The sequence below is a fragment of the Pempheris klunzingeri genome, chromosome 1, assembly GCF_042242105.1.
Source record: "Pempheris klunzingeri isolate RE-2024b chromosome 1, fPemKlu1.hap1, whole genome shotgun sequence".
NCBI classification, from domain to species: Eukaryota; Metazoa; Chordata; class Actinopteri; order Acropomatiformes; family Pempheridae; genus Pempheris; species Pempheris klunzingeri.
In genome coordinates, this window is record NC_092012.1 from 6516283 (window position 1) to 6573129 (window position 56847).

Consider the following 56847-nt stretch of genomic DNA (forward strand, 5'->3'; position numbering starts at 1 on the left):
GTGATTTATTTTTGTGTGTTAGGACAGACTGAACTCATCCTGCAGCTTCTTGATCTCCAGTAAAAGAGAGTTTGTTTGTTTTTTAGGTGCAGGCTCATTTCAGTGCCATCGCTCCCAGTCCTTGTCCAGCATTGTCTGGACTCTGTGCTGAAGGGGAGGACTGTTTGGTCTACCCCACCTTGTTACCTTTCAACGGCACCAAACCCAAACCTGGCTGGTGTGTTCGTCAGTGGCAGAAAACTGTCCCCTATAATTACAACGCCACCATAAATTTAGGGTATGAGACCTTTGACCTCAGACATATGAAATTCTTTGAGATGCGTATATTTTTCTAATAGTATCCTACAGTATATATCTGAATAAAAAGTGCTGCTCTGTTTTTCATTTTCTGTGATGCTTTTGAGTCAAACATGCACGTAAAGTCAGTTATATTTGATGGATCATTTGATGTGATGATTTGCACCAGGCCTTCTCAAGTAAGATCAGTAAAATGAGTTTCAATCACTCTAACATGCCTTTTTTTCTTACATTTTTAGGCCAAACACAGAATTTTATGTATCAATGCAAACAGGACCAAAGGTTCGGGCAAACAGCGGGAGACTCAACCGACCTGCATATGTTGCTCTCCCTCCTCCACTAAGGTGATTGTCCATCAATTGGAAGCTCGCTGGCTTGATCCCCGGGTCCTACGAGTCAGCGTGTCGAAGTGTCTTTGGGCAAGACACTGAACCCCAACTTGCTCAGCATAGCTTCAGTGTGTGAATGTGTGTGAAAGAACAGTCTCCTCCAACTTAGATTCCACCTGTATGAATGATATGTGAATGGGTGAATGAGGATGTGATGTAAAAGCGCTTTGAGTAGTCGAAATGATTAGAAAGGTGATATACAGACTATTTACCATGTGTTGTGAGTGTGATTTACAAAATTATGGAAAAATGTATCAAGCAGTCAGAGCATACACACTAATATAAAAGTTAATGAAAATAGGGGCTTTAAACAAAGTCATATCTTATATAATTGATGTTAGTACAAAGCTTGAACTTTAATTAAATGGAACAGGAGAATGTTAACTTTGACCAACACTTATACTGTATAAGTGAATACTGTACTGTACGGTTTAGCAAATGTGTTGGACTATTTCTTGGCCAGGACCAGTTGCCAGGCAAAGACTGGAGACTCCAGGAAGTAACCTGTCCCAACCAAAAAATAGCCACCAGCACTTCACTGACTACTACAATATGATGCACCTTGTTTCTCAGTTGTACAGATACGACCATATCCACTTTCTCTTTTCTCCTTTGCTGTGACTGTATGTGTGGTTGGGACTGATCGTCTCCTTGTTTCTGTCCCTTGTTGTGTTATGGGATCAGGGCCCGTGTGAACTGCCCCCACCACTTCCATTTGTCGGTGAAAGACCTGGACGGTGACAGGGTGAGATGTCGCTTTGCTCGCCCCGACCAGAGTGAGTGTCTCAGCTGCACTCAACACTCCTTTATCGAGCTGGATGAGGTGAGTCTAATGTCAGTATATCCTTATATGTATAGATATATAATATCTAAATTAACGGAATTTCATTATTGTGGGCAGTTTAACTAAACTTTCTTTTTAATTGAAAAATACTTGAATTTTTTAATAGATGAATCCCAAGCTAGAGATAGTATTCAAGGAAACAAATGTCTGTATTTACAGAATATGACCATGTTTTTAGGTATATGGTGCTAATTATCTATGATAGCTAAAATCCTTTACTTAAATAGAAGTATCAATACTGCAGTAAATCTGCAGTAAAAGTTATGCATTCACATTTTTACTTAAGTAGAAGTACAGTTACCTAATTTGACCAAATTCAGAGTGTTATACTATATCGATTATTATTATGCGATTATTTATTATGCGGTTGAGTCAATTTGAACCACTTTTACATCCTGTTGGGCCCTTAAGTCTCAAACAACTCATCATATTTTAGATACTGGTCCATATAATCAGTATGTGATGTTTTATAAGTAAAATCCTTATGTGCAAAGTTACTAATAGTTGTCAGATAAATGTAGCGGAATAAAAAGTACATTATTTCCCTCTGACATATAATGAAGTAGAAGTATAAAGTAATAGTAAAAATACAGATACCTCTAAATTGTATTAATTACAGAGGTTAGGTAAATGTAATTACTTTCTAGTAATGTAGTTACTTTCTGCCACTGAATAAAAATCTGTATTTTGTTACTGGGGAGGGCACATCTAACTATTATGATGTATCAGAGCTGAACAGGATGTTTGACCTTACCTTTATGAACTATCTCAGTAATGAGGAAGTTTGCTTTGGAAAGCATGGGTAGGGCCCATACGCATTCTGCCAGTAAATTACACCAGGTTTTGATTAATTTAACTGGACATTAGATCAGGTTGAACCAGCTGCAGTATCAGTAAATAAATCTTCATTATATTTTTCAGTCCAACATCAACAAAGAAGAAGTTAAGTTACACAGAACCACAATGACGGCTCAGTTATTCTGAATAACCAACCGACCCCGCTGTGTACGTTGTTCACTTCATCTCTGCTCAGTGAAAACTTCACTGAGTTTCATTCTGTTTGGTTTCCAGAAGAAATGCATGTTGACATTCACTGGGAAAGCATCAGCAGGACAGTATTTCATCTACCTGATGGCGGAGGACCTGATTCCTGTGCCCAAAACGAGCCGCATCCCAGACAACAAACCCCTCAGCTCTGTCCCTGTGCATCTCTCCCTAACTGGTCAGTCTGTCAATCATGTCAGCAAACATTTAGAAGTACAGAAAATCAGTGTTCAAACATAAAGTTGTGTGCCATTCTAGTCCTTTCTTTTTATAGTTTGTCTCCCATCCTATGATTTGAAATGTTACAAATGTCTCTTATCCTCCCTCCTTCCAGTGGAGGAGTCGACTTCCAGCTGCAGTGATGAACCTGTGGCAACGGACGAGACCCCCAAACACTCCTCCACGTTGTTTGTCCTGCCGTACCAGGAGGTGAAATTCAGCATCAACTTTCTGTCGCAGATGGAGAGGTGCGTCCCTTCATTTGAGTGTGCGAAATGTCGGCGTGAAATGCAATGACTCACATTTTATAGATGTTACAAATCTGACGAAAATGCCGATGATTCATCGGTGACAGAAAGCTGAAATTACAGCTCACTACATAGAAAACTGTTGAGTGTGTGTTGTATATGGAATAGAGACTGGGGCTGATAATTGTAATCATCTGCATGGAATTATGAGGGGTGTATAAGGCATTTAAGCCACCTGTTACAATTACAGTACAATTAAAGCTTTCTCTTTGTATTTCTAGTGTTTTAGAAGTAGCAGTGGTTGGTCCCCCTGAACTCTACAGGGTTGGGTTCAAATCAGTCGGCCCCCTGGCTACAATGACCATTGCGTGGGTCCGCTCCGAGAACAAACTAGCCCGCCTTTTACCCATCTGCTTTGCTGTGAATACCAAGAGGTAGGTTTTTCTGTGAACTGAATGGCACTAATGCTGCCAGGTATAGTGGTCCCATCAAACCTGTAATCAGTGGTGCACTAAACTGAACTGAGTAACCTTTTTCTGATTATGTACTACTATGTTCCATTATAGTGATGTTTTAAAGAGAGGGAAAACATGAAAAAGATGTGGATGTTTGTATGAAAAGGCACTTTTTAAAGGGAACAGAAAGCGTATGATATTTTCCTTTGTTTATAATACAATGTATACTATAATGCAGTTATTAGTAAGTAGTACAATTATAGTGTACTAGAATGTCCTACACAGGTAGATGTATTCTTATTTAACTTTAAAAGAAAACATAGTTAATTACAAATGTGTGCTACTTAAACTAGCAAATTATCACAAGACTCTAAATGGTCAATAGTACTAAGCTATAACAAGCTCCTTGTATTTGGAAGGGTTTCCAAATTCAGATTCACCAGAATAGTTTCATATTTCCACAAACAAAAACTATTTGTTGTTATTATCACATCCAACATCTACACACAGTGATTTGAATTTATGATGAACTAACTGACTTCACTAACACTCATAAATAAATATGCATGTATATACAAAAATCTTACATTCAGTTAGACTATAACTAGTCACCTTCTTGTGCACATAAACACAAATATACAGACACATAAAAAGTGTGCATTATGCAATATACTTGTGAAAACATATAACTTATAACATACCATACAATTGCAACATCCTCAGCTTGTTTTGTGCTGCTGTGACTGAAACTACAATATAGTTGCGCACCTGCACCTATTTGAAACGCATGACAACATTGGTTTGCTCTCCTTGTCTTTCCAGTTTGCAGTCAGAGCCCAGATGTGTGTGGCTGTACCAAAGTAAGACTTTCAACTTCCTAGAAACATCATAGGAATGCCACAACTCCAAACCTCACAGCAGGGTTTGGTGATAATATTGGGTATTAAAATATCCCTTTTTTAACCTTTTCAGGGGAGATCAGGGCGCTACCCGCTGGAACAGGTGGAGACACCATCAGACTTTGTCATATTCATGTGTTGTGTGTGTGATAATTATGCGTGCTAAATATTAGTGTGCGTTTCTACTGCTGTCTGCCTGTAGAGCTGAAGTGTGAGAAGACAGAGATGACTCTGTTGCTCCCTGTGGCCTCTCTGAGTAACATCGACCTGACCGAACTGCAGCTCAACAGCCCCACCTGTCCGGTCAGCTACAACAACACACACCTGACTGCACACATCTCCTTAGATGGCTGCGGCACCAAGACTGTGGTAACGTGCCCCACCTTTCTGTCTTCATTCACTTCTTTTTCTTTCTATCTGTCTGACAGTCTGTTTCATTTTCTTTCTTTCTTGCTGCTGATTGATTTGCAGTCCTTTTAATGAGGGAGATCATCTTTAATTACTAGATGATGCATCAGATGTTACACTGAAACTACCAGTCAGATGGGGATTTAAACACAATGACATTAAAAATAATTAAAAATAAATAAATACAGAGACCAGGATACAAATTTGTTGCTTTCAAATGGTTATATACTACAGTATATGAAAATAAAAAAGACGAAAACAAATTGCTCTCAAATACTGGCTATTTGTGTCCCAAAATGTAAATTATTGAATAAAGGAGGAACACAGCAGTACTTTAAGGGTAACTTGAACATCCCCGGAAAATCTTGTGTTTGCTGACCTCAAGTGGTTTGACTTCTACTTGCACAGGTGTGGTTCAGGTGCACAACACAGCAAACCACTGCTTTTCAGACCGGTGTGAAGTCAATTGTTCAATAAAAAAATATCTCATTGTCATTGTCAAATGTCATTATTCATCTCAAAATGAATTAGGACCGGACTCTTTCTCGCCCTCTGCTTTTTTTCAGCACTCTGGTTCAGAGCTGGTATACACCAACACCTTGCGAAGTGTGCGTCCCTACACTATGGTCAGCCGCCAGCCCTCACTCATCCTCCCTCTGGCCTGTCGTATCCCAGGAGTCCAGGCCAAGGGACCGCATTTCAAGATCAGCATACCCACAGAGACGGAGACCTTCGGTTATGTTCGGTATTGGATAGAACTGCACTTCCCAGGAGAGGGACCCATGTCAGAATTCACACGCACCCCCAGGTTCCGCCTCCTCCACACAGCAGCAGAACGAGTGCGTCGAAATGCTGAATCCCCATTAGGGAGCAACAGCTACTCCACCAACTCCACCAACTCCACTAATGAAAGTAATTCTACCAGCGGGGCCATCGGGTCCAAGATCAAGCAGCTGGACCTCCATGTGATGTCCAACACCAGCATTGATCGAGCCGAGATGTTAGTGAGCAATTGCATTGAGTCTGAGACGGAGGACTTCACAGAATCCCACTCTTTTCTGAAGCAAGGGTCAGTGAACATTGAATTGTTCCCTGTAATAGTTACCATCTTGAAGTGGAGAGATACTGTATGAAATATTGACTGTGTTTTGGCTGCAGAATTCACCTCTGAATTTGAAGCATATCACATAAATTCCTCTAGTTCTCTCACTCTTTTTCTTTCAGGTGCACAACTTCCAACACTACGTTAGAGATTGTTACAACAAACATCAATTCCAAGGTTTATCGCCTTGATATGACCAGCATGCAAACCAAAGGATCAACGGTCTGTACTCTCATGCAACACATGCATACAATACATTTTTGTATTCTCCGCTTCTGGGCATTGTTTTGAATCTTCCAAGACAAGTAAAAGGAGACAATTGATTTTACATACTGTACTTACATACAGACTTTATGGTGAATAGTTCTATTTGAATTTTTGAGTAAGGTACTCATGTAGGTCACGGTAGTGCTGAGGAACCTTTGACAGGATGTTGTGGAGATTTTACCCTGATCGAGTCATCTGAAGCAGACGGTACAAAAATCTATAATTTCACTTTTCATCATAGATTTTTAACCACACCAGCAATGTGGCTCTTTGGATGGCATGTCCATCAGTTGGTCCACTTCTTTGGGCTAGACTGAAATATCTTAACAACCCTGAAAGGATGGTCTTTTCTCAGAGTTTGGGGGTCTTTAGACACACTGTGGGACACATATTTATGTTGAAAAGATATTAAAAAGTGCGTTTTGCACAATATTAAGGCACTTCTGCATTGGCTTCACTTTTCAGACCCAGAAACTATGTCAACTTTGTTCACACAGTCTGTGATGCTCATGCTAGCATTTAGCACAAAGCATCACTCTGCCTAAATATAACCCAATAGACCCACACAGAGCTTTGTCGAGGTTTGAACATTGGTTTGATTTCCACCTTTTCAATTTCCGTTGTTCTTAAACAGTGCCTAAATGCATCGTTACACTATTCTGTCAACCAATGATTCATGTCTTATAAAAGGTTGAAGTTACATTGCAAAGTTATGAAATGTTTTTGAGCTGATTCTCCACACCACTAACTTGAATCTATTTATTTTGTGCTTTGTAGATGTACATCAGGTGCACAGTCAATCTGTGCATCGCTACAATGCCCTCTGACAAGTGCCCAGATCTGTGTGCAAGCACCAGAGGTCAAAGGTCTCTGGTTGGAAGTGTGTTTTCCCGAACATACACCATCACCTCAGGACCCATTAGTCTTGTGGTCACCGCTCCTACACCCGCCACACCAATCGTCACTACTACAGCTCCAACAACTAAAACCACCATTAAAAGTACGACCCAGAGCAACGCCAACTCACATGGTAAGATGTTCTCTTCTACACAAGCTTTCTTCTGTTTGTATTTTTATTTGTGATAATTCACGTCTGTAAAGTATATCAGCGAGCAAAACCGTTTTCTGTATCTTTTAAGTTTTCTGTGACGGTTTTTTATTATGGAGGAAACTGCTGAGCACTGGCTCATATCAAGCTGTTGATATTAGTCACTTACTGCTTAGATGACTAAAAACACAAATTAAACACCTGCTTCAGGCCCCTAAGCCACTAATAGGGCTCCAAATACACAAATTAGGATCCACTTTTATTTTTTCTGTATTTCAATGCAAGAATTTGGAGTATCTATTTGATGGCCACTATTCAGCTGTTTATACCTGGTCGAGTCATATAGTATAAAAATATGCAGAACTTTCACAGTAATAATCTTCTACTTTCAGTAGTAATCTAGTTAGGTTTAGGTACCAAAACCACTTAGGTTAGGTTCAGGAAAAGATGGTTTGGATTAGAATATCAAGTCAAACACAAACATAAAAGGTAAGGTACATTAAACACAAAATATATCAACATACACCTGGGTGTAAATAGCCACACTGGATATGCAACCTCCGGGTAAAAATAGCATCTGCCCTCAGTGTTGATTCAAGTTACAGTATCTTATTTTTAATGTCTTGACAAAATGTGTCACTTGTTGAAATTTAAAATGCATACACATACACACACACACACACACACTGTGAGTTAAATGTACTGTGAATGCAACTCTGTAACCTCTCCTCTATTCTCTTGCAGTTCAAACCTCAGCAATGGCAGCAGGAGTGATTTTGATAACTATCTGCACATTTCTTCAAAATACCCTCTTTTACTAAAGATGCTGCTGAATGAGGATCTGTGAGAATGTGAAGGGCTGCATTTGCCAGTTTGGACATTTGTTATCATTATTGTTTTTAGCAAATAAATGCAAAATTTTCATAAAAGATTAGATTTTAATATTATATATTTATTATATTTTTTTATTTTATATAATTATAAACTTTAGTTAATATAATACAATACAATATACAGTAAGAATGGGGGTGGACAGTAATGCTGGATTTATTGGAGAAAACTGTTGGGCACATGCCAGCAACGTTTTGTCTGCCTACAACATCAGAGGAAAATTAAAAAGTGTAAATAATGAAATCTAGTCAAAACAGCTAACTAGGGGTGCTCTATTATGCTTTTATGTTGTTTTATCTGCTGTTAAGTCTGGGTCTTTAAATTCTGTTGCTTTTTAACTGTCTTACATTGTTACGTTTTAACTGTAGCACTTTGAGATCTGTACCGTCAAATGTAAAGTGCATTATAAATAAAATGTATTGTTATTATTATTCTCTATTAGCTCACCTCAAATCATGCGTACCGCACGTGTCAGTTGTTACTGCAGCAGGCCGAGTTCGAGCCCAGCATAGGCGATTTTATTGCGTGTCACACTACACTTTTCTGTGTCCTCTAATTGCCTGTCTGCTCTTCACTGTTCTGTCTAATACAGGTGAAATGCTAAAGAAAATAATCTGTCAAAATAGCTACCAAGACGATATATTGTTGGATGTTTAAAACTACTGAGAAGGGGATGACAAATATTCTTGTACACCATTGTCTTCTCCTGAGCACTTACATTGCAGATAAAATGAAGGCATACATGAAAATATACAAACATTTAAGATAACTCAAATGTTTAATCTGACACTTTGACCATGTAATTAAATAAAATGTTAATAAATTCTTAGTATTGCATGAATATTTGTATATTATTAAACATTCATGCTAACTGAGTTGTGTTTGTTGTGTATGTTTTATCGACCTGTTTTGTTTCAAAGCTGTACAGGTCGATGGTCAGCCAGCTCGGCTATTTCAGGGTGCTGTGGCACATGTGAAGAAGGAACTAGTTTGGAGAACAAATCCAAAATTTGTATCTTTTTTATAGAACATTCGAATTATTTTTACATTTACAAACATCATCAACATTTTGCTCATAATAGATAGAATAATAATAGTCATTATAGAGCACATTTCAAAAACTAAGTTACAAAGTGCTTCACATGAGGTAAACTAAAACCAACATTAAAAAGCATACTGAATATGAAATAATCAGTCACAATACCCTAAATTGTCAATGTATCCTGGGAAATACAAACTGTACAATGCAAAATACACACATATATATATAGAACACCAAATAGTATTACATGAGCATGATGTATTTGTTCATAATTTGTTCACACGTTGTGATTAATGTAATGTGCAAATTTTCATTAATTCATGTGCATTGTTTAATTAATTTGTGCATATTTCAACTAAATCATATGCAGGAATTAATCAAAGTGTGCAAGAATTTATCAAAGCGCTCAAATGAATTATATCTTGTGCTCATGCAATATTATTTTTTTTGCAGTAAAACATGGCCACAATATATATATATTTTTTCCCCCTTATATGGCCTCTCCAGGACTCTGAATATTTAAGCTCCAATGAGTTGCACATGCAAGAGCAATGACCCCTCCTGGATTCTATACCTCAGTCTTTTTTGTCACCATAATTCTGCTGTGACTATGTAAAAGAACAGTTCTGTGGATCAGTGTTGGTGTAAAAACTCAAATGTCAAAGGCTTGGACACCTGGCATGTCTTTTTAAAGTTATCTTACTGAAGTTGCATGGAAAAATGGAGCATTCATCTCTGCATGGAAATGTGTGTAGAGATCCACCTGTGATGTGCCAGACGAGCAACATGGAGGCTGTGATGCAGACACAGATAAACCTGCACTTGGCATGACCATAAACTACCAGGACGCTTTACACTGAACAGCCTGGCTCTCTGCCCCGACTGTATTTGTTTTCATTCTGCAGATGCTGACCAATCCCAGTTTAGACTGGGAGGAGACTAGTCCGCCTTCATGTTAGACACGCCTCTATGTTCAAGGAACACCGCTTCATACATACACTGTTGTTAGCGACGTAGCCACAACGGCCAATTTCATTTTTGACATTTCCATTTGCGACCACTTCTCAGAACTTCACTTTTTTGTCCCGGCCTGGTGAATGCACGAGTAGCGGTTTGCTGGTCGGGCCCCGTTTCACCGGAGTGTCAGATTGTTGCTAGTGGCAGTCCTGCGAGGTAAGTTAAAGTAGTGTTAGCTGGCTAGCCGGATACCCTGTACTGATGGGGGGTTGGTTGTTGTGCTAACGTAGCATCAAGCTAGCTGCTATATAACCTTGCCGAACAGACTAGATAGCGATCTAACACTGGTTGGTTTTCGGTTCTGACTTTGACATTTTAGTATAAGGGCGTCTTCCAACAAAATAACATGTTGGCTTTTAGTAGCGGCTACATTCACTTGCAGCGCCGACAAGTTAGTCAAGCTAGTCTAAGTGAGGCTAGCAAGCTAAGAGCGGCGACCATGAATTAGCCTGGTATGCTAACGTTGACCTGACAACATGCATTTTTCTTGTTACTTTGTTCTTGCTATTTTCACATTTTACTCCCTGCGTTGGGTTTCTTATTAGACAAAAGTTTTCGCCAGAGATGCAGTTTGTGTGACAGCCAAGTCTATCGAACTTCTAGCACAACTTATCGTTAATGCGACGTTAACGCTATGTGGAAGCTAGGTTAGCTTGTTAGCTAGCTAACGTTCTTCCTGACCTAACCAACTAACCTAGCACGGCGAGAACTATTTACTGGTCGTGTAACTTTATTTAACTACCCTGGTGTCGCTGCAGACCATATGTTACAAACTAAGCAACCAAATGTTTTGTCGCGCTGTCAGCTGCGATGAAGCATGGCAGTTTTTCTCTTCGACAGCAAAGGGTAACGTCAGTTAGCTAACACATTCAGCTCATCTGGGCTTTTTTTTTTTTTTTTTTTTTTTTTTTTTTTCAATAAGCGTCCCGTTTATACTGATGACAAACCCGACACTCGCTGGCTCTTTCTGCCAAACTAGCCCCTTCGTTTGCAGATAATAAAAGGTTAGCTTGCTTGCCACATAACTTCGAGCCAGGACGAAAGCCAACGTCAGCCATCAGACAAGCGAAAGCGGTCAGCTCACCGAAAACGGATGGCGTTAAGCTCGGTGTTTGGCAGAGAGGGGGAGGGGATGAGGCAGGGCAACCAGAGAGAGAGAGAGGGAGAGAGAGAGAGAGACAGCGCCTACGTGCCTGTGAAGTGCTAGCTGCTAATGCTAGCTCTTTTTTTTTTTTTTTTTGGTTTTTGTAGCGCCAGTCAGCTATTTTCGCCTTCTTTCGCTGTCTGCCGTATTTGCTTCGCGCTTCGGCTAGGAATATTTGAAGCTGAATATGCGACAGACGCGATCTCGGCGGACGCTCAGCCACCGTGTTTTCCGATATTGTTGGTGCACGGCAGTGAGGCACAATGTCTGCCCTCCGCTGACCGACTGCAATGACGCTGGCTTAGGGAGCATCAACAAATTATTTTTCTCTACATACGTGTATGAAGCGGGCTGAGAGCGGCTAAACTCTGAGTCTTGTTATATTTTTACTGACAGTCTTTATGTTGTATTGTCTATAGCCCATGAACACTAGCTACTTATTTACATCAGTGTTTTATGATAGTTCAACAATTTGTGTATATTAAGAAAGAGTAGGAATGTTAAAAAAAAAGAATTGTGTCATGCAGAGGCAAGGTTTAATAAAAGTGTCACTGAAATAGAGCAGCCGTGATTAATTGATTGACTATTAAATTAATCACCCGCTATTTTTATCATTGCTTAATTGGTTTGAGGGATTTTTTTCAAGCCAAAAATCTCTGTTTCCAGCTTCTTAAATATTATAATATAATTATAATATTTCTGGTTTCATTACTCCTCTATAACAATAACCGGAATATCTTTGGGTTGTGGACAAAATGAGACGTTTGAGGAAACCTTTTATAGACAAATCACTTGATTGACTGTTAGAGAAAATAATTAGTTAGTTTTTATGTTCGCAATATATGTAACATGGTCTCAGATTTGATCTCTCCAGTGAGTGTTGTGAGTTTCTTGTCTTAATTTATGAACTGAAAAGTTGAAGGGAGCTCCAATGTCTAGGAACGTGTGAGGCCAAATTATAAAATAAAACACATTTAGTAGAATTTATGGTAGATATGTATATGTCTGATAAACAGCACAGAATTAATGAATTAACAGAATTGAACGTGATTATTTTTTTTAGCTACTTCATTAAGAGCAGGACCAAGAAGCCCTAAGCACTTGTGCGTATTACTTGAAAGACGGTCCCTAACTGGTTGCCACAGCCATTCTGCTGAACAGTGACAGCATATCTATTTGGGGACAGTCATGAACAAGCATTTTGTGTAATACTTTCTTTATGGCTTTCAGTGTTTCCCTTTTTTTGTGTGTTTGTGAGTGCATTTTGTGAGTTTATTTTTAAACTTATACATTAAAAATAACTGAATGGATTCAAAATAATAAAAAGTGACTGGTGGATGGTTCATCAGGTAGTCTGAGACTGTTCAGTTTAATTATGTACACAGGCTAGAACTGGTGGGAAATTTTTCACACTAGTGTCAGTTCTCTCAGAAGACCAGTATTTCAGGCTTTAAGTAATTTCTCTTGGGCTGCACTAGGGGCACATTATGAGACAGGAAAGTCAGAGTTCAGTCACGCAAAAATCCTATTTTTTCAAAAGTGAACATTTTTCTATAGTTGTGCTGTTGGGGTGTTGCTTTGAGCATCTGGTTAAACCCCATTCTTTGGTCCAACAATTGTCCTTCTCACTTCTGCAATCAAGTACTTTTGTGACACCTGTGGCAAAGTTTTATGGGATTCATTATACTGAAGCAGCTTTCACTGCTTCCATTATGACTGAGTCAAATCAGTATCTCTCTCACATAAAAACATAATGTGATACCCTTCATGAATTTAGGATTTATTGCAGGGTTGCAAGCCCCCTAAAAAAACAACCTCCTTGCAATAATGTTGATTAGTAAAAGTATTACTGCTGCTCTTTGTAAATATTTACAGACTGATGAATACCCAACATGATGTTTGCTGTCCATCTGTCTTTGTCCGCTTTAGCCCCTTTGAGTATGCGTATACAATGAAGAGGCGAGTGGAGGACCAGGAACCAATATTTGCCCCCCAGCAACAGCAATCACGTCGCCCCCCTGTTCAAGGTATTGCAGACAGCTTCCAGCCCCGGGCCCTCGCCCCGGCCCCTACTGTGATAGAGACAGCTGCCGACAACATGCAGCCGTCCACCGGCATCCAGTATTCTCTCCCACAAGGCTACCAGGTATGATATGGTGTCAATTTATTCTCAGTGGACAACAGCCTCTAGAGCAGAAGTTATTTATATCTTCAGTTGGGTCTTATCTTTTACCAAGCATCAAATAGGTGGCTCTTCTCAGAGGAACAGCATGTTAACTCAATGTTAATAAAAAAAAAAAAGTAAGTGAATCTTATATTCTGAGGCTTTGTTTCAGAGTGCAAGATTCAGTTTTAAAAAGAGTCGTTTTGTTCAGTGTAATTGTAATAACATGTACAAGACTTTTTTCCTAACCCCACTGAATACATGGCTATCTTTAATGTTTGTGGGTCCTAAAATTCCAGTTATCTCTTCCTAAAAAGGTGCCTACAATGCCTCAGAGCACAAGTGGACATGGACATGGACATGGACATAACAGTACTGGACCTAATGTGGGTCCACATGCACACAGCCTAGCAGTTCAGTCCCAGGGCCCTGCAGTGGTCCAAGGCCATGTTCATCCACCCGCACCCATGACTTCAGCTCAAGGACAGCAGCAGTTTCAGCGACTGAAGGTACCCTACATGGACAAAATACAAACTTAAAATATATCCACCAAAGTAAAGAATTTACAGCCACCTGGGCCACCTGAGGTGACATATGATAGTAAAATCCCCAATGAAACAAACAAACAGAACTTGTCTATTTCACATATGAACACCTTGTTTACCTTTTGTAGGTTGAAGATGCCTTGTCTTATCTGGATCAAGTGAAGCTGCAGTTTGGGAATCAGCCGCAAGTTTATAATGATTTCCTCGATATTATGAAAGAATTCAAGTCACAGAGGTGAGTTCTAACTTTAAAGCCAATTCCCTCAAACATCTAGAGAAAATCCCTAAATGGTATTTCTGTGTCTAGAGTTTTAATATATGTAACATGTAGAACAATATTTGTGGACCCAGTTGATGATTTGAAAACTAAATTACTGTCATTCATTCTGTTACTACAGCATAGACACACCTGGAGTCATAAACCGCGTGTCCCAGCTCTTCAAAGGCCATCCAGACCTCATAATGGGTTTTAACACTTTTTTGCCACCCGGATATAAAATTGAGGTTCAAACCAACGATCTAGTCAACGTGACCACACCAGGTCAGATCCACTACATCACTCCTCACGGTATTTCTGTTCAGAACATCCCTGCCACTGGAGCATCCAGCCAACCTGCGAGCCAGCACCAGCACCAGAGTCTGCCTCAGGCTGGCCCGCACACTACTACAACCACCACCGCCACCACCCAACCCACTGCCACCCAACCTGCTCCAAATAAAACCGGCAAGGTAGAGTACAAGCTCCACTAATTTCATCTCATGGACTTGAACATACTGGGCTTCTTATTGCTCACTTTTCCCAGACTGAAATCCATGTTATTTAGTTTTAAAGCAAACTCTACCGGTCATCTTTAATTTATCGATTTGTTTCATAGATATTGCTTTTTTTGTATTGTATCTGGCTTCTTACTTGATGAGTGTAATGACATGCTTGTGCTATTTTCTCTCAATCTCCTAAGCCAATTCAGTCTCCAGCCCATACACCCACCAGCCAGCCCAACCCATCCATCCCATCCTATGCCTCACCACGCTCACCTTCAGTTCAGTCCCACACTCCTGTGAGCAGCACGCCGTCCGGTGGACCACCTCTCCAGAACAACCAGCCTGTGGAGTTCAACCACGCTATTAATTATGTCAACAAGATAAAGAACCGCTTCCAGGGCCAGCCAGACATTTACAAGGCCTTCCTCGAAATCCTGCACACATACCAGGCAAGAACATACACACCAATTAAAGAAATATTCAGAAAATGCACCAGCATAAGAGTGTGTTAATCTCACCACTTCTCTCTTTTTTTAAATGATACATTTTCCAGAAGGAACAACGAAATGCTAAAGAGGCAGGAGGCAACTACACCCCAGCTCTGACTGAGCAGGAAGTCTACACTCAGGTGGCAAGACTCTTCAAGAACCAGGAGGACCTGCTGTCAGAGTTTGGACAGTTCTTGCCTGATGCGAACAGCTCACTGGTGAGTCTCTGTGAACACACTCCACTGCAGCTTGGTCCATTTCAAGCGGAGGTAAAGGTGTCGTAACAATGTGTCATTAATTTGAAATCAGTGATTGTGCTGTTTTTGGCACTGGTGTAAAATATAAGTGAAATTCTAATACATTTGAAATAGTTGGCTAAACAGCATCACTTGTTCCCCACATTCATTTAATACATCTTACTTCACCAGGGTTTCTACTGAGCTTCTACAAAGGCTGACCGTATTTACTCACGTTTTCTTTGATGCATCCTGTTAATTTTTGTGACTTCTCTTTGGTGAGATTATGTTATATGTTTTATGTTGTCTGATGCTCTTCTCAGCTGCTGGGCAAGACGACACCAGACAGGGCAGAGTCTGTGCGTAATGATCATGGCGGCACAGTTAAGAGACCCTTACTCAACAACAAACAGAGGCTGAGCCAGAACGGCCTGCCAATCAGGAGACCCGCTGGAGTGGGAGCCACACCACCTGTCAAGGTACACACCTCTCTGCTTGCCAACTGTCTGCGTGTATTCAGCTGTTAGTACTGTTACTTTCCTCTGCCATATTTTACATCTCAGCAATGTCAGTAGGCCACAAATTCAGTTCAGTAGCATCTACACCATGTTACAGCACACAAAATGACCATAAATTTGAATCAACACCTATCTACTTTACATCAAGGACCTCCATGAAGGGAGGATTTACTCAAGCGCTGTTTTTTATTAGTCTGAATTAGCTTGGTTCACCAGATAAAGTGGCAAGTGGTTATATTTGAATCTACCCTAATCCCAGGATATTAGATATTCACGGTTTTCAGAGGCTGTGAAAATCATAATTTTCTCATGTCTTTATAACTTTTCAGAAGAAACCCAAGATAATGGGGAAGGACCATGGCATAACTGAAGTCGGCAAACACAGCACAAGCACTGAAACTATGTTCTTTGAGAAGGTAAGCATTGTTATATTCAATACCAGTTTATTTAAAGGTCTGCAATAACAAAATGAGGATTATTACCAAAATATAAAACAATGTGATGAAATCGTCTCAAAGAAAACTTTTGTCAGTTCAATTTTTTTCATCACTGAAATCCCCTCAACAGGTGAAGAAGGCTCTTCGGAGCTCAGAGGCATACGACAACTTCCTGCGATGTCTTCACATTTTCAATCAGGAAGTAATCTCGCGTGCCGAGCTGGTCCAGCTAGTCATCCCCTTTCTTGGGTGAGTTTAAACATACGCCATACGCACAGCCTGACAGTGCTGCTGTTACACATACCCACAGTTACCTATGCATTATTACCTCTGTAACTGTTTTGTTGTGCATTATTGCTAAATAGTAACTGCATTCTAAAACACTTAAGGAGATGTTCTGTTAGTGTTAATACTTAATGATCAATGTATTTAATATTTTTTTCCGATAATGTCATGTCCTTATTGCACTTGTCAGATTAGGGTTTTAATGAAATTATATTATTGATTTCAGAAAATTCCCAGAGCTTTTTACGTGGTTTAAAAACTTCCTGGGCTACCGAGAGTCCAGTCACGGGGAGTCAAGCCATGCAGAGAGTTTACCCAAGGAGCGTGCAACAGAGGGCATCGCTATGGAGATCGACTACGCTTCCTGCAAAAGGCTGGGATCCAGCTATCGAGCTCTGCCGAAGAGCTACCAGCAGCCCAAATGCACAGGAAGGACGCCGCTGTGCAGAGAGGTGAGTTGTTGGAGGAAATCTGCTTATTAACGATGTATCTGTAATGAGAACTGATTTATCCTCTCTGGCAGGCCTGCCAGGCAAGACGGCATCAATGTATTTTATTTGGTCAACAGCCTCAGGAGTAGGAGTTGTGTTCAGTTGGTGCTTGAAATCTAACATTTACAAGGGGCCAAATGCCAGTAAAATGTGTTTTTACTGGATGAAACGATAATAGTCAATAATAAGTAATCTATTTGAAAATTAAACCAAGTGGGAATGCAGTAAAGATATTTTTTTTTTTTTTACATTTTGGATTAATTTGTTAATCAGGCATTTTGTCCAAAATCTCTTTACAAGTTAATAGGACAAATTATTTCTTCATTGTTATAGTCTGATTACTTATCCAAACATCCAAAGTTTTTCAAATGACTTAAGATTGTTGCTACAGTGCACATTGTATTCAGAATGATCTATGAGGCATTTTCAAGTTTGGTTCAATGCCTTAAGTGGGGCTTGACTGTGTGGTTTTTGTTTCTATACACACATTGATTTTAATTACTTATTTTCTTCTTGCCTGCTGCGAACTTGACAGCATTGCAAATGGGATCCTTGACAGGAATGCCTTGCTTAAACAGAACTGTGAACTGAACTGAATGCTCTGTTTTAGGTTCTGAATGACACGTGGGTATCGTTTCCGTCATGGTCTGAGGATTCTACATTTGTGAGCTCCAAGAAGACTCAATATGAGGAGCACATTTACAGATGTGAGGATGAGCGCTTTGAGGTGAGAAATACTCACACCACTCACACTTTTTACTAAAGTAAAAACTGTACATTCTTGCGTGGTTATAACACTGCTTTTCACTGTGATCTCATCCCCTTTAGCTGGATGTTGTGTTGGAAGCCAACCTTGCCACGATACGAGCCCTGGAGACGGTGCAGCGGAGGCTCTCTCGAATGTCAGCTGAGGAGCAGATGCGCTTCAAGCTGGACAACACAATGGGCGGCTCCTCAGAGGTCATTCACCGCAAAGCTATCCAGAGGATATATGGGGACAAGGCCCATGACATCATCGATGGGCTAAAGAGGAACCCAGCCGTGTCTGTCCCCATAGTGCTGAAAAGGTTTATAGTTTGAATTTAGATTCTTGTCTGCCTCTGGTCAGGACTTAATAGTTTTTCATATTTTCTAAGATTTGATTGAGGACCACTTAAGGTTGTGAATCACTTTTTTTGTCACTGTTTCAGATTAAAAATGAAGGAGGAGGAGTGGAGAGAAGCCCAGAGGGGCTTCAACAAAATCTGGCGGGAGCAGAATGAAAAGTATTACCTGAAGTCACTCGACCATCAAGGCATCAACTTCAAGCAGAACGACACCAAAGTGTTGCGTTCAAAGACCTTACTCAATGAAATTGAGATGCTATATGATGACGTAAGGAAACATGTTCTACAATAATTTGCTTATTTCAAATGTAGGAACGCATAACGTTACATTGTGATTGATCATTGGTGCTGCTTTTGTTATTGTTTTCCAAAACACAGTTGAATTTATGTTTTTTGAAGCTGTCAATGGGGCTCGGATCACCAGCTTTTGTCTATGTTTTTTACTCTTATATACTATTGCAGGGTTTGTACAAAGTCTTGAAAGTTTGGAAAATGTTCAATTTAAAAGATTTTCAAGTTAAGAGTATGCTTTTAATATTTGAAATGAAATGATCTTGTCATTTTATTTGTTTGTTATATACAATTCAATATACATTGATTGCTGTGGTTATAAAGTAATTCTGTAATCTTTGTTGCAATTTAATTTCTAGTAACAGTTGAGATGTGTTGATAAAGACTTTGAGGGGCAGAACATTTTTGATTTTAGCACCATTAAAAATGCTTGAAGTTTCCTCTTAAACAACTAATAAGAGTAATCTACTCCTGTCTGTATCCTGCAGCGCCAGGAACGAGCAGCAGAGGAAACTGCCTCTCCACCACAGAGCGGCCCACACATGACCCTGACCTATGATGACAACCAAATCCTGGAGGATGCTGCTGCTCTCATCATCCACCATGTCAAACGACAGGTGGGCATCCAGAAAGAAGACAAGTACAAGATCAAACAAATCATCCACCACTTCATCCCTGACCTGCTGTTTGCACGGCGAGGTGAGCTCTCTGATGTGGAGGAGGAGGAGGAAGAGGAGGAGGAAGAAGACATGGAGATGGATCAAGACGGCCCCAAGAAGCACAATGGCCTTCCAGGCAGCAGCCCATCAAAGTCCAAGCTCCTTTTCAGCAACACGGCAGCTCAGAAGCTACGGGGCACAGATGACGCCTATAACATGTTCTTCGTTAACAACTACTGGTATATTTTCCTCCGTCTTCACCACATCCTCTGCTCTCGCTTGCTGCGAATCTACGGGCAGGCTGAGAAGCAGATTGAGGAGGACAGCCGTGAGCGAGAGTGGGAAAGAGAAGTGCTTGGGCTCAAGAGGGAGAAAAATGAAAATCCAGCAATCCAACTGAAGATGAAGGAGCCGAGTAAGTGAGAAAACACAGCCAATGGTTTACGTTTTGTTAATCTGGAATGTTTAGTACATTTGCACTCAAGATTTTGATTCCTCTGCACAATCTCAGTGTGTCATAGTTTGTAATTACTCACCATATAACTTAACACATTCACTATTTTGTACCTGCAGTGGATGTTGATGTAGAGGATTATTACTCAGTGTTTCTGGAAATGGTGCGTAATCTTCTGGATGGAAACATGGAGCCGTCTCAGTACGAGGACTCCCTGAGGGAAATGTTTACTATCCATGCCTACATTGCCTTCACCATGGACAAACTCATCCAGAGCATTGTCCGGCAGGTAAGCACATTCAAGATTATATCATTTGATTTATGTTGTATATCAACACTGTGCTGTATGCAGTTAAATTCAAATTCATTTTTACATTTTTAATTGCACAAATCATTTTTAATCAAATTTTTTCAGATTTTAATTGTCATGTCACATAGTGTACTGTAAGCATGCGGGCATCTTTAATGCTAACACAAGTACACATTTTCATGCTTCACGCTAACTAAAGCACCACAGGGGCCCCTCCAAACTCTGAGGAAACATGTTTGTGACTATTAGTGATATTTTAGAATGCAGTACGGCTTCGAAACGAAACAGAAAATCTCAAACCTCTGTGATAGCAGACTGAACCTGTAACCCTTCAGTCACTGAGTGTACTGCTATCGGTGTGCTGTGGACACAGCTGCAGAATACTAAACCTGCCGCTTTCACAGCTCCAGCACCTCGTCACCGATGACGTATGTGCGCGTGTGACGGAAATGTACTTGAGCGAAAGTGCCAATAAAGCCACGGGGGGCACGCTGTCCACACAGACGTCGAGGGCCACAGCAGAGGCGGCATACCAGCGCAAAGCAGAGCAGCTCATGTCCGATGAGAACTGCTTCAAGGTACAACAAGCCCAGAAAATAATGATGAACTTCTGTAGTAGTTTATTGGCAATTTTCTGTAACTGCTTGTGTTTTGTTTAGTTGATGTTTATTAAGAGCCGAGGATCTGTCAGTCTGGCCATGGAGCTGCTGGACACAGAAGAGGAGAACTCTGACGAACCAGCAGAGGCAGAGGTCAGACTCATTAAACATTCAGCTGCAATTCATACACAAAGTCATCAGTAGATGGACCTTCGTAGCTACATGTGTAGTAAATGAATATGGTGTTGAATTGTTTTGTGTTATGCCGTAATGCGTTTCTAATATATTGTCCTCACAAAGCTAACATCAGTGGGTATTGGTGCAGCAGTAAGTCCTTTTAATGAATGAAATAATAAGCAGTAAATTAATTGACCAACTGTGATACTCAGCTTCTGAAATATTTTCTATGATTATAGATGATTATATTTTGTGCTTTGGACTGTCAGCTGGACAAAACAAGAGATTTGAAGAACTTTCCTTGGCTTCTAACATTTTATAGACCAAATGATCAGCAGAGAAGATGATAAGAAAAGAATGGTCAACTGTAAACCTATTGGGTATAGACAAAATATAGAAAGAAAAAACGTTTTGCTAATGGTCCATCAAAGCAAATGTAAGTAGTACTTGAAAAATAAGTGTTCCTTAGTGTAGAGTCACTGCATTAATCATATCCTTGGCATTCTTGTACATCAGTTTCATGGTATTTATTGGCCAACTTATGTTTATACCAATGTATCTGCAATAAGTTTATGCTGGCTCTACACAGGATGGTATTGTGACTTAACCTTTAATTTTTAACCTTAATGGGGATTAAAGGTGAAATATTCCACATTTAAAAAGCAATAACCACTAGTCTGGTTTAGTAGTTGGTCCAAATGTATGTCTGTATTCTATTTTATATGTAATCCATGTTTTGTTTTTTTGTCCTTCTCAGAGGTGGTCAGACTACGTGGGCAGATACCTGAACTCAGATTCTGCATCCCCAGAGCTGCGTGAGCATCTTGCCCAGAAGCCCGTGTTCCTCCCCAGGTGAGGCCCCCAGCCATGTCTCCCTCTTGTCTGCATACTTTAAGCCTCTGTCCCGAGGCTCTAGTCAGCCGTGCAGCTTCTCCACTGTTGACAAGCCAAACCAGCTCCTTTTCAGAGGTAGAAACAGTGGCACTTCTGCACAAGCCTGACTTAGAAAGCTCTCTTTAATCACACACATTTTGGGCAGAAGAGCTCTGCCTTTTTAGTAATGGACAAACGGGATGGGTATGAGAAGGCTATTTGAAGAGTAACTCCACTGTTACAGTCAAGTGCTTGTAGTGCCTGAATGCCCTCCCGTCTGTTAAGAATCTCATCGGTCGTAAACATGACTTTTTCGGTTTCTGACCTCTGCCTCATATGGAAGATTGCACTTTACATGGCCACGTTTTTTTAAAAAAAATGGAATTTATTTATTAATTGATTCAGTTCCTTTTTAACAGGAATTTTATTTATTAGTAATAGTAAGGTTTTTTAAAATGGTTTTGGCTTGATCGTGGGTTTTGAATTTCTTCCTTAGCAGCTATAAGGAATCATTTGGTTTGATTATCCACATTGTATGGAATTTAAATGATGGTTTTCATTGTATAACGTAAGAACGTAAGTCACTGAATGCATAAACTGAAAGCAAAACAAATGGGTTCCGCATTTTTCATTTTAATTTCATTTTTCTACTGAGTCTTTGACCAGAGTTTGAGAGACTGAAGCTCTTGTGTTGGACCTGAGAGACTTTGTTAAGAGAGGACAGTGAAGTCATGGTTTCCTTTTCTACCTTATCATGCCCTTTGTTTGTGATTGTATTCAGATCAAAGGTCCTGTATGTGACTTAATCACTGTTTGCAAATGTAAATGTTCAAAATGTCCATTTGTTTAAGTCTGTTATACTCAGTGTTATGTTTGTAATAATTTTCAGTGGTAACAGTGCACTCCCGTTGCAACTTTTTGTTGTGGGTGAGGTTTTTCCACTGGTTTGACAGAGATTAGTGCTCATAAGTTTTTAAAAACTCTGGTCAAGCACATTATCTGCAACACTTGTACAGAGGAGTAGGGTTTGTAAATAAAATGATTGTCTAAATTGTATGTTCATGTTGGTGTATTTCTTTCCTGACACCTCAGAGCTGTGCATGGAGGCGTGGTTGTGTCCGCTCTATCTTAAAGCTCCAGTTGAGTGTTGCACATAAAGCCTGTCTGCCATTGCTTTTTGGTGCTTTTTTGAGTTTTGTTTCTTTGAGATGGCTGTCCATTATCATTATCAACATTTCAAAAGGATTTTTAAAATACACAAAACAAATCTTGCTCTTAGTTTTCTCTTCTTTAACCCATTGCATAAATCTGGTACCTGACTATGATTTATCAGTGGGCTCACCCACATCTTGTCCTGTTTCTTTTTCTTCATCAAATCTATGAGAGATCAGCAGAACAAGAGGTCAAAAGACTTCTTCTCGAATATCTTCAATGGCAGTAAAAATTCCAGCAGTTTATTTTCCAGTTGTGTTGGGTCTTCATCTCATGATCATAACACTCTGTACATTGTTGGTGAAAGTATGTGCACATCAAAGTATTCTCAACTCATATTTTTGATTGGTATCCGATCAGGCAGCAATTTTTCTAGTGTTTGTTTCTAACAGTTTTTACTTGAAATTGGCCTCACTGTCATGTCTTTTAAGTGGAGCCCTGAATGCAAAAATATGCTTCATGGTTTCAGTCCCCGCTCACCTGTACCCTCAGTGGTAAGTACACATTTAAAACTTTCATTCAGGTGGGGTGAATAATTGCATTTTTATTACCTGCACAAAATCAGGATAAATTTCCAATGATGAGAACTATTTGTTTGCCAAGCACATTTAGATTTGGACTTATGTGGCTGTGCAACGGAAGTGCACTGTACAGAAATATTACGACTGCTGCCTCTGCTGCTCTTATAGATCCACATTTCCCACGAATGATTTGACTCCCTATCTAATTCTGTTACTGGGTGAGTTGCAATGCATGGGTTTAAAAACTAATTGTTTAAAGGGACAGTCCTCTCAAATTTGTCTATACTGTTTTCAAATTTTCTTAATGTGTATTGTGCCTGACTACTTTAAAATCGCGTAGTGTCTACTGTCAAACACAAAATTGTGCCATATATAACATGTTCAAGTGAAAATAAAACAGTTTACCGATTTTAGAAATTTGTGCGAACTTTCCCTGTAAACGTGATGCAACCCTTTTGATGTGTGGAGTAATCAGAAGAGTTTCTCAGGGATCCGTCGCTATTGTTCACAGCTGTCAATCTGTTTCGGCTTTCAGGAATTTGAGGCGGATAAGGAAGTGCCAGAGAGGATGGGAGCAACTGCAACAGGAGAGAATGACCAAGGTCCCCTCGGACAAGTCGCAGGAGGGCAACAGTGAGCTAAAGATGGAGTGTATGTTCAAGCTCAACTCCTACAAGATGGTCTATGTCTGCAAGTCAGAAGACTATATGTACAGGCACACTGCACTCACACGGGCTCATCAGGTAAGCACAGTAAACATTAGCCGTATACTCACTGTAGACTTTGTCTGCTCCTAATTCATTAATATTCATTGGTTCATAACTAGGACTGGATGATAGTGATGTCAGAAAATCTTATATAGTGTTAATGATGTAAACAAGCTGAATATATAATTCATGTAGCGTTATTAGAATAAAAGAATTTCAGGAATAGTGGGACATTTTAGAGTTTACAAGGTTAAAAAGCTAAAACCAAAGAATCTTAAATACACAGTACAGCCAATCAAGTGGTTGGTCTCTGACTAAAACTTTATGTAACTCTGGTTTTCCTTGTTTGAATTGATAACAAGAACCCTTCAGCACGTATTCTGTGGCAAAACAATGCCTCCTATTAAATGTGGATGATCTGAAGCCACCCGAGAACCAAAGGAAAAGTTGACATTTTGTCTTCATGTTCTGCTACCTGAATAAATGAGACTCTTTATAGACATACTGTATATATGTGACTTTCTTTTTCTTCTTTGAGCTGGTGTCACAGTAACTGAGCCGTGTTGTTCTGCCGGATGTCTCTTTCAGTCCCACCAACAGGTCAACACACGCCTGCACAGACGCTTTCAGACCTGGCTGGACACCTGGGCCAAGGAGCATGTGACCAGCGACATGGCTGGCGTCAACCGCAAGTGGCTTATGGGAGAGGAACAAGAAGGCCTGTTGTCCTGCACCACCACCTGTAACCCTGATGTCCTCCATTATCTCAACGTTAACAAGTACCGGGTGAAGTACAGAACACTGTAATCGCTCTTACGGAAAGATAAACTGTGGCAGTGGCTGTCTTCGCACAGCAAACTGCCAGTGATGACTTAATATACACAGTAGCTTCACATGGATCTTTCCAGCCTGCTGTTACTGGATTCAGTTGCCAAAATGTTTTGGGTTGTCAGTCCAACAATTTAAATGGGATGTAAATTTTCCACTTTTTGCAAACGTGTCAGAACTGATTCAGGATCTTTGTCCTGACTTTCAAGCTTACACTGCAACGTGTGTGAAAGGTGAGTTTTTCCAGTATAGTGACGAATCTTCTATGTCTCAGTTATCCCATGATTATATTTAAATGCAGAGTTTTACAGGAGATAAGTACACAGAGAAAACACTCCTTACTGCATCTGCTCCTTGGAGCTATTCACAGTTTAAACAAAAAAACCGGGTTAAGCATTTCTTAACCACCTCGTCATTTTACAGGAAATAAAATCAAACAACCTCAGTTTTTCTCTCAAGCAAAAACAAGTACCTGTTACTTCTTTGAAAATGTGTGTTGTCAGACTTGGAGATTAATCTGGCTTCCAGCTGTAAACTTGTATAGCCTTTTGAATGTTTTCCTTTTTGGTGGTAAAGGTGCAATAGGCACTAAATATATAAATATTCAACATCTCTGGCACTGCTGGGTAAATGCCTGGCATCCGTACAATGCCAGCAGTGTGTATCAAGTACAATAATTTATGACCGCCCAAACACTTTGTGTAAATAGGTTGTTTATATTTAGATTTTTTTTTTTTTTTTTAATCAGATGTAATTGATATGTAGCGTACATCAACACACAGACAGTATCAATCAATTCAGCCTGAGGTTACAGAGATGTTTATTCAGAAAATGCAAAATTTTAACTGTTTTTTTTACCAAAGGATATTAATTAGAGACCTTTTTTGTTTGTGGTCTGTTAAACTGTTGTCCCTAAATTCTTTATTTAATAGAAAAAAAGACCCTTTTTTTATACGTATTCTGACCCCTTTTAGTGCATTTCTACCTTCAGTCTTTGGCGTTGCTGTCACTCGTGATTTTAAGATGGTTGAATGTAGCCGAGCAGCAATTTCTCCTTTTGAACGTACGGCACATGTCCATTTTTCAGTACTTAAGTCTTAACAGTACTACCAACTATTTCTTGTATTTAAACTTTTTATTTAAACTTTACCAAATGGTTAGAATCTGTACAGCAGGTTGAGAGGTCTCACAATGTATCACCTATAAAAACTGTAAATGAGTTGTGTTTATTTTTCATGACCAGTGTTGACAACGAACACTGACTGATGTATAGTAGGTCTATACGTGAATGTCAGCCATGTGACTTGTGTACAGTTTAATGATTAAGAAAACAAGCAAGCAATAATTCCTTCAGTCGCAGTTTATCAAAGCTATCAGTTTTGTATTTCTTGCTGAAATACAAATGTGAATGTTGTATTCCCTTAAAAGAGGGATGTGAACTAAGGATTTTCATTGCCTTCTCTGCAGTTTGTTTAGTAAAACTGGAATCGGCCATGTAGATATTGTTAGTAAAGCGGGACAGGAAGGCATCCATCACAATAAATGCTGAAAATTATCTTTCACAGTGGAAGTCGACATATAGGCTTTTTTTTAAACATAAAAATCAGGAAAAACGGTCAGATCCTTTAAGACTTCTCACGCATGGATCATAACATGAGCGGGATGGAAGCAAACACGCCAAACGTTCAGTATGGAAACCCAGTTAGGCAACACTCCTCTGAGAACAAGGAAACAAACTTTTTCCTGAACTCCAAATAAGGTGATGGTCAGTAACATAACCAGCTACAGACAATCTTGGAACAGTTTAGTACTTGGGTTTTTATTTTTATATTTACTGTTTAATATGGAACACCACAGGAAGTCCCGAGAGGTGATTGTACATAAAGAGATCGTTTGTACCTCGTTTAATGTGTCTCTTCTCTTGACTTTTATGATGTTGTACATGAGTGTTAGTATGGTGTTTGGCATTAAACTATCCTTTAAATAGACAGAAACTCAGTTGACCACTTCCTTTTTCATGTCTGCCGTCGTGTTTGTATCATACGGGCTTTTAATTTTGACAAGAAAGTTCTTCCTCAGGAGATGTCTGCTGCTTTTGTTCCCCACCTTCTCTGCCAAGCATAAATTGAGCAATCTAACAAAAAGAAATCATACTTTGTTTAATTGCCAATTCTAGAAAAATTATATACAAAAAGGGAAAATAAGCAGTAATATCCAGCAGAAATTGTGATTTTTATGAAGATGCAAATCATTAAATGTCAAAACAGATTAATTGAGATGTTACTTTTTATGTGAAATCTCTCACTGACAGTTCAGACACTGACAGATTACTTGTTGGAGGACATTAGAACCCCGAAGGACATGGGCCTCAGCTATGCTCGCGTGTAGATCCTCGTGCACACCACATCGTCTGCTCCAAAGATCTGAAATGAGATTGAGCAGGAGAAAAAGCATCTGAATTATCATTTCATCAGTATCACGCTTCAGCAGTGTCATGCTTATTGGATGTTTTTCTTTTTTAATTACGAGATTCATTTTCTAACTTTGACAACGCACAGAGGAATATTTCCATAAATTCCGAGGACATTTCATCGACTTCTATTCATTCCCTGGAGACTTGCCCTAACCATAACCACTACTTACCTAAACCTAAACCTAACCCTAAACTAGCCTAACCTTATCCCAAACTTAAACCAAGTCTTCACCCTAAAATTAAATTATTTATCTTTTAGGGACTTGCATTTTGTCCCTAAAAGGCAGGCGAGCTCCCAGAATGTGTTGTGTAAACCCACAACATTAGTAACACTTCATATTCACACACAGAGTCTAAGCTTACATGCACTGAACACAACTTTCCTCTCTTCTTCAGTACACCTTGCCTTCTCTGTGATGGTGTCTGAGGCTGTTTCCAGTTTCCTTATTTCCCTTCAAATCTGGCAAGGGTCGACACTAAGTATATAAAAGAAGGTTACAACAGAAATGGACACAGCCGTTCCAATCAGACAAACCTGTAACATATGTACACCTTGCAGCATTTGTCCCTGTACATGTTATTTAAAAGCAACCATAGGGCTGGAGAAATGCTCTCCAATGAAGTATTAACTTGCCAGATTTTCACCCTCAGCCACATGTATTGTGGTCCCTACATTTCCTCTAATGATACTGTAGTAAAGTCCCCATGTTTTTTTGCTGCTCTGTGGCATTTCCACCACTAATTGCCTAAATTCTGGTTAACATCGTGATCTTAATTTGACACAGCCGCCTCCTAAAGGAGCAGCTGTACGAAAAAAAATTGATATGAAAAAGGGGAAGAAGCATTGGATGCCCTGGGATAGGGGTGGGTGTGTCCTAGTTCAAAGATTTATAGGAGTCCCAGGGGCGTAGCAGTATGGCTAACTGCAGCGCCACACATCATCATTATCTCGGTGCACGCAGTGTGGCGGGACAAGGAAACGGGCCCGCGCTGAAAAATGGAGCTGGGACGACTCCATCTGGCACGTGGCGCGATGCCGAGGGAGACATTAACTGGAGGTAACACCAGGGTCCGTTGGCATTTTTCAACAGCATGATCAATGAGACCAATTAAGGCCCACAGGAGGACACACACACACACTGGCTCCATTCATCTGGCTCCAGTCCCATCATAAAATAGCCAATGCAGGACTGCATTAGTCTTTAGAAATCAATATTTATTGGCTTGAAATGTAAAGGAAGTATATGAGGTTCCTCGCACTGGACAAGTAAAAGTCGTTTTTCATTCTCAAGCATTTATCCTCTTCCCCTTTTTACTGCGGACTCTCCAAATGATCATTATAGTCTAAGTCCAGCCATCTTGGAACACAGTGAGAGCAGGAAGCCGCCACATGTTGTCTTCATTAAGATCCACATCCATCCATCCATCTCTCCACGAGAGCCTAATTTCCTCATCTGCTGGCCAGTGCTTTTATTCAAGTCTACAAATTTATACTGAATTACCGATCACATTCCTCTCTGCTCGGAGAAGAGGGTGAACTCGTGTCAGTGGATGTTGGTTTTTCACTCCCTGCAAATAGGTGAACGGTGTAAGATACGGGTTGTTGAGATACACTGGTATTAATGATAAACATACAAGTTAAGTATGATGTTAATAATCCACATAAGAATATGGTTTAAAGACAGTGTTTCACTCCAGCTTGAAATCTAAATAAATGCTGGCCACAGACAGAGAATGTGAGAAAATGAGAGAAAGTATGTAAGAACCTGATGAGTGGATATTAAATCACAGCACATCAGAGTAGTTATTTGTCAGTCTGTGGTCTCACACACAAACCCTCTGTCCTCTCTGCTCCCTCGAGTGATTCTGTGTCTGTTGACATTTTATTGATGGCAGATGTTCGGCCTTGTGGATCTTTTGTATATCAGTTCATCTGGTTGTCTTTTCACTACAGTTATGGATTTCTGTCTCCACTTCCCTGCACTTGTATTTTGAGTGAAAATCATTTTCGGAAAAAGAGACAAAACACACATTGAATAAGAAATATGTTAAAGATGAATTTGAGTGATAGCATGATTATTGTTTTACTTTTCTATTTGGATTTGGCCACAATGATCATGTAGCGAAAATCTGATATTGTGACAGCTCTAAACAGAATATTGAACTTGCACCACGACATGCAGACAGCAGCTAACAGAGCAGGATTTACAGTAGACCTTGTCCCACGCTGACGAAGGTATAGGGCGTGCTGTTTCCTCACATGGTCTATAATATGAATATTTAAAATAAAGGTTAAAATATATAGATATAATATAATATATTAAATCTCATAATTATACAGAAGATGTAAAATGAATCAGTTAACATTTATTCATTTTATGTTTACTGTTAAAATCCTTCCATGTAGGTGAGTTTGCACTTTGTAACATCCAGCCTGAGCCACGTCACTGTCGTCCACTACTTAGTAATGATATTTAAATATGTTGTGTGTTCACACTTAATGTGACAAATGAAATGGTAATCAAGCTGCTCATAACAAGGGGGAATGTTTTGTTGTTTTTTTGGCCCTAGCCTCCAACCGGGTGCCCTATTGATATTAGTATATAGAATATTCTCTATAGTGTGATGATAAAGCAAAGGTTCTCAGTCTCCGAGCTTCATTTGCTTCTGGCCCTTTGAGAAATGAGATGAAGCCTAAACAATAATTATTTCACTGAATAGTTTTTTTTATTTTTTTTATTTTTAGTATTACCTTGAATTTGATTCAGTGTTTGCTATATTTTCTCTTTCCATTTCTCCATCTGTCATCACCACCTTTCAGCATTTCATTATGGGACGGTACTGTTCTTCATCTTTTTTATGAAGGTTTCACACTAAATTATTTCAGTCTGTTTCACCTCAGAGCCAAGTATCTCTGCTTCAGCATCACTCAGATCTTAAAAATCTAAACAGTACATGAATTGGGGTGTGATATGATGGAGTTGTGTTTAAATTCCAGAACAGCAGGGAATATATATCTCACTGGTATTGCACTAAAACACATGTCTTTTTTTCCCCAATTATTCAGTCCCACGTGCCTATCAGATTACAGCCTATCACTCCAACATGGACGGACGTACACACCTTTATCTTGAATAAAAACAGATTTGGTCCTTTTCACCGCTTTGTTCCCAGTTTGAAAACCTGCACTTGGTCCAAATTTGCAGCCCTTCTCAAATTTTTTCCTGATTGCCTCTCTGCAGAGAGGAGTCACAGTCAGTAAAGAGCAGATCTCCATCACAGCCAAACTAGACTCTGCTTTGTTGTCCATCTGGCCAATAAATCCAAGCAGGCCCAGATGTTTACAGAAAAAAAACTGCTTTGTCTTAGTGATCTTGAAACTGCCAGGAACTAGAGGCAGACGTGTTTCTGATGGATGGAAGATCATAAAGTGCTGTCTAACAACAAACGTATGGCAGGGAAATGTTAATTTATTCCTTTAAAATCTACATTTACGTTTCCCTGTGGAGCCCCTAAATAGGTGTGGCCTCAAACTATAAAGAATAACTCTTCACTTGCTTTCAGTCATTTCTGTCATTTTCCTCATTAATATATTTTCTATTAATGTCATTTTTCCCTGCTCGTGAGAAAGTAATACATGATAATGTGCTGAGTATCTCACAGTTACAGGACCTGTTTATCCACACCCTCATTTGGCAAAAGGAGGAAATGTGAGAAATGGAGGGCCATGGGAGTTCATAGCATTTCTCAGGAACTGTGTAATATTTTTGGAGAAATATTGACCAGATCATTCAACATTTTCACATCTGGTGTCACCACCCAGTTATGGCCTCTCTTGAAAGTTGCAGTATCTCTCTCTAGTTTTGGTTTCATCATGCCGAGAGTTGATTATGATGATTAGCACCACCACAATACTGGATTAGTAAATTCATGTTTTGGTCTGTAAGATGTCAGCAGATGGTATGAAGTGGATGCTACAAGTCCCTGAAGTCCAAGCTGATGTCTTAAAATGTCTTGCTTAATCTGATCACCAATCCAAGAGCCAAAGATGTTCATTATTATCATAAAGGACTGAGAAGACAAGAAAATATTCACATTTGTTTAAGCCACAAGCTGGAGCCTGTGAATTTTTGCCAATTTTGCATGAAAAATTGCTTTTAATTGCATGTAAATGGATTTTAATAACTTTGCACAAAGCCAGGCTAGCTGTTTCCCTCTGTTTCCAGTCTTTATGCTAAGCTAAGCTAAGCTAAGCTAACAAGCTGCTAGCTGTAGATTCATATTTACCGTACAGTTATTAGAGTGGTTTCAACTCTCTCATCAAACTCTTGCCAAGAAAGAGAAGAGACGCATTCCGCAACTATTCCTTTAAAGACAATGAATGTTAGAACAACGGGATTTTTTTTGAACATATTGAGGATTGTCACTTCAGCCGATCCCTCGTTTTCTTACTGGCAGAAAGAAATAGGAACACAAAATGGCCCATGTGGATCAAGACAGCGACCTCCAAATTTGACACCTCGGCCCACTGTGCAAAACGTCCAAACATCTGTTCATTGATATGCTGAGAGATTTCAGATGAAAATGGGAGTCACTGTGTGGACATCTTTCTTCAGGCTGATGGGACTGGAGCATTTGGGAGCAACATTTTTTATTAGAGAAAACATTGAGAGAACTATACAGACACAAAAGGGATGATCCTTAATGAATCAAATGTATGAAGCATGGATTACACCCAAAACCGATCAAATGAAATCTGCATGTAGCACTCTTAATCTGTCACCAGTTACAGTAAACTAGAAGAATCTACTCACCAGGATGAGTTCGTCCCCTTTGAGCTCTCGGCTCCAGAAGGTCTTCGGGCCGTTCCCGCTCACTAGAGTCTGTTTGCAGTAAATCTTGTTTTCTGTTTCCCAAGTGGCCAAACTCTGTGGGAAAGCAACATTTTAATGAGGCCTCTCCTATATTTATCCCCTCTGTGTCACCTGGCTAACGGGATGTCAGCAGTAAAGCAAAGAGACAGAAGAGAGATCAGTGGGGACTGTGCGTTTATCTCTTTGTCCCGTCAGAAGGAAGTCTTTGGCATGTTTTAGCTCACCTCTTTTCTCAAAAAATGTACAGTTTTTAGTTTTTTTTAGAGTATTTTTACCTGCTTCTTTGCAGTTGGGTTCTCCTAATTTCACCAAAATGTGTGACTTAAAGGGACACCCATTAAAATTCAGTTAAGTCGTCACAAGGAACGTTTGTCTTGTTAGCTAATCACATTTTTTTTTGTAATAATTGCAATATCACCTCATTATAATGCAGCTGCTTATTTGAGTTTTTCAGTCCAAAGTCCTCTAGAGGGATGTGTTCAGGTGCTAGTGGGAATCCCCAACAGCTGATTTCAATAGAAGCTACAAAGTCAAATCATCCTTCCGTAATGTTAATTTTAACTCGTATATATCAGCAGGACAGTTGATGGATTTATAGAAAGTCAAGATTCAGATTCTCATGGACGTCACGTGCTGTGATCGCTGTTTCATTAGATTACCTTACACTTTCTCCCGTCCACCGTCTCCTCGTTGAACTCCTCTCCAATGAGGAACTTGATCTCCGTGGTGCGGACTGTGGTAGAAGTCTTGATGTAGAAATGCTCGCCGTTCTGTTTTATTTCCACATGGGGCTTGGAGGCAGCCGCCACGGCTACCTTCCTCAGCATGGGATTCACACCTGAGAACAGGTTCAATACAAAGTGTGTCTGATGAGTCTGTAAAGTAGTAAAAGGATCAAATTCACAATGACCTGATGTACAAAAGCACTTTGGTCCCTATTTCAACTAAGCTCCATATTTTATCATCTGACATTTAGCTGTGTCACCGCACATTTTTCCGTCTGCCTCTGGTGCCAAAAGAGTGGTAAGAAAACATGTTCCTGTTTCAGAGATAAAATTTAGGCTTAATTTACTTCGGGAATGTGTATCTGTCTGTCATGCCACAGTGAAAACAAGTCACAGGAGAAGATATTACATTATAAAGCAGCTGGTTTTTCAGATTTTCTTTTTTAAAAGAGGGATCCTCCAGCAGCTGAGATTGTTATCAGCAGATGTTGCAAATATGGAGGGTGCAGCGACAAGGTGATGAGGTGGAGGAATGCTGGTGCCGTTTGCTTTGTTTAACTCTCCTGTAGATCATGATAGATTCTGTCCTCCAAATGAGTGGAAAAAACTATTAACCCTCTCTGTCAAACAGTTACAGTGCAAACAATTGGATGAGAGAGTGCTTCACTCTGTTTCCCATCAATCCTCGAGTCCACGAGTCCATCACTCAAACACAGCAACAGCGCATTAGTTCCTTGTCTCGTTCTGTAATTAAAACCAGTTGTAGTCCACTTTGGAACAAGCAGCTTCAGTGTTAAGTTTGCCTCCTGTAACCACATTTCCATATGAAAAACACTTAGATCTACATCAAGACCCTGTGCTATTATGGAGCTTATTGCTTTGGTAGAAATTAATTATTTGTAGCTTTTTTTTGGTGAATTTAATCAAATGTTAGTCTTACCATGTAAGATGCTGGCTGGACTATCTACTCTATGTATTTTGCAGTTTTTTACATTTGAAAATCATAAAGCTATTCACTTTTCAAAATAACCTTTGACTGCAGTCTAATGTCTGTATTCCAGCTATATTTTAAAAACCCCTCTCACTAAAACACATTCAAACCTCATAGAGAAGAAAAAGAGGAAACAGTCCTCACCCAGGGCTTTGAGCAACTCTTCGAAATTCTCGCTGTATTTCATTTTCCAGTTGCCTTCAAAATTGGGCATTTTTCTTGTGGGGTTTTGATTGTGCGTCAGCCTTCGCCTCCTGTCGTCTGTCTCCTCGGCTCCCTTTCTTCAGGCTCTGTCTCTCCCTCCGTCCGTCCCCGTGCTCCCTCCTTCTCTCCTCCCTGTGTGCAATGAGCAGACCAACCCGCCCCCCCCCAACCCAACCCCACCCCACCCCACCCCACCTCCGCCTCCTCTCCCACACAATAATTACACACACACATTTACACACATTCACCTCTACACACACGCTCTTAATGGTTTATTGTCATCAGAGATTTCTTTTAATGTCAGTGCTGAATTACGGTCCAGCTGTGTTATCGGTCACCTGATCTGGCTGAGGTTTAGTCTTCACAGGTTTCTTTATGGCACCCACATCTGAACAGAGGGATCACCTGCTGTTTGGGATCTTGTTTTAAAGGGTTACTTCACCCAAAAAAAAAAAAAAAACATATTTTCTCCCTTACCTCCAATTGTATCTAATCAAACAGACATCCATCTCTGAGATTTCTGCTTCCACCTGGATACAATGGAGGTGAATGGAATTTTGCCTGAGGTGCTCAATTTAAAAAAAATCAACTTCTTTGTCCAGAAATAGTTTTTGAGAAAATCCCCACCAACATTTGATGTAATGCATTAAACAATCAAAAGAAATGAAAGGACTTTGTACTGCATTCCTCCATTCAGCTGTGGATATGAGAGAAGTCTGATACTTAAAAGGATAAGATCACATTTATTTAAGTCAATATCTAAACAATATGAAAACAGTTTTTGGATGCTTCACATGTTCCTGCTCTCCACCCTGGCCGTGAAGAAGTCATTTCAGTGTATATTGGGAACATTTTTACAAGTTCAACCAAAGTTAATATGTGCAAGTCAAACCAAGTGAGAATCTTCTGCCACTAAAAGCTGCTTTAATGCACATGTCATGTGAGTATTGTCTTAAAATGTAAAAAAAATGGGACGTTGTTCTGTAAAAGTTAAATATTTGTATAAAAGCACAATTAATGAAGCTGCCGTCTTAACATTTCACCAACGTTGAGGAAAGATACCGACACAGATCAGAAAGCTCCTCTCTCACAGTTCCTTATCCTTTGCTCCCTTTAAAATCTCTTTTTTTTTCTTCTAAAGTTGCAAAGGAGATTACACAACACAGTCTTTTCAACACAATTCTCATGTCAACCCTCTCAGTGCTTTGACTGTCCACCCTTTTATCCTTCACACACACACACACACACACACAGCTACCACCATTACATCCCATGAGAATGAGAGGCCCTTCCTCTAACCCCCGGCCAAGTCTGATTTGTTCCCTCTCTGACGGCCCCTCATCAATCTTTTTGACAAAGTGCCTTCCAGACGCCGCTAGATAACTAATGTATAGAGCAGAACAGGGAGCACTCCGTCATCCCACCATGAAGTGTCAGCTGAAAGAAGCCCTCCGCCGCCCTCACCAGGCCTCCTTGTTTGTTTCATTCATCAGTAGATATGTCTGTTGGTCTCTGGGTGGTTTTATTTCCAAAAGGGAAAGTGAATATTTGAGGATTTGTGACAAGCATGGAGGGGGCAGTGTGGGGTGTGTGAGAGAATGGTCTGCTGCCATCTGTCGCCCTGTTTGTGGAAAATAGGACTTTTATGTAATATATACATTTATTTATGTCAGCTACCTATGTCAGCGACAATTTTATGCCTTTGAGCGCTTTAATCTGATTTTAAATGTATTTTTGGTGAGTTCACCTTCACCTTTTCTTTAAATGGGCCACATTTTTCACTTGTGTAGTTATTCCTCCAATAACGAACATCTTTGTTTTATACTAATGTATTTGAAAAATTGAAAATCCTATCCTAATCTCTTTTATTAGAATATTTCCTATATTTAAAAAAATATATATATTTTTCTAATATCATGACAAGGGCCAGAATCCTCAAAACTGTATTGCAGATTAATTTATTTAATTAACTTTTAATCGTTTTAAGTATCATACTCAGTCCTAAATATGGCCAAATCAGCCAAAGCCATCAGTAAAAATACTGGATTTAAAGCGAATTGACTCCGCCTCAATCCGCCCTTATGTCTCATTACCTAACTAACATAATGAGATATGACCTTCGGTGTCAGAGTGTCACCTTCAGTAAGATGTATGGACGCCCCACAGTTATGAGAACATCAAGGAAACACATTAACTTCTGCGGCCACAGAATCACATTTTCTCCTCCCAGACCTTAACTGCACAATGAACTCCCCGAGGACAACAGGGACGCACAATAATGACATGGGTTTTTTTGTTAATGTTCTTCCCGCAGATGTGCAGCTAAATTTTTATTTAATGTGTTTTATGTAGTAATTGTACTTAATTGTGCTCTGCAGGCACCCCAATAAATCAGCTTATCAGACATAAATATCAGCATATACTGTAAGTTGGCTGATAATTAACAAGTAGTTGCAATGCCGTGTTGTAAAAGAATATATATTTTTTAGTTTTTATATCGATAATAACTGTGAAACTGAAAAAAAGCAGCATATTCCACACAAACTGTTGTTAATCAGCCATGTTTTATTGACCAAGTAGATGAACCAAGACACACTGAGATGAGACATGATGTGAAACAACACGTGCGATTAGTTTTGCAATGAAAATGAAGATTTTTAATTCCAAAGTTTGCACTGATTCCTCTCTCTCACAAGGACAGCAGGTTTTAGTGCAACATCCCTTTAAGATGGGGATAATTGCCCTAAAGTGCAAATGTCTCACTGTATGAGTGTTTGAGAAGCACATCTTAACATGGCCTGAGCAAATTTATATACAACCTCAGAAGACTGCCCGTTAACAGTCTCCTTTCTCTACGATTAAAATACTTCTTTGAAAATAATCAACTCTCCTAAAAAGCCATTTGAAAAAAAAGAAGAAGAAAAAAAAAAAACACCAACAAAAGTTACAAAAGCAACAAACTGTGTGCTGTGTGAGCCGCAACACTCAAAGTTATTCGTTCAATATTTTGAAGTTTGGACACTTCTGTGGTCATGATCCCCAAAACAAGAAAATAAATTAGGTTCAATGCAATGCTTTAGGACAGGTTATTCACACAATTTACAAGAAATATACAATCACATTTTATGCCCAAAAGGATAAAACATTTATGATATTGCACTCAAACATTTACTGTCACAGTAGGGAAACAGCATCAGTTCTGTTTAATTGACAGCCCTAGCATAATGGACATACTTCAATTACGCTCAACCTCCTGGTGGTTACCCGTACGCCATATTTTATTTTATTAACCAGCTTCATCACAATATTTTCCTTCAGCACTAGACAGACAGCATATTATGTTATAAAGAAATGTTGATTCACTTATCGTACTGTATGTATATTGTTGTATTTGTCAAGTCATTTCGTTTGACCCGTGTAGTGTAGAGTTAACTAAATATTCCTAGAACACAGAGGCTGCTATGATTCTACACATATTCTTTTACCTACTGTTCTTCTCACGCACATTAAGCAAATTAAAAACATAAAGCAGATTGTTTGTCGTGATCACACTATGAAGGCAGTATTTTAAAAAGGCCAAGAAAAAGAAACTGCAGAACAACTAGAGGAGCCAGTTTGGCGCACGTAAGGAAACAAACACTCGGGAAAGATTTGTTTACTGCTGATGTGAATGCGTCATCATGAGTTATACGACCCTCCTGTGAACCCTGATCAAAACCAGGTTTTTATGTGGGCCCCGACGCCGTTTGGCTCTGCAGCAGCACAAACACAGGTTACTACAGTTACCATCTGGCTGGTCGCACAAACTATTGAAGATAATAAGAGTCTGTGAGCAATCCATTCTACTTTTCTCCACTGCAAAGATGCATCAGCATGATTGTAGTGCGTGCATTCATAAATTAACTTTTAATTTGTTGACCAAATATAGAAACAAATCCTTTAAGATTGCATCAATTCGTCTGCATCTTCCAGGGTTAGAACATCACGTTCACCACCTTCAATTGCACCAAGATGCAACAACCCTGTAAACCAGCGACAAAAAACTGAACCTGGGCCGGGTACTTAATCAGAAACCAATATGTTGGTATGAGCACATACAGATTCAGTGTCTGATACACAGGTGGCCGGTTTCCCTCGCACACCATCCAGTGCCGTCACAGGGAGCTTCATTTAGGGCTAAAATGGTACATGGTCCTAGTATCTTCTACCAGTGTCTTGAGTCCACCAGCTCCGGTCGCAAACTCATTTTTTTTAGCGTCTCATAGCCGACCACCATAACAATGGCAGTGGGCGTGGATGAAATGATGCGTGCCGACAGTCCTTTGGTCAGTCCCCAGAAACCCTCCTCTTTGATCAGCTGCCTGAACGTCTCGATGACTGAAGACCTCCCTTCCACCTTAACAACACACACAGACGGTCAGTGCCTGATTAGGACCAAAAATTTAGCAGCTGCATGAAATATTGAAAATGTATATATATATATATACACAAATATCTTGGTAATATAATCCCACTTCAAATGTATTTTTTATGCATTTCAGTACATACAACAGACATTTCCACAGTTTGCACATAATGTACATTTGATTGATAAAGGCTTTTCATGAAGCAGCCTTGAGCTTATACAGAGACGCAGTTTGCGCAAGTGTTTTGGGTTGAATAGTACAAAATAAGTAAGGGTTCTCATGTGGACAAAAATGAGAAGTGCTGGTATTCAGTTCTGGTGAATACAAGCCCATTTCAGGCACTACATAGAGCACTTTGTTTTAAAACCTAAACCAGTATCACATCTTAGCCTTGGGCTGGGTGATTAATTGAGTTATTTCACTTAATTCAGATTTTTGTTTTTCCAGATTATGGTAATGTTTTTGGCTGTGTCACATATCCCAAGCTTGGTCTAATTAAAATAATATCCAACTAAATATAATGGACAATGCCCCATAAGGTACTTGTCTGTCAGATTTCTCTACACAGACAGAATCTGAATAGTTATTTTGTGGTGTGAATCAGTCATTCAACACAGTAGCCCGCAGTATCTATTTTATATCACACAGTACATAAATATACAGAAAATGATGGCTACCTGTACTCTGGCTCTGACCACATCCATTGGGTTGGTGACAGTTGAGGCAGTAGCAGCAGCCAGAGGTCCGGCCATGGCTTGTAGAATCAGATGAGGGCAGTCACTGGGAGCCAGTTTAGAGAGTTGCTCTGTAGAACATTACAAGTACAGATACTTGATTAACAACAGGGCAAAAGCACTGAGAACATAGACACATACAGATTAGATGTTGCAAAACACAAGCTCAAGGTCTTTAGAGAAAGTGCAATTAGTGCAGTGCTTTATAGTGTAGAAAATATAAGTCCCAGCTGCTTACCAGCATAAAAATGATAGAAAGGCCACCAGACAGCACTGTTTGGGATATAAGTGAGTAAAGAAGCCACATATCCCCTGTAGAATCCCCGGAAACCATCAACAGCGAAAATCTGAGTCATAATGTTCCTGGTTTGGCCGAACACTTTTTTGGACTTTCCAGCCTCTGTGTTAGAAGTGAGTCGAAAGCGGGTGAGGTGCTGCCCTTGGCCCTGCATCATCAGCTGCTGAGAGACAACATCTATAGGAACAGTGATGCTCTGAGCAACCAGGGAGGCAGAGCCGCCCGCCACCAGTGACTTGACCGTGTTGTCCTCAGAGTACTGGGAGACATACTTCCTCACCAGCTCGTAGGTGGTTATGTAAGCCTGGCCTGAGATGAGAGTGAAGGTGTTGACCATGAAGCCACGATAAAGGCCTCGAACGCCCTCCGACCGCAGAATCTTGAAGAAGGCGTCAAAGGTGCCGCTGTAGAGCGATTTGCCCCTCTGAACCTGCAGCCGAGTGCGGATGAGTGTGGCCGGGTAGACCGTGGCCCGGATGGTCATCGTCATGAACACCCCGAAAGAGTAGAACTTCCTTTTGTCGAGGTCCTCCCACTCGATGATCTGGATGTTCCTTTTCTGCTGCATCCTGCCGGCTGTGGGTGCCCCCTCATCAGACTGATTCCTGCTTGACAGCATGAACACCACCAGTGAGGTCAGTAAACTAGTTACTAAGTCTGTTTTGTCAGCAGTACAAAGAATATAAGGGTGTCCGTGTTAAGGCTTATGATCTTGACTTTAATGCTCCTCAAGAAAATGTTTGTCACTTGTGTTAAAATACTAATAATGGTCAGTGTGAAAGTAACAATGTGGCAATCTGCTTATTAATTCTGAATGCTCTCCAAGGAGTGGGCAATATGGATAAGATCATCCGTCCCAAATGGTATGAAGTCACGATATTGATACATTGCAACTTCTTTCCATCTCTGATGTGACTTTGAAGTGAAACTAACGTCAACTCTGGCTAAACTTTTCTGCTTGAGCAGTTACCTTAGTCTCCACGTATCTGTGAGTGACAGTTCAAAGGTCATGCCCCGAGACAACTTTGCAAACAAAAGATAACGATGTTGATCTAAAGATCCAAGCAGGTTTGGTAAAGACATGGAGGCATGTCAGTGTTAATGATGTTGCTGTTCTTGTCGCCCACTTAGCTTAACAGGGTTAGCTAACATAAGCTAACTTACACCAGTTTAAACTTGTGACACCGGTCAGAGGACACCGTGTTCCCGAGCCGGACTGGGGAAGTCGCGTCTTGTCTCATAACACTTATGAAACCTAACAATGTAAGCTAGGCGATAACAACACCGGGTGTTTCATAAGATATACCTGTGGTCACTTGCGGGATATGTTTGTGTGGTTTAAGCCTCTGTTAGCTACCACCAAGCTAGCCCCTGTGTTAGCATTTATTAGAAACACTTACCTCTTCGGACAGATGTTTATCTCAAGGTCATGTCCATAATGTTGGTTATACTTGAAGCTTCATGTCATCAGCTGATTCAAAAATGTCTAATTCTGTTTCATTCGGTTGTTAAAATGTGCAATAACGACGTGGGAGTTAGTTACCTCTCAGCTAGTTGGATAGCTAATAGTTAGCTAACTTCCTGTTCCCATTCAAATGACATGATGCGAGGCAGCCAATGAGAGGCCTCTATTTCTTCTTCTTCTCTGTATTTTTTGACAAATCAAGTTTTAAGCGCATACCTCCAGAGTTTGTAAGAAATCTAAAATGATTAAAATAATTGTACAGAGAAGTAGCAAAAATTCTGTAACCATGTAATGTTTTTGCATGAAGAATAAATTAAACCGTATATTTTGTATGCAAAAATATTAATTTGTAAAGTAAATAGTAGTGGAGTAAAAATATTTAAATGTTTCCCATTAAACTGTAGTAAATTACCGCAAATTTGTACTTAAGTGAGTATTTCTTAGATACATTCCAGCACTGTGCAAAAGAGTCAAAGAGTGAACTGGACATAATACTACATAGAAAAGCAATAGAGGATTAAGATTAGGACATATTGAACCTAATGCTACTTAATGAAACCACAAAAAGATCAGTTATAAGTCAGATAAATGAGACTTGTAAATAAAGATACTTGTATAATCTCACTTTAATACTTTTTATATCCCCCCTTTTTTTTATATCCCACCGTGTATATTGCACCTATGTTATACTTCCTATTGTTTAAATTGTGCATATTTTTAGATCTCCTCCTGTTTATATCACTGTCGACTAGCTTATTATTTATTGTATCATTGAATGTTCTACTTTTGCTGCTGTAGCAATGTGAATTTCCCCGCTGTGGGAATAAAAAAAGGAATATCTCAACTTAATTGGGAGGAATCTGCTTATAAGAAGTTCAGCGCAGAAAGAGAAAGAGTGGAGGACGGAGTGGTAGATACAGGACAGGGAGTGGTGCTGTTTGGAGAAAGGAGACAAACAATTACAGGTTCAAGTAGCTTTATTTAAATATTTAAACAAAACAGGTTTAACATCCTCAGTGTAACTACTAATGATGTTATACACTCCTGTGGAGAAGGTGGCGGCATGCACCTTTAATGTTGGTTTGTAGTCTGCCCGGAAAACCAAAGAAGAAGAGACTACAGGCTTTTGCTCGGTCCTCCTACCGGAAGGGGGCGCTGCTGATCGGCCGCTTCACCGCCGCAGGACACCGGTGAGAGTGAGGAAGCATCAAACTGAAAGCAGTGAACCTCTCTGTCTGTGGAGAACTACGCCAACTTGGACTGTTTTACCTGAGGTAATATATAACTTTATTCTGTCTGCAACAGTTTTGTTTTTTTTCCACTACATACACAGTGTAAGTACAGTTTGGCTGCGTCCAGTCACATCACTCTGTTCATTATGAACTAGCTAGACAGCTAGCATGCTAACGAACTAGCACGCTCGGATATTGCAGATTCATTCTGTCCAGCAGCAGTTAGCTAACCTTAGCTAGCCTAGCTGTCAGGCACAGAGAAAAGTGTTGTGGTTTAAGTTGTGTGCCAGTAAAGTACAAGATATTTACTTAATAGTTTATAATTGTCAACTTGTTTACTATTATGGGGAAACATACAAAACCAACACTAATCCAGTTCCCATGCTACAGAAGAGAACTATAAGGTTAGACGTTCAGATTATTATGAACCAACCAACGCACTTTTCACTAACTTACATGCCTTAAATTGTGTCATTTAGTTGCTCTTAAAACTAGACAGATGTAGAAAGCACAAAATTATTTATTGCTAAACTCTATTCAGAGGTTGTTGAATAATATCAACTCATGGGTATAGTTTGGTATGTTTACAAAAAAATAGGTGTAAGGACAAATATAAAAAGTAGATGTATATATGTCAAAGTTGTAAACTTGAAATAATATATAACTGAGGTATGATTACTATTTATGAAACGTTTTGTTTTTGTTTCTGTATTGTTATTGTTACTGTATAGCTTAAATCTCATAGTGAAAGAATATGCTACAACTTTTTGGTCAATATTTTTCATTTTCTGTTTAATGTAATGTTTTATTGTTATTGATTACTTTCTATATGCAGTCATATTAGTAAATTGTTAGGTAAGGCTGAAATAAGTTCTACTACTGTGTCTATGAAATGAAAAGTATGCCGTCAATTTCTTCTCACTGTTTGGTTTCTGCTGTCTGCTTCATCATCTTATAACTGATGTTGTATTTTGCAGGACAGTTTCAGTGCCGTGAAAAATGGTGGGTCGCTGTTGTACTCCTCACAAATATATCTAATGTTCAAAATATACTAAATTAGCGAATGCTACTGCTTGTTCTGTGTTTGTTGGCTAATGTTGGCTGTTTTTTCTTTGTTGTTTAGTCTCGTAGATATGATTCCCGGACAACTATATTTTCCCCTGAGGGTAAGTGTCATTTCTTTTTAACCTCTTGATAATCAAAGTGATATAGGGTGAAATTATGAAGATGCCTGCTGTGATGCTTACACCACTACACTGAATTAAAAATATACATGTAAATATGTAAATTGTTTAAGTTACTTGCATATTTCTTGTGCATTATACAGTAATATTATGCATTATCCCCATAAGTTTGGTATAGTAAATATTTCGGCACTTGGCAAGATATTAAATCTTGAATTAAGATTGAGCCAAAAGTTCTTTCTTGTCTGTAGCAACTGTAGTTTGACAAAATAATCTTAACTGCGAAAGAATGAGATGAAGTTGAAACTTCAAATGAAAAACTTGAAAGTAGAGGCTTAGAGTTCAGATTATTTTGTCTTACTACTTCCTCAACTGGCCTTTAAGGTTTTACTTATTTCTAGTAATCAAGTATGATCAATAATCACCCATGTGACTGTTCTACAGGGCGTCTGTATCAGGTGGAGTATGCAATGGAAGCGATCGGTCACGCTGGAACATGTCTGGGGATTCTAGCAAACAATGGAGTGCTGTTAGCAGCAGAGAGACGCAACATCCACAAACTGCTCGACGAGGTTTTCTTCTCTGAGAAGATCTACAAGCTCAATGAGTGAGTGAATTTCAGCACCCAGTGCCTGACCCATTCTTACCATAAAAACCTCAGTCTTTCTCCTTCCTTTTACCAGCATTGTGCTGTGGTCTCATGTGTGTGTGATCATCTCTTTCAGAGACTTGGCCTGCAGCGTTGCTGGGATCACATCAGATGCTAATGTCTTAACAAATGAGCTGCGGCTTATTGCACAGAGGTGAGTTTCAGAGGAAAACCTGCCAACCACTAAATATTTTTCAGGGTTTTTACAACGTTAAGTTAGGTTCAGTTAACTGTTACATGTTAGCTACACAACCTGCAGTAAGGAGATTGAGGACACAAGTCCTCTGTTCTGATTTTTTACTCCGGAAATTAGCCAGAGCTAAATATTCAGGAACAGCTAACAAAATGAACAAAGTGACAATGACCTTTGATTGCTGTGGGTTTAATGGAATTCTGTAAACTTTATTTTTCATAATTGCATTGATTTCAGAGTCTGGTGCTTAAAGTGCTTGAATTTTACTCTTAAAAAGCTGTTTGAACCCTGTCCCCTGTCCAGGCTGTAGATGTTCAGCACATTTTCCAGACAGCTTGTCAGCACCAGCCATTGACCAGTTTGATTTCTCTTCAGATATTTATTGCAGTACCAGGAGCCAATACCCTGCGAGCAGTTGGTGACAGCCCTGTGTGACATCAAGCAGGCGTACACACAATTTGGAGGTGAGATGCACGGTGGTCTCCTTTATTGCCCGTATACCTTCACGTTGCTACATCTCCCTTGGGATTTTGGTATTCTGCAACAACCGTGCGGTTTGTCTTGACAGGAAAGAGGCCGTTTGGTGTTTCTCTGCTGTACATGGGCTGGGACAAACACTACGGCTTCCAGCTGTACCAGAGTGACCCCAGCGGCAACTATGGAGGTTGGAAGGCAACATGTATTGGCAACAACAGCGCTGTGAGTCTGAAATGACATAATGAAAATCAGTAAGACGATGTCGTAGTGTCGTGTAGAAGTGACTATAGTAGTCCTGAATGTGGAGAGCAGACAGGATTCACCTTAATCTGTGTGATGTTGTTTTGTCTTGAAGTCTTTTAATCTGGTATTTGAGGGCCTTGTAAGAGATTTCTCTGTAGAGCGAGTAAAATGGTAGCCATTGCTGTTGGTCTAATAAATGGTTATTTTAAATGACAGTTGTAATATAAAATTCTCAGATGCCTCTGCAGTTTTTAGTAAATAATTAGTGGTCAAAGCAATAAATGTACCAATCTGTCATGGTGAGTTTCTTCTGTTCTGTTTCCCTGTGTGGTGTTTGATGTGTTGACTTCTTGCCTCAGGCTGCAGTGTCCATGCTGAAGCAGGACTACAAAGAGGGAGAAATGACTCTGTCCTCTGCTCTGGCTTTGGCTGTCAAAGTCCTCAATAAAACAATGGATGTCAGCAAGCTCTCAGCAGAGAAAGGTGAGGTTCACAAGTACTTTCTTGTTGTTAAATATGCATATTCTGATTGTTTTCATGTGAAATGAAAGTCGCTCATGAGCTTCGCCAGCGTTGAGTTTCTGCAGGAAGTATAGTAGAGCAGTAAAGTGTCTGAAAATAACACCAAACAAAGGGACTGATAGAAGACCGATTAAGCTTGAGCTCTGACCTCTTAATGCTTTAATCTGCACGTATTAGAAGCTGCTCTGCAGTTAATAGTTGTTTGAGGTATACAATAACACAACGCTGTATCACATCTAATGTTTCAGTGGAAATTGCCACCCTGACACGGGAAGGCGGGAAAACAAAAATCAAGGTGCTGAAACAGAAAGAAGTTGAGGAGCTGATCAAGCGACACGAGGCTGAGGAGGCCAAGGCCGAGAAGGACAAGAAGGAGAAGGAGCAGAAGGAGAAGGACAAATGAGCAAAATAACTATTTTTGTCACCAAAGCTTGTATTGTTTTGTCATTTTTCATTAAAAGTTTGGAAACCGAATGACGTGTTGTTGTCTGCATCCTTGGCACAAAATATTGAGACATCTTTGAAGTTACTCCTCTTCAAAACAAAATTAGCACATTTCTTAAAGTAATAAGTAGTAAAATTAAAGAAGTTTTTGACCATTTATCATCTCTAAACTTTCAGTTTATCGCCACATGATGGCGCTATTAGTCCTGTGGATGCACTTTGCAGTGGTTTGTGTTGGCTACATGTGAAACAACAAGGCCCGCTTTGTTTTTCTAATGGCACAATTTTACTCGAGACATTAAAAGCTCAAATTCAAATTACTTAATTTCCTGGTAGATCTCATCCAGCTGCCAGTTTTATTAGAATCAATTAACTGTGATGCTTTACTTAAAAAAATTATAACAGCACTACTAACAGTAATTCTTACACATAAGAAACTTACATTTACTATAAAGGGTGGGGGGGGAACTTTACCTTCAAACATGAAAAAGTCAGACAGGCAGAACAGGAACAGAAACTTGTTATAGCAGACGGGCAGAAGGAAAACAATTATTTCCTGTATGTCTGAAAAGCCTTTATGTACTGTGACCAGATTAAACTAGTTTTCTGTCTCACTGAGTCTGGCAGCTTCTTGTGTTGACAGGACCAGTTAGCTAGTAAATGTTCTGTGTTCTACTTACCACCTGATGGCGATAGTGTTCACTGATATTTCTTAAGGTTCTGTTCTGTGTTAGAGGGGAAAAAAAGTGCACTGAAAACAGCATTGATCCATAATGAAGGTATTTTATGTCAAAATAGCCAAAAATAGAAGCTGTGTTTGGTTTGAGGACTGTAGTTACATTAGAACCAATCAATGAACTGGAGACTGAAAGAACACTACACCAAATTTTATCACTTTAATTTGATTTCATGCGTGTTAAATGTCATACATTACATAGAGTAAATGTAAATGTTATCATGTCATGGGATGATCAACATGTTGCCCATTCAAACAGACTGCTGCGTTGAAGATGGTGACTGAAATGACATTTGGTGAGTGTAGATGAGTCGAAGAGAGCAGGTGGTGAATGGACAGTTGTATCGGTGTGTGATCAGTAATGGTCGCTCACTCACACAGTATGTAGGAGGTCATAACCGGACTGAACCCAGCTGTTGTTGATGGCGTAGAACACATACTATAAAGACGTGTGTGTTGTTTTAGGTTTAATGTTGCTCATGTAAGAACAAACCTCACTATGTTTCTTGCGCTGGGCAAATGATAGACCGGTCCAGAGGAAGCTCATCACACCCAGTTTTAAGCTCCTGTTGTGTCTGTGCACGGTTGACTTTTGTGTCTTTGCTGTTTATTGGTTGGCTGACTGGTTTATATGTGACGCCACAGTTTCAGCTACATGAAAGCAGGGCAGTAGCCAGGATATTATATGAATAATTAGAACTAATTCCTCCAACATAACCCCCACCAGTCTGATTTTTAGTCTATTTCTTTTATAGTTATTTTATCACCTAACACGACGATCTTTTAAAGTCTTTTTCACATCACCTGGAATTTTTTTCTGGTGGACAAATAGTAGATCTCTTTGTTTTATTTTATTCCTTTTATGCCACCAAATATGTGAATCAAATTTGAAAAGCCATCATGTGTAATTTGTGTGTAATTGTAGAACGTAAACTCAGCACGCTCAGAGAAACAAACTGTGGAAATGACCTCGGTGTCCTCGATGGCAGCGTGCGTCCTGCATGAAGGCACTCTTTCCTGATTACAACTTATTCACTGCAGTATTCTGTACTCAATATTTATAACTGTGAGGCCTTCAACAGTGTAATTATAATGATACAATCAGCCATGAGAGGAAGTTTTCCCACAATTATATGTTTATTACGCTGCACTGGGATTGAAATTGCCGTGTTAATACATACATTTAAGTGGTAACACTGCTGTCTAATCTGAGAATAATGTTGATTCACGTACTAATAACTATCTCCTGCCCTAATTGTGCTTGTGATTTAATTATTTTGAATCATAATGAATGAAGTGGCACAGTAACAAGGAAACTAGTTTAGCTAGCTAGCTTGCCCCAGAAACAAAGTACAACCAGTAAAGATCAGCATAAAGTGCCCATAGGAAGTTATTAATATAGTAACATATGCACACAAGCGTATGTCAGAATTTGTTTTGTCACATATTTGACCAAATGCTGGATGTAAAAATGGCTGACAATACTGAAAAAAACCCTTTTCCTTGCCAAGTTCCTATTAGCAGACTGTGTAAGTGATGTTGCCGCATTAAATACTGAGATGTTTGAGTCACATCCAAGATAAAGACTTGGCCGGCCTCCTGAAATGAAAACTTCTTTTCATTTGACGTCAATCTTTCGAGAAGGATCTTACATGGACTTAAACTTGTAAATCAACAGCGCTAATTCATTTAAAGGGTAGAGGCAGTGAGGTCATGGTGTTCACATGAGCTCTCACAGTGCTGAGTGGGAGGATCTTGGCATCTGAAGTAGTGGAGCCGCTCGCTGCCTAAAACAGAGACAGAGGTGTCCGAGTCCACCCACCTCCCCCCTTCTCCAGTTTCTGTAAATCTGGCAGAATAAGGGTTATGTAAGAATTTAATTTCCGTGTCCAAAATACTCATATTGACACCTTGAGTACAACACTTCCTGCTTTTCCCCAGCTCTCCTTACATGCTCCTTCAGAATGACACGAGCCTACTGGGATCATGACTGACTCTGGACTAGAGGCCCACCTCCGTCCACTGTGATGAAGCAGATAGGGAGAGCAGGGCAATCTGTTGCAGTGTAAACACAGACCCAGAAAAGCACAGGAATGTCTCTGCAGTGGGAGCTGGAGTACGGGGTCAGCCGGAGGCCAAGGCAGGTGGTATACATCAGAATCGAGGCTGACATCTCAGCATTAACTTATCCAAACAAGAGGCAGGCGGTATGTTATCCTGCTCGCACTGGAGGAGGAGCAGGAGGAGGAGTAGGAGGAAGGAAGAGCAAAGAGGGTGAAAAGGGGGAGTACGAAGGGGCTGAAGCAGACAAGAGCGAGTGGGAGTGTCCCCACAATGCAATCGTCTCCCCGTCTCTCCCTCCGTCCCAGAGGGGAAAAACACCAGTTAGCATATGAGGCTAAACATGACACGAGACTTGTTGCCAGCTCAGAACCTTTGATCTCGATCCCGTAACTGTTCCTGAGAGTAGCCACATATCACTGGCAGCAAGTCCAACACTCAGAGCACAAGAGCCTTCCTTATTTACTACCTCAGATGCTTTAAGTGTTTATTTACTGTGTAGTTATAGTTTTATTGATACAGCTCTGGTCTGATGGGTCTATTTTCCATTTGGCTTCTGGCTGTGAAGATCTACTGCAGTCATCAATTTCTTTCTTGTTTTCTGTCCACTGGCCATGTTTTTGCATAATGTCTACAAAATATGTTTTAAAGGTCCTGTTATTGCACCTATTTATAGGTTTTCAAAGTTATTCTTGCTGCAGAATGTTGTCACTGGGTGTCAAATCTTCATATATACAGAAAGTTTAAGTAATTAAAAAATTTAATTATAATTTGCTTTCATAACAAATGGACAAAATAAATATATACTGTAGCTTGTTTATTAATATTATCTAAGGTCTTTTACTTGTTTGAGGTTGTTTTGTTTGGGCATCTTATGTCTTTGTTGGATCGCGGACAGTTGAGAGATGACAGGAAATGGTCTTTTGGCTCATTTTCTCTCAGAAGTAGGAAGGATTTTAATATGTAATAAATAAGTACAGGGTGTAACCAGGTATTTATTCTGCAGTTTTGTAAATGGTCCAACTAGTGTTAAGTGTAACCCTATCTAGCTATAGCACTGGAAGTTTAAACTATGACATTCGATGTTATTTCCTTATATATTTTGCACATAAAGTCTTGATATGAAACGTACAGCAGGTGGAGCCTTTAGGTACTCGTAGTGAAGAACAATGTACCATATCTCTATTAAATGAAGTGGGGCACCAGCATGAAAGTTTTACCAAGTGGAAACACTCAAAGAACCTTTGGACAGTGTAATGTATTCACCTTGTCACCACTTTGCATTGCCATCCCACTTTACAGCCCCAAGTTAAAATGTGACACAATCCAATAAAAATAGCAACAGTTACACTGTATTTACACTGTTTACTATTACACTGCCATTACTGACACACTCTATAGAAGATAGATCAGTTATAATCATGAGAAGCAACAAATCTAAAGTGAAGTAGGTGAACGGAGGCTAAAATGATTTAAACTACTGATCTGGACCCAATAAGCATCTCTGGATTAGATTAATCATCTGATGTGTGGGTTCCTGGCTACAAAGGACTTATGCTCAGTCAGTATTTTGCTGCGGAATTAATGTTTATGAGAAATAATGTCAATCTGAAGTTCATCATCCACAGTCAGCTTTTGTGGATAACAGCCATAATAACAGACCTGCGGTTCTAATGGATTGTTGATATTATCAAAAGTTACACATGTGGTGCCAAGTATAATTTTAATTTATCAGCTATAAACTGCACCTTAAGATGCTAAAACCTCCCAAATCCCTGAAAAAGGATGTAGAGAATGTGACCTTGGTATCCTGAACGGCAACACCTGCAGTCTGACTGCAGCACACGTCAACAGAGTGTCTGAATTCAACATCACTTCTCTCACTGGCTTCACCGCTTAGCATCGAGCTCCTATTTAAAGCAGAGGCCACTCACTGGTGTGTGAAATCCTGACCTTACTGGGAATCAGGAATTATTAAATAATCTTCTCATCCATGACAGTAATTTTGTGAGCAGCCTGCAAATCCTTGAGATTACAGACTCGCTGCTCACCACCAGATCAAGACGGTTCACCATAAATGGAGCTGAGTAGCAGTAAACAGTAATTATAAGCCCTGCCGCTGATATGACCTATTATGGAGAGATATATGAAGCTATTGTTGTGGCCGGCACATAATAGCAGGTTTTGTGGTGCAGTGCAGTATGTTGGCATGGTCAGATTTTAGGGGGGTTTTGGTCGGTTTCCTGTTTAATCTAAATTTTCAAACCTTTCAGGCTTGTAAAATCTCCCGCTGACCCTGTTGGACAAAAACAAACCGTGAGGTCAAACTGATATAAATTTATAAAAATGGATGTTTTGGTGACACATATTTTCATCCCACAGCATTGAAAAGTCGTGCGTCTCCAACAAACACCACAGAGGCGGTTTGTTATGTTTGTCCGTGATTATTTATTTGAAACTGTAGTCTGTTTAGATGGGCTGTTCTCATCATTTTTACTTGTTTTCACAGCGGTTTAAATGTTCTTGCTGGCATTTCAGCTTTGGAACAATGGCCACTTGTCACTGCTTAACCTAATAAGGTAGTGGGGATGAACTCTTTTGTGTGGAGAAGCGAATAAGTAGTAAAAACAGGCACAGAAAGTTCACAGTCAGGCTCTTAATCCACTGTCTGTCAAACCTTAGGACACACTCATTTCAGAGAGCAAAGCTTTACACCCCTTTCACATCTGGAGAAAACGACACTTAAACCTTCAGAGTGTAATTGTGAGACAACACATACTTTATAATACATCATTAACCTCAATTTAACTTCTATTATTTGCTTCTTGAATCCTGGTTATGAATGGGTTTTTATGTATTATTTTCAATTTAACCTTTATTTTACTAGGAATATTCCCACTTAGATTCTAAATCTCTTTTATAAGGGAGTTCTGACCAAGACAGCAGCATAAGAAGTTTTACATAAAAGAAGAAACAAGAGACAAACAGAAATGACATCAAACGATGAACTGACAGTTTTCAGTAACACAACATGTGAATTCAGTGGTCAAATATTCCTTCATCCTGTTTTTCTAATCTTCCATGCTTATTAAATAATCTAGTTTGAGGTGAGGGTGCAAAACTTCAAAAGCACTTTAACCAAGCACAGAGTGAGTTCCAGGACTGACGTTCATCATTTGTCCGCCTGACCGAGGGTTACAGCTACTGAATGTTTTAGGAGTCAGTAGAGAAGTGAACTGGTTATCTGTTGCCAATATAAACACTAAACTAATGCCATATGTCGAGCCATCAGTCCAAACCTTAGAATTAACCAAACAAAATTCCTTTAAGTCATTTAAATAAACAAAAGGTAAAGCAGCATTTGAGAAGCTGCAACCATTAAATGATTTTACATGCAAAATTACAATTATGAAAAATAGCTGCCAATTAATTTTCTGTTAATCGACTATTTGATTGATCAACTAACTGTTTCAGCTGTGCTTTTACACCAAGCTGGGGGCTCAAGTAACGTACAAGTACCTCAGATTTGTACTCAGGTACAGTACCTGAGTAAAGCTGGAACTTAATGCCATGCTATCTGCTGCCGTGATTGGTCTGATTATCACACACCATGAAACAAGCACAGCTCACATGCTACATGGACTGTAGCATGCTAAGTGAGAGCGACGGCAGCGCTTGTGTGCTTAGAGTGAATCAGATCAGCTAAGAGAGCGACAGCAGCACCGTTGTTGTGTGTTGCTGTGTCTACATGAAACAAGCCAAGCATGATGTAAAACTGTGCCCGTCTCCTTTCCTCTGTGTGCAGTATGTTTTGTCCACATCAACACTTCAGCACAATACGAGCTAGAAAACAACATGACGAATATCCCTAATGCAGCAGAAATATATTTCCCATAAAATATATGATATATTAGCATACATTTATTTCAGTGCATCAAATGTATCTAATGACCAGTGGTGGATGAAGTACACAGATATTTTACAACAGTGAACAATAGTGCGAAAGCATGTTAAAGTAGTACTCAGTAAAGGTCCTGCATTCATATTCAAAATCAAAAGGTGTTAGCATCAACATACACTTAAAGTGCCTAAAGTAAAAGTACTCATATTGCAGAAAGGCCTCTTTCAAAATTATATATATCATATTATCAATGTATCATTACTGATGCATGAATGTGTTCATCAATAGTATTATATAGTATTAATAGTATGGATCTGCAAAGTACCTTGTAACTAATATTGTCTAATAAATGTAGTGGAGTACAAAGTACAATATTAGCTTCCAAAACGTAGTGAAGTATATGGTATCATAAAATGAAAATTCTATGTCAAAATTGTACATGGTAAATGTACGTACCTATATTCCACCATTGCCAGTGACATTTATTTCCCGTATTTTGAAGAATATATCAGTTACTGTTGGTTTTTCTAACATGTTTTGCCATAAAAATGTCCATATTCTGGATTCATCATTCATGATTTATTTTGTTTTTCATACATTCTTTTCTGATTGTATTTCTGCTTCAAATGTGCCACACTGCACCATTAAGATTGTTTTTCCAGATCATACAGTTCGATATTTATGTATCACATAACAGCCTTGTTTATGTTGAGGTGTGATTGGTGAGTTCTGATTTGCTGAACTCTTCCTCCATTACTCTGTCATCTTCTCACTGTTTATGGCCGCCACCAGCTGAGAGAGTATGTGGTGTTTACTGAGACCTTTACCGCAGGTCACATCATTTAAAATCATTTGTACTTGCTGAGCTGAATTCAGTTTCAGTGTGATCGTTACTATTTGATCTGATTTAACAAGTAAACAGACAGAATTCAAACATGCTGAAGTAGATTTTTGTACTTTCACATTTATTCTAACGTCACAGCTGAGTTTCAATAATCATTTTCTCTCCTGATTCTCTGGTTGTTTGCTCATCTCAACAACAGAATGGGATGAAAGACATCAACATCAACACCACTGACATGGCTGTTTTTAATTATCCAGTTGTACCAGTCAAGTTTTCACATCCTGTGCACATACTGAGGTCTGAAGTTGGCCAACATGTGCCTATTTTATCTTGTATCTACCCACCAAGAACAATGCAACAAAAAAATGCATCCTCAGATATGGGAAAAGCCTGTAAGACTTCAGAAAACATATTTACAGTACAAAGAGTTGTTTTGATTTGATTCTTTTAAATTATTCCCACAGCATGGGAAGGAGTTGACGGAATGCTTATGTGCATTCGAGTGTAAATAGCCACTGTTCGGCTATTTATACCTGGTCCAGTGACGTAGTGTCAGGAGCAAAAAAAGGCTCTTAAAGGAAGACCACCGGGCCAAAGTCTGAATCCTGGGTGAGTATATGAATATTTAGGGAAAGATCATGCTTTGGGCTAAAATAAAAAAGTCAAATACAAATAATAGGTTGGTGCACAGACCACAAAATATAACCTTTCCAACATATTTTTTCTTTTACTATTTGCTTCTTTTCACTCTCCCTGTTCTATTGTTGCTGCTGTAACATGAGAATTTCCCCCTATGGGGCATCAAATAAAGAAAAGTCTAAGTCTAAGTCTACACCTGGGTGTAAATAGCCACATTGGCTATTGTAATACCATTTGCTGACTACTGACACACTGGTGCAAGTAGCATCTGCCAGAAGTTAATCTCTGAATGAGGCTTGTATAAGACAGAGATATACTTAATTTAGTTACTTTTTGGAAACAAGATTGGTGCAGTTCACCACATGGAGGATTTTTATTTAATGGTTTCAGGGAAGGTGCTCCCAACACAAACATAAATGGCGTTTTAAACACTTAAATATAGTAGAATAAAGACAAATAATAATAAATGTAATAGAGTCAAGTATTTTCAGCAGGTGTTTGTCCGCCCTCTTAAATATCTTTCTTCTCCTTATGACCTCAGTCACCTTGACCTGCCCGACTGCAGCTGGCCACACCGGCTGCATGAGTTACCGTCAATGGGCCTTTTGTTTCCCTTTATCAGCTCCATTGAAACGACACTCTGACTTATTAAATATGTTATACTTTGATCCCCCTCGCACACACATGTGCTCAGACACATCATTTCATATGTAGACATTCAAAGACATCTTACAGACACTGTTTAGTGTACACAGGCAGTGGTCGTAAGTGAACTTGACTTGAAATTTTACAACAAACAAACAAAAAAGGAACATTTTCTTTAAGAAAACCCACTAAATTGATTGAAATGAGATTCTCTCGTTAGTCTCTTTGATTTAATGAGAATGTTTTTGGTTTTAAATATGTAGCACACGTCTCTGCTTTTCATCCTGTGGCAACTTTTAGGTCCTGGTATACACATGGGCAGTCAGCCATACATGATACTGATGTCACCATGTTTCAGAAAAGTTTCAGAGAGAAAGTTGGAGAAGTTTTGGTCCACGTCTGTGTCCATTGTCTCTGCTGGAACATCTTCCATTGCCCCCTTTAGATAAAACTCCCCCAGAAACTCAGTCTGCTACATTTTTGATAAGAGATGAGCCCTGAAAACAGCGGGCGGCATCTAAATTATGCAACCGTTCACATCCTCTTAGGGGAAAAAGTAGAGTTGGGCTGAGTTGTCGAAGGGAACAAGCCATGACAGGCCTGTGCATGGGGGGGGAGTGGTGACCATGCATTATGAATGGTGCTAAGTACGCCTCAGCTGGAGGAGCTGAGTGGAGGTGATGGAGGGCGATGGGATAGTGCCAACCTATTGGCCGCCCGCGGGTAATGCACTTCACTTTACCCCCAACCCCCCTCCAAAAAAATTCTCTCTCCTCCAGTTCCCCCATTACTCCACTCGCCTTTCAACACAGCACCTGCCACGGCCCTAAAATGTCTACCTGAAGTACAAAACCTCCATTTTCCCAAATAAAATTCATGCAGTGGCTTTACAGCAGGAAGAGTGCAGAGGATGACTGATAGACTGTAATAGACTGCACTTTCCTGGAGTGAAGTGGACTTCCAAAATGATTCAGAGGGGCTCTTTTGGTAACTTTCACTTAAGATGTTCTACAACAGTCTGTTTAAACGTTTAAAAGTTTCATCATATCCATGTATTTTAGGCATGTGGGCATTCATGAACCTCATCAACTCAGTCTCACAAAAGTACTGCAGGCACCCGTTGAGCATGAAGTGTCTTTTCTCCTTCGGCAAAAAGAAATGCAAAACCAGACTAAAAACCTGTATTTCAGCATCTTGGCTTCTGCAGGAAGTTTTGTTTGGAAAGCAGAATACCAGACATTATTATGCTTGTGCTGGACAATGCAATGAAGTACTTGGTGTTACTTTTTATTTTTGCCCCAAAACAGTTTGAAAAATACTCATTTTTGATAAACAAATAATGGCCAAAGTAATAAATGCATTAAAATTAAATGCACGTTTGAAAATGTTCATCATCATCTTAAATTTATATGCGTTCTGTTTATTTTCTATTTCTATAATTCCACTGAATGTTCCAGTAAACTGAAAATGATAGACAAAAACTATGAAATGAGCAGCTCGAATAGAAATGACACATTTCATATTTTTGTACTTCCTGTGAGTGAACGTATCCGCGAATTAAATATTTGCATTCATCTGAAGCAGTGAGTCACTTCCTCTCTTAATATTTAGATGTTTTAGATTAATGACAAGTGGTTGAGGAGTCGTGTAGTTACAGGATATGAGCTCACGTTTCAAAACAAAGGAAGAAGCCACCTAATGACTTCTTTTCACGTGTCCTTACTGTGCAGCTCTGGTGTGTTCAGATGTCATCGACCCACTGATAGTGAAGACAAAGACAAAGATTCTTCTCCATTTATTTCAGTCTTATTGTTTTCTGTTGGAGGATCGAAATTAGAACCAAAATTTACTACGTGAACATCGTGTTGTGCTAAAGAAGGCTTGAAACTAGCGACTGAGACCATAAACTCATTAGGAAAATGTTTACAAA

At 39.6% G+C, this 56847-nt stretch overlaps 5 protein-coding genes and 1 long non-coding RNA gene across 8 annotated transcripts; 3 read left to right on the top strand and 3 right to left on the bottom strand.

Annotated features, from left to right (window-relative positions):
- The first annotated feature begins 3347 nt into the window (after window positions 1-3347).
- Window positions 3348-8906, top strand: LOC139204701 (mucin-3B-like). Its single transcript, XM_070834664.1, has 8 exons — window positions 3348-3475; window positions 4319-4356; window positions 4469-4498; window positions 4598-4764; window positions 5370-5872; window positions 6028-6127; window positions 6950-7202; window positions 7965-8906. The coding sequence occupies exons 1-8, from the start codon at window positions 3399-3401 to the stop codon at window positions 8039-8041; spliced, it is 1245 nt and encodes a 414-aa protein (XP_070690765.1). The 5' UTR covers window positions 3348-3398; the 3' UTR covers window positions 8042-8906.
- A 1250-nt stretch (window positions 8907-10156) lies between these two features.
- LOC139200506 (paired amphipathic helix protein Sin3a-like) lies at window positions 10157-25192 on the top strand. Its single transcript, XM_070829850.1, has 21 exons — window positions 10157-10326; window positions 13244-13460; window positions 13796-13987; window positions 14152-14258; window positions 14422-14752; window positions 14983-15234; window positions 15339-15491; window positions 15833-15988; window positions 16357-16443; window positions 16595-16713; window positions 16976-17201; window positions 17851-17967; window positions 18069-18307; window positions 18431-18614; window positions 19126-19711; window positions 19870-20039; window positions 20465-20638; window positions 20720-20812; window positions 21594-21688; window positions 23978-24185; window positions 24738-25192. The coding sequence occupies exons 2-21, from the start codon at window positions 13266-13268 to the stop codon at window positions 24954-24956; spliced, it is 3903 nt and encodes a 1300-aa protein (XP_070685951.1). The 5' UTR covers window positions 10157-10326; window positions 13244-13265; the 3' UTR covers window positions 24957-25192.
- LOC139200594 (uncharacterized) lies at window positions 13909-15875 on the bottom strand. Its single transcript, XR_011584186.1, has 3 exons — window positions 15745-15875; window positions 15059-15127; window positions 13909-13992 (listed from the first exon to the last, which is right to left on the bottom strand). It is a non-coding gene; the product is annotated as an uncharacterized lncRNA (long non-coding RNA).
- Window positions 25193-26388: 1196 nt separating the features above from the next.
- LOC139200378 (cellular retinoic acid-binding protein 1) lies at window positions 26389-34309 on the bottom strand. 2 transcript variants are annotated; one of them, XR_011584174.1, is made up of 5 exons: window positions 34185-34309; window positions 32984-33162; window positions 32265-32378; window positions 27262-27400; window positions 26389-27111 (listed from the first exon to the last, which is right to left on the bottom strand). XR_011584174.1 is itself a non-coding variant. In XM_070829700.1 (4 exons), the coding sequence occupies exons 1-4, from the start codon at window positions 34252-34254 to the stop codon at window positions 27350-27352; spliced, it is 414 nt and encodes a 137-aa protein (XP_070685801.1). In that variant the 5' UTR covers window positions 34255-34309; the 3' UTR covers window positions 26389-27349. The 2 variants fall into 2 exon arrangements, 1 of the variants encoding a protein (XP_070685801.1); XM_070829700.1 differs by having other exon boundaries at window positions 26389-27400.
- A 2480-nt stretch (window positions 34310-36789) lies between these two features.
- Window positions 36790-41241, bottom strand: LOC139200773 (solute carrier family 25 member 44-like). 2 transcript variants are annotated; one of them, XM_070829976.1, is made up of 4 exons: window positions 41083-41241; window positions 39623-40287; window positions 39328-39455; window positions 36790-38640 (listed from the first exon to the last, which is right to left on the bottom strand). In XM_070829976.1, the coding sequence occupies exons 2-4, from the start codon at window positions 40248-40250 to the stop codon at window positions 38449-38451; spliced, it is 948 nt and encodes a 315-aa protein (XP_070686077.1). In that variant the 5' UTR covers window positions 40251-40287; window positions 41083-41241; the 3' UTR covers window positions 36790-38448. The 2 variants fall into 2 exon arrangements, with proteins under 2 accessions (XP_070686077.1, XP_070686078.1); XM_070829977.1 differs by having other exon boundaries at window positions 39623-40290.
- A 1081-nt stretch (window positions 41242-42322) lies between these two features.
- LOC139220732 (proteasome subunit alpha type-4) lies at window positions 42323-46121 on the top strand. Its single transcript, XM_070852590.1, has 9 exons — window positions 42323-42421; window positions 43357-43381; window positions 43503-43545; window positions 44008-44170; window positions 44289-44366; window positions 44781-44869; window positions 44974-45104; window positions 45485-45608; window positions 45896-46121. Exons 2-9 carry the CDS (start codon window positions 43379-43381, stop codon window positions 46048-46050), a joined length of 786 nt encoding a protein of 261 aa, XP_070708691.1. The 5' UTR covers window positions 42323-42421; window positions 43357-43378; the 3' UTR covers window positions 46051-46121.
- The last annotated feature ends 10726 nt before the right edge of the window (window positions 46122-56847 follow it).

Bases quoted from the DNA above. Each gene is read 5' to 3' on its own strand.
- LOC139200506 (XM_070829850.1), top strand. From the start codon at position 13,266: ATGAAGAGGCGAGTGGAGGACCAGGAACCAATATTTGCCCCCCAGCAA. The intron at 18,615-19,125 runs GTAAGGAAACAT...TGTATCCTGCAG, and splicing joins TTGAGATGCTATATGATGAC to CGCCAGGAACGAGCAGCAGA. The intron at 19,712-19,869 runs GTAAGTGAGAAA...TTGTACCTGCAG, and splicing joins ACTGAAGATGAAGGAGCCGA to TGGATGTTGATGTAGAGGAT.
- LOC139220732 (XM_070852590.1), top strand. The intron at 44,367-44,780 runs GTGAGTTTCAGA...ATTTCTCTTCAG, and splicing joins CTGCGGCTTATTGCACAGAG to ATATTTATTGCAGTACCAGG. The intron at 44,870-44,973 runs GTGAGATGCACG...TTGTCTTGACAG, and splicing joins GGCGTACACACAATTTGGAG to GAAAGAGGCCGTTTGGTGTT.
- LOC139200378 (XM_070829700.1), bottom strand. From the start codon at position 34,254: ATGCCCAATTTTGAAGGCAACTGGAAAATGAAATACAGCGAGAATTTC. The intron at 32,379-32,983 runs GTAATCTAATGA...GCTTTCCCACAG, and splicing joins TGGACGGGAGAAAGTGTAAG to AGTTTGGCCACTTGGGAAAC. The intron at 27,401-32,264 runs GTGAGTAGATTC...ATCTCATTTCAG, and splicing joins AAGGGGACGAACTCATCCTG to ATCTTTGGAGCAGACGATGT.
- LOC139204701 (XM_070834664.1), top strand. From the start codon at position 3,399: ATGACCATTGCGTGGGTCCGCTCCGAGAACAAACTAGCCCGCCTTTTA. The intron at 4,357-4,468 runs GTAAGACTTTCA...TAACCTTTTCAG, and splicing joins ATGTGTGTGGCTGTACCAAA to GGGAGATCAGGGCGCTACCC. The intron at 6,128-6,949 runs GTCTGTACTCTC...TGTGCTTTGTAG, and splicing joins TGCAAACCAAAGGATCAACG to ATGTACATCAGGTGCACAGT.
- LOC139200773 (XM_070829976.1), bottom strand. From the start codon at position 40,250: ATGCAGCAGAAAAGGAACATCCAGATCATCGAGTGGGAGGACCTCGAC. The intron at 39,456-39,622 runs GTAAGCAGCTGG...AATGTTCTACAG, and splicing joins TTTCTATCATTTTTATGCTG to AGCAACTCTCTAAACTGGCT. The intron at 38,641-39,327 runs GTAGCCATCATT...TGTGTTGTTAAG, and splicing joins TGGTCAGAGCCAGAGTACAG to GTGGAAGGGAGGTCTTCAGT.